The sequence below is a fragment of the Schistocerca nitens genome, chromosome 8, assembly GCF_023898315.1.
Source record: "Schistocerca nitens isolate TAMUIC-IGC-003100 chromosome 8, iqSchNite1.1, whole genome shotgun sequence".
NCBI classification, from domain to species: Eukaryota; Metazoa; Arthropoda; class Insecta; order Orthoptera; family Acrididae; genus Schistocerca; species Schistocerca nitens.
The window spans coordinates 502,421,028-502,493,116 of NC_064621.1; the positions used below are offsets into that span (position 1 = coordinate 502,421,028).

At 41.7% G+C, this 72,089-nt stretch overlaps 1 protein-coding gene across 1 annotated transcript; it reads left to right on the forward strand.

Annotated features, from left to right (window-relative positions):
• The first annotated feature begins 31,690 nt into the window (after nt 1–31,690).
• LOC126199642 (uncharacterized) lies at nt 31,691–60,240 on the forward strand. The gene is made up of 2 exons (XM_049936568.1): nt 31,691–31,972; nt 59,827–60,240. The coding sequence occupies exons 1-2, from the start codon at nt 31,691–31,693 to the stop codon at nt 60,238–60,240; spliced, it is 696 nt and encodes a 231-aa protein (XP_049792525.1).
• Nucleotides 60,241–72,089: the final 11,849 nt, after the last annotated feature.

Sequence of the window (72,089 nt, forward strand, 5' to 3'; positions counted from 1 at the left end):
ATGATGCTTACTTGGTGTAAAGACTGGTCCGATATTTTCGGTAGTATCCAGTAGTCAGATGAAGTCGTGTTCCATATTCGGGGGTGGGGGATGGGATTTTTAGCGGGCACAATTGTTATTATTGGGCAACAGAGGATCCGAGGGTGGTTGCTGAACAAACCCAACATCGCCCAAGGGCCAAGGTGTCGTGCGGCATGACATCCACGAAAGTTGTGGGTCAGTGTCTCATTCGGGACGCAATGGATGCAGATCAGTACCTTAGTATGCTTGAAAATTATGTTCACGGTATCGTATCCACATCAGACAATTGCAATGAGCTAATCTTTATGGGCAATACTGGGCGCCGTCTCACTTCTTGTATCCTGTCTGAGCGTGGCTCGACACTAATTTTGCAGAACGCTGCGTGGGACGTCGTGGCGCACTTGAAAGGTCAGGGAGGAGTTCTGACCTAATGTCCTGCGGTTTATGCCTCTCGAGGTGTGCGAAAGTGGAAGTTTATTGCACAAAACCAAGAGCTCCCGTGCCGCTGGGTTATCTGCAGAAGTCTGTCTCAAACATTCACATCTGTTTCCGGAAATTGGTAGATAATAGTGGCTCTTATGTTGAATTTTAGCAATGCATAGCAATTCCACATTGTAAGAAACAAAATGTTTTTTGTTTCATGAAAACTGGTTAACAATTGAAAAAATTATAAACAATTACTAGTATGGACTTAATTCTTGCCCATCTCGTATAACCTGCTATTGTCTGTCGCCACCAGTTTAATGAAGGAAAGTCTCCTATATTCGATTCATCTACTTGAAAACTGCCTATGATTCTCTATAAAAATACAAACTTCAGTGCTGTGTCCATCTCGGAAACAGCGACCGCCTTATTGCGTACGCTGTGTCGAACCTTTGAAAGGTGGCTACACTGAGCCACAGCGCCAGAGATCGCTAGAGAGCATTGTTCCGCCGCCTCCACTGGCAGTGATTATTGAGATGTCGTAGTGGTCAGTGCTTGTCCAGGACTGGTAGTAGTCAGTTCGTGTTCAGATGTGCTAGTAGGGAGTGCTTGCTGAGATGTGATACTGAAAAGTTCTTGTTGAGATGTGGTAATAGCGAGGCGGTGTGGAGCTATATTGTAATTATGAGAGTGATTTTGGTCAATATATGAAGGTAACGAAACTTGATTTATTTTTCATTATTTCCATGTTTTAAATAATGTGTCATTACAGGTTCAGTCAACAAAGCATCTGGCTTGTGTTCTTGGATTAGAGTGTAATTGTGGATCTCTTGAGTAATTATGGTATTTGTATTTTCTTTAATTAATTCAGTATAAATGTTATTTAAAAATTCTTGTGTTGTTGAAGAAGAACCGTGCCAGATGCGTACGTTGAGTCACACTCCCACACACCGAACAGTTACTCTTGTGCTTGTTGTTGCGTTGGTTTTATAGTTGCTGGGGACTTAATTAATTAACTGTGTTAATGAAAATTTCCATTTCATTCTTTGTTATTGTTCTAAGCAGTCAGATTGCGTAATAATAACAGTCAGGGCCAACCGTTACGAGACTTCGTAATCGGACATACAGCTACTAAAATTATTTTCATCTTTTTTAATTAAGCCCCCATGCATGTGGCGACCGCTGCTTCGGATCGTCCCTTGGAATTCTTCTGATTGTAGAAATAGTAGACAGTAGTATTGTTGTAGTAATTTGTAGTTTAGTAATTGTAGTCTATATTGCATGTGTAGATTTGGTAATTGGCATTCTTCTGATGGTATTTTTCAAAATTTAATATTGGTTGTCTTGTCTATGGGTTTGACAAATTAGTGCAACTATTTCAATTGTTCGTTAATCGTGTTTGAAGGAAGCGTTTCGTGTGAATGGTATTGTTGGTGATAACGTGTTATATTCTCTGTAATTTTCGTACTGTGACGAGTTTTGTATGTTTTGTAAATGATTACGCGATCGATGAAAAAGGCAAAAATGATGGATAGTCAGAATGACGAAATTGTTGACATGGCGAACTCGCCAACACAGGACAACAGTACGATAAATAATGAAGTTGAAAACAATTTAATAAGCAGGGAAAATAGTCCAGAACCCTTTCAAAATTTTTCTCAATCAGAAAATTCAGAGAATACGAGATTAACGATAGAAGATTCTGGAATAGTATCGAACACAGATAGCTTTACAGCTATGACGAAGGAAACTGGTTTTGCGGGAAATGTTAGGGGCGAAAAGAATTTCGAACCGGCTATTATGGAGCAGTTGTTGGGTGCAATATTAAATTTGGGATCACAGTTACGATCTGAATTGAAAACAGATAGGGAAACAATGGGATCACAGTTACGATCTGAAATTAAAACTGATATAGCATCTGAATTAAAAACAGTGGCAACACGTTTAGAAACAGATATGGGAACAATGGAATCACGGTTAGACTCACAAATAGGAACAATTAGAACTGAGATGGGAACAATGGAAACACGGTTAGACTCACGAATAGGGACATGTTTCAAAAATATGAAGGATGAATTAAAGAAAGAAATCAGAGAAGAAGTACAACCGATTTTGAATTCTCACAATAATAGATTAATTGCAGTAGAGATCAGACAAGAGGAACAGGATAGAGAACAGGAAGAAAGAGATCGCGTGATAGTACAGAAATTTTCAGAGTTAAATTTACAACGTGCACACGATAAGGAAGAAATATTTGAGAGAATCGAGGAATCCGTACCAAATGAGAGAATAAATAATCTAACACAACAATATGAACAGTTAACTACCAAATGTGTCAACACTGAAACCCGAGTCGCGACACTTACGGAAGACGTAAATAAACAGAAAGAAAAAATAGGTGACTTATCGGAAAGAGTTGAGGAGATTTCAGATAAATTGACAAATCTTAGTTTACATGGGGACAGAGATTCAGATGATACAGCTCCATTACCATTTGCAGAAACCGAAAAGTACCAGAACATAAATAAGCATGTTGAAAATCAGGGAAAATTTAATGAACGCGTTAAAAGGGAAGTTGAGGCATTACGAAAGCAAGTCAAACAAATTGAAGGCGAAATCGTAGGAAAAGACAGCAGAAGAAATTTAGAATCACAGATAGCAGAGGGCTTTGAAGAAGATAATTTGTTTCATTTACGGGACGCAACAAGAGAGCGCCAGGCGCGCGAACTTGACAATAATCGACATTCAAACTGGGACAGACGCGGTAGGTCTTTGTCGCCACGAGGCGAAAACTTTGACTATAAACACTTTTTGACTGTTCGGAAATTTAAGATCTTCCGTAATTCTAAGAATGACATACATCCATGTGCATGGTTAGATCTATTTATGTATGCACTCCCACCAAATTGGCCACTAAGTCACAAACTGGAATTTATGTGTGGATATTTAGAAAACGAACCGGCGACGCGGATGCGTGCACTCATTAGAGAGTGTAATAATCTGAATGATTTTTATCATGCATTTCTATCGGCATATTGGACCGAAAACACGCAAGACAGAGTCAAACACAGTCTTATTATGCAGCGTAATTTCAAACAGTCTGAGTTCCGCACACCAGCAGAATATTTTGAAGACATGATTCGAAAGAATCAGTTCCTTTCCAACCCTTACAGCCCGACTGAATTAATTCGCATTTGTTTAACTAAGCTGCCACAATCCATAAGACAAATTGCTTTAGCTGGAAGATGTAAAGACGACATTGAGACTTTTAAGACTTTGTTACAAGAACTTGAGTATGACAACGACGACGGGACTTCTTGTAACTTTTTCAGTAACAGTAATTACAATACATTTTCAGAGAAAAGGGATAGTGATCGGAACGGGTGTTATATGGGTAATTTTGAGAATGACAGACGTAACAGACAGGACAATAGATACCAGCCTTATGACAATAACAGACTTTCTAACAGAAATTACACAGGCAATTATAATAACGGTAATTCGTACCGGAATGATCATTCATACGGAAACAGTAATCGGTATCATAAAGACAGAAATTATTCATACAACAATAGAAATTCTTACTACAGAAATAACCAGGGTAGTAGATACAACAATAATTTCAGAAGTGACAGTCGAAATTATACAAGGAGTAGTTATGCAGACAGACAGGAAAACAGAAATTTTAATAACAGACACAACCAAGAATTTGCATCTAACAGACAGGAAGGACCTAATTGGCATCCTCCGCGTGACAGAAATTCAGAGAGACAAGTGGAAATAGTAGAAATTGATCCGCGAAATGTCGGGAATAATCAAAGACGTGACGCAAACAATCGACAATGACTAGCAGCTTCGGCTTCTGGCAGCAATATAGACGGTTCAGAAAGTAATGACACTACAACTTTACACTACGTACACCTGGAAGATATGAGAGACATTTTGCTAGGCGAAAAGGAAAATAATGTAGACGAATTTTTACATCCTGTTATTGAAGTATGTGTGGGTAAGAATAAGTTCACTGCAGTTTTAGATTCTGGGAGCCCATTGAACGTCATTAGTGAATCAGTTTTTCGTATATGTGAAAGAACTATTGCCTGTCCTGTGTTACCTATTTCTAAAACTACAATTCGAGGAGCGATTTCTGGAAAAGGTGTGGAAGTTAAACAACAGACCAACCTAAATTTCATTTGTCAAGGATACGAATTGTCTGCTAATTTTATTATTGTTCCATTACTCAGTACACAGATTATATTAGGTATGGAGTTTCTTAACACACATAAGGCAATTTTGAACTTTAAAGAAGGAAGTGTGAATTTGACTGTTGCCGGAATGCCGAAATGTTTGAAATTTTTCGAGTGTTTAGCAAGATCTGAATCGGATACAAAATGTTTAAGGTTTCTTACTTCTGATGTTTTCGTTGAGCATTATGACGACAATGTGTTTATTCATGACAATGACAATAGATACAGAGACGCGATGGATGATGTAATTAATAGCGAAGAATTAATTAAGGAAAAGGTTAAGAAAGCTGAAGTGCCAGATGACGTTGCAAGAGAAGAGCTGCACCACATTTTGACTTCACATGCTACAGTGTTTAGTCATCACACAGGAACTATACAAGGCTTACAATATTTATTTAAAGTAAAAGAACACACACCATTTCGCGGGAAAACGTACGCTATTCCTTTGGCATACAGAGACAAGGTTAAGAATGAACTTCAATACATGTTAGATCAGGGCATTATTGAGCCAGCAGTCAGCCCTTACACTAGCCCATTACACGTTGTTCTTAAAAAGGATGGGTCAATTCGTTTGGTTCTGGATTCCCGACAGATAAATAATATTATTATTCCTGAAACTGACCGTCCACAAAATTTAGATGAACTTCTTCAACATTTCCATGGAATTAAAGTTTTATCCACGATTGATATGCGCGCAAGTTTTTGGCAAATAGAACTCCACCCTGATTGTAGAAAATATACTGCCTTTTTAGCCTTTGGTAACTGTTACCAGTTTCGGAAATTACCGTTTGGACTTACTGTATCTTCTGCAGCATTTATTCGCAGTTTAAATGAAATTTTACCTGTTTATCTTCGTGACAATATTACTTCGTATGTTGACGACATTCTTATTGCTAAACGTTCTTGGAGTGAGCACAACAAAATTTTGGATTCATTATTACGTATTTTTGCACGAGTTGGCATGACAGTGAACTTGGAAAAATCTGAATTTGGTCGTTCTCAGGTGAAATTTCTCGGTCACATTATTTCTACAGAAGGTATTCTTCCCGATCCAGAGAAACTAGATGCTATTCGTAATTATGCTGTTCCTACCACAAAACGTGATGTTCGTAGTTTCCTTGGTGTCTGTAATTTTCTTAGACGCTTTGTTAGATTGGACAATTTGGCCACACCTCGCTTATGTGAATTATCTGGAAAAAATTCTAATTGGTGTTGGGATGAGGAAGCTCAGTCAGAATTTGAACAACTTCGTGATGCTTTAGTTGCTGCTCCACTTCTTTCACATCCGGATTTATCTAAAGATTTTTGTTTGGCGACGGACTCATCATACAAAGGCCTAGGGGCACATTTATTTCAAGAGATAGAAGAAAACGGCGTTGTAGTACAGAAAACTATTGCATTTGGGAGTCGTGTTCTCTCTAAATCCGAAAAGAATTATTCGATTACGGAACTTGAAGCTTTGGCTGTTGTATGGGCTTTCACAAAATTTCGCACATTTTTGTTTGGCAGACATACTAAGGTTTACACCGATCATCGAGCTCTGGAATTTCTTATGTCGACAAAATTAACTCATGGCAGATTGTCACGATGGGCGTTGTACCTACAGGAATTTGATTTTAGTATTGTTTACATACAGGGATCTTCAAATATTGTTGCTGATGCTTTATCACGTGCACCTATGGGTTTGAAACAAAGTGCTGAAGAGGACTGCAAAGAAAACCATTATTGTTTGATGTACATTCAAGGTGTTGCGTTTGAGAACTTTATTTCATCTTCGCTCCAGGACATCGCTAAGGAGCAAAATAAGGATCCAATCTGGAAGGACATTAAGGAGAAGTGGAGGAGAAAGGAGAGCGTAGCGATTAGACAGCATTATTTAGTTCGCAATGACATTCTTTTCAAACGAAAATCGGTCGACAACTCTGTTTGGTTGGTTTGTATTCCTGATGAGTGGGTCAATAAATTGATTTGGTACACACATTTCAGTTATGCGCATTTTGGTCCCAGAAAATGCTTTCATAAATTACGAGAAAATTGTTACTTCAGTAATATGGAAAAACGTATTCGATCTGTTCTTGCCAAATGCAAATTATGTCAAAAGGCTAAGCCGCCAACGGTTTCTCACAGAGCACCGTTGTTTCCTATCATTCCAGCGAAATTAAAGGACATGGCGGCAGTCGATTTGTTCGGTCCAGTGGTTCGTTCTACTAATGGTTTTGCGTACATTTTTGTAGCAGTGGAATTGACATCAAAATATGTGTGTTTTACACCTTTACGCAAAGCAACAGCTCGTTCAGTATCTAATGCTTTCATCAAACATTTTCTTAAAGAAGTTGGTCATGTTGATAAGGTTATATCAGATAATGGATCACAGTTTCGCTCTAAAATTTGGCTTCGTACTCTACGGCGTCGTAAGATTAAACCAATTTTCATTTCACTTTTTCACCCTCAGTCTAACGCTTCAGAAAGATGGATGAAAGAAATTAATAAATTGTGTCGTCTTTATTGTCATCAGAATCACAGAACGTGGGATCAGTATCTTCATATTTTTCAAAACATTCTGAATGAACTTCCTAATGATTCAACTTCTTTACCGCCTCTATTGATATTAAAAAATAAAGTACCAACAAATCGCATTTCTAATATCGTTCCTTTTCCGCCTTCACGGAAACTGCGGCATTCTGAAGTTGTCAACCTGGCTCTAAGAAATATTGCGTCTGCGGCTGCAAGAAGAGAGAAATCAGCGAAACGTCCTGGTCGTTTAAAAATCTTGTCTGTTGGTCAAAAGGTATTAATTAAGTCTCACCGTTTGTCTCACAAAGGAAAAGGCTTATGTCGCAAATTTTTTCTGCTTTATAACGGTCCATATAGAGTTCGCAAAATTATTCATGATAACACTGTTGAAGTAGAAACTCTTAAATCTCGGCGCTCTAAGGGAATACATCATATATCGAACGTAAAAATTTTTGTAGAATGACATACTTTAGAGAAACTAACAGCTACGTAAACATGCGGAGAATGCAAGGATACCGCGCTGTGTTTTGGCGGCGGCACATACTCAAAGCAACAGTCAGTCTGCGCGCCGCACAAGGCAGTCGTTGACCGCAAACAATGACTTCCTACGTCACGCGCCTACAGCTGATCGAGCGCTCAGTGCGAATGCACTGACAGACGTAAACAAATACACAGTCTAATTTCTCCGACTAAATTCTGTATAAAGCTATAAGGACTTCATAAATTATGTTATTAACGTTCAGTATTTTTCAGGATACGGTTGTATAAAGTATTTAAGACCTTCAGGTAAATTCTGTGCGTGTCCGACGTTAAGACGACTTGCTATGGAGAAAATTTCAGGAAGAATGGAATTTAAAAAAAAAAAAAAAGAAGTAATAAATTAAAAAGGGTAACTATTAATTGAGTTTATTTTTCAGGTAACATATTTCTACTTAGGTACGTACTTTAGACGTAATTTGCTGCTCGCGATTACGTGATTCATACTTTGTGCTAATTTAATGTTCTATGAATTTACTAGTGAAGCGACGTGCTTGCGCACATTAACTGATTTTGACAATGATTAATTAATGAACAGGGTTGTTATTTGTATATATTATGCATCGCTTGGCTGCTATGCTTTTTCACTGATGTCATATTTTTTATTATGTGCCAGCTGTGCTTATTTATTTAGATTATAATTGTCACCTGATTAATTGTGCTGATGTGGTTAGATATGTAAGTTATACTTTGTGATTTATCTGCTTGCGCCTTCATGGGTACTTATTAAGATTACATATGAACATTTATTTGCTTATGTCGATGTGATGCTAATGACCTGTTTATTGTGTAAGGCATGTTTGCTGCTGTGCGTATGGATTGCGTATTTACACATTTCTGTTTTGTTGTCATAACTACTCTTTAATTTGGTATATAGAAATGCTGATATACTGTGTACGAACATAGAGTTTAGGTTACACTGTGGTATTAATTATAGATTGTTCGCTTGGCAGAGCCTCGTTGTAGGAATTGTGCTGCATCCACTTGTTGACATTCTGTTCTCTACTGGTATATTTACTCGCTATTGCATGTTTTGCTTACGCTCAGTGCCTTATATTTTTAAGATAAGAAAATGAACGGCTATAATTCGACGAACGACATGAGTACAAGAAACTTCATTGAAGTCACATGAGTTGGAGGTTTTATGGAATCTTTATAAATTTATGTTAATAGGAAGGAAGCTAACGACATGACAGACCAAAACTAGGTTTAGACCATTGACAGTATTACACTGCATTTTCGTGAGCAATTGAAATAGGAAGTGACACTTGACACAAGGAATACTCCACATGTTTGCTTCTGCCATGATTCTTGAAGTGGTGTACACACTGTGAAATATTATGATTATTCACACTCCGTAATCGTACTTAATTACTGAGAGTTATTCGAACTAAGTCTGTTAGAGGTCATGTATGCATTTCTTTTATTTAATGATGGACAAGGAACCAAAATGTATCTTATAATTTATAATGAGTAGAAAATTTGGGTCAGATGGAATACACAGAGGTTGTGTGTGGACAATGTGTCTTCGGATTGCATGGGATGCTGAATTGAAGTTGCACTAGGATTTTATCTGTACTTGTTCGAGGAGACTGACTAGAGGAAAGAGTTGTTATGGAAGTGAAATGATATTGGTGCTGAGGTTTATTTGTATCGACGTATTATTGAAGTATTAAGATTAAGTGATGATTATTGGAGTTTGGTGGATAAGAGGTAAAGTAAGTGAGGAGCATATTTTTTTTTTTTTTTTTGTTGGTCCATATGGAACAAGGAGGATGAAGATGGCAGACTAGAACACTCAAGTAGAAAGAAGATTGCCTACACACACACTTTGTTAAATCAATAAGCAGTATACATTTTTTTTTTTTGAAGAGAGGAAGTATTTGCATATCTTGGCTCACTGACAGTTGTTCAGCAACAGTACAATTTGATCTGGCTTGGCAAACATTGGTCTTGACATGATGACTATGACGTTGACTAACTATTATTGACTGTTATACATTGCTGCCACTACTACTTGATACACATGATGAACATAAAATTTTGACAGAATTGCATTTACACAGTTAACACTATTCAATTACACAGTAGCACTGATGTGGATGAAAGATGAGTGAGTGTGTTTTGTGTGTTTTCCTTTTATAATCCCAGAGAAGTGATCCCAACCTATCTCCTAAATATTATTTCACTTGTTTGTTGTGGCTTGCACTGACACCCATAAATATTATAGGTTAACTGTTATTGTGTACTGTAATAGTTAATGTGACAATTACCTGATATCATTTGTGTGTTTATTATGATTTGTATGTTTAGTGTAAGAGCATTGATAATAATTTGTTAAAGAAATTGTATGAGCATTCAAACTATTGTTCATGACTGAACTGTCTCAGTAGTTATGGTGAATAGTATGGACTGTTACTTGCACTTTTTCTACATGATTGGTGCCACTAGGACATGTTTAATTTCTGCTTATAAACTCTGATGAACAGTGTGATCAGCGCTAGTGAATTTTATGGAACTGCTTCTGCTGAGAAATGTGACTTGTTGCTGTGTGTACCTGCTCAACATTACTGGGTGCCACTGATGGACTGCTTCTACTGAAATGAAGTCACCTGTTGCTGTGTGCACCTGCTCAACATTGCTGGGTGCCACTGATGGACTGCTTCTACTGAAAAGATGTCACCTGTTGATGTCTGCACCTACTCAACATTGCTGGGTGCCACTGATGGACTGTTTCTACTGAAAAGATGTCACTTGTCGCTGTCTGCACCTATCCAACATTGCTGGTGCCACTAATGGACCGCTTCTACTGAAATGATGTTACTTGTTGGTGTCTGCACCTACTCAACATTGCTGGGCGCCACTGATGGACTGCTTCTACTGAAAAGATGTCACCTGTTGATGTCTGCAGCTGCTCAACATTGCTGGGTGCCACTGATGGATTGCTTCTACTGAAATGAAGTCACCTGTTGCTGTGTGCACCTGATCAACATTGCTGGTGCCACTAATGGACTGATTCTACTGAAATGGTGTTACTTGTTGGTGTCTGCACCTACTCAACATTGCTGGGTGCACTGATGGATTGCTTCTACTGAAATGAAGTCACCTGTTGCTGTGTGCACCTGATCAACATTGCGGGTGTGGAGCTATATTGTAATTATGAGAGTGATTTTGGTCAATATATGAAGGTAACGAAACTTGATTTATTTTTCATTATTTCCATGTTTTAAATAATGTGTCATTACAGGTTCAGTCAACAAAGCATCTGGCTTGTGTTCTTGGATTAGAGTGTAATTGTGGATCTCTTGAGTAATTATGGTATTTGTATTTTCTTTAATTAATTCAGTATAAATGTTATTTAAAAATTCTTGTGTTGTTGAAGAAGAACCGTGCCAGATGCGTACGTTGAGTCACACTCCCACACACCGAACAGTTACTCTTGTGCTTGTTGTTGCGTTGGTTTTATAGTTGCTGGGGACTTAATTAATTAACTGTGTTAATGAAAATTTCCATTTCATTCTTTGTTATTGTTCTAAGCAGTCAGATTGCGTAATAATAACAGTCAGGGCCAACCGTTACGAGACTTCGTAATCGGACATACAGCTACTAAAATTATTTTCATCTTTTTTAATTAAGCCCCCATGCACCTTTAACACTTGTAGCCATCGTAATGCAGATATCGCACAGTCTCCGCTACAGTATATTACTTACACGTAGTTCGAATCCAAATTATCTCTAATCTGCCTGCCTTAGTTAAGTGAGAGCAGTTTGCTAGTAGCCCTCATAACTACCTCCCAACAGTCCCTCCAGCTATACCCCAAACAAATTACCTACTAGTGCAACCAGTGGGTATTGCTAGACATAAACCGACCAAAACGCAGACGGTAATTACAGGAAGAACTAGATACAGTTTCTCCCTCCTTGGTGTTCACCCAGTCATTTACTACTCTGGTGTCCTGGTAACTAATTCAGTGTAGTCCTAATACCCATAATAAATTAGCATGGCGCAAACACCTGCCACTCATCCTCCACCAATCGAGAAATAAACTAATGACTGACGTAATATAGCGATCCCCATACAGTTTAATCTAGCAAAGTCTTAATTCCAACTTTCTAACGTATTCCCATGTTCATTGGAATCCAACTCCACCAAAAGTATCACTCCCTTCTCTTGTTTTCCCCATCTATTTATTATCCTGAGCATAAATTGTTTATCACGACTTCAATTTTTCCTCACGTTTATCCTTTCTAAACAATTATACGCTTATATATATCTTATGCACCACACAGACCCTTCTCCCCAAGCGTATTTTGAAATTTCCTCAATTAAAATATTTTTTGTCTGTTCTCAATGTGTTCTCAGACACAAAAATAAAATGTAATTAGTGCTGCATCGAGAATGATTTTTGTGCTGTAATTTTTATTTTGTTGCAAAAAGCTTCACACAGAAAGAAAGCTCACAAAATATAATTAGAACGACTATACATTAAAAATTGCACTCGGGATCTAAACACCTATAACATACCTTTAACTCAGCCGATGTCAGATCAATATTATCCCTACATGTAGTTCAGGCTGTCTGTTCTCTTCATTTGAATAACTGATTTGGGGTAACTAGTAGCAACCATATTTGTTGACTGCGTAGAAATCTATATGTTGCTCGCTAAGATGTCGTCAGCAGTGTCCACCATGAACTTTTGACCTGAAAAAGTGCGTTTCACAACCAGTAACAGTACTTCATATCAAACAGGTATGTTTTATTAAGAATGTCTTTCAACAAGGTACAAACGCATTTTTTTGACAGCTACATCGTTATACCGTTGTATCATTATTGGTGCAAGGAAACAAAATAGCCCCTCGTTACACTATAGAGAGTATTTCATATTCCGTGTGTTCTGTAGCCGAGGAGGGGAATTTTCAACGTTAATGGGACTAACTTGTCTCATATAAAATAACGGGAATCCCGGCAGTCTCCTCTCCTTTTGTTACTCTGTGCAGAGAGGACGCAGCAGCAGGAAGACAGGCAAACGCTGCCACCACAGGTAGATGCATGTGGGTAGTCCAAATAACTAGAGGTCTGCGAGGAGGCGGGACATGGTGTGCAAAATTTTAATAACCGTGGATATGGATAAAAGACGTGTGAAACCCGGATTTCACTTCTCTTATCCATGCAGACCTATAAAATAATTTAATATTTTGTTAATCAGCGTATAATTTCTGGTCTCGCCATACACTTTTTAAGTTTTAAACAATTTGCTAGGATTTTAAACTGTTCAATTTTATCTTTATATGTTTTACTTTAATTTACTTTGAAGCCCCGCTCAGTGGCAGAACCGCATAGAGCAGATCACTACAGAATGTTCTACAAAGAGAAATTTGAATTTGCTACGGAGAGTATGAAGTTCACAAGTGATTATAACCTTTCAGCTGATATTAATTATTATTATTATTATTATTATTATTATTATTGAGAGACTATGCAGGCTGTTCAAGATCTCGACTCATTGTAGACTAGAGATCTTTATAGCTAGATACCAGCGAGCTGGAATTGGGACAAGGGATTCCCAATAGAGAATACTGGGAAACAGACTGCCAGGATTTGCCTTTCAATCAAGGAAAACCCCCGGAAATATTGGTTTGGAGCAGGGTACTGAAGCTATAATTAACTTGTTTCTGGTTCTACATGTCTTAAACAAAAATATGAACATGTAGTGTATGAAAGTATATCTGTTATAGTTGTGGTTTGCGAGTAGAAATCGTTTTACTATTTGCCTTAATTGTTTTCTGGAGACAATTTAAAAACCAACCCTGGTATAGATGCCTCATGTCTCGTAATATGATCAATTTCTTACATTTTTCCGCTGATTTCTTTAATGCCAGTTTGATAACACAATAGGCTGCTAAACATATATCTCACAACCACTGATAACATTGAGGTCTTTACTACCTGGGTACAATTTTCATTAAAAATATTTTTTTATTTTTTCTAGAAGTTATATAACACTATTTACACAAGAAATTAAGATTTCAGAAAATGAGGATTATGATAGTACTCCAATACGAATTGTTTTGGATATAATTCTATTCATGGAGGAAAGTGGCAGAAATCGGACCCCCGTTTAGTTTTTGATTTAAGGACATCTAATATTTCCTTTATAATATTATTCACAATTTACATTTTACTCTTAGAAAATAACAATGAAAGCTATTATGAAAACAAAAAATTTCAGAAACCCTACACATAGGTAGTCTCAAAAGTAGTTTCCAAAATCCGGCACCTCCTAAAAATAACAAAAGTATCACCAAACAAAACTGGAAACAGATGTTGAATTAGGGAAAACACAATGTAGTTTCAAAGTAGGTATAATATAGCATCATCCAGGAGTCATAAATTTTCTCTGTGTTTCCTTTGCTGAACTCAAGATCCCTGCTATAAGAGATTTCTGTAGGCTTTCTTTCTGACAGTTTCGTTCTGTGATGTTTAAGAAAAAGACTAGCCCACTTTTTCCCAGAAATTTCGCCTTTGAAAGAGTGTTCAATGTTATTTCTCTCTGCCAGTTACACGGCTATTCTTCGCAAGTCATTAAGAGGAAGCCCAAAAAAAGAAGATTCCATGGCAAGACAACACTAAACCAGCTCTACTTCGAGAACTGTACCCAGAATAGTAGGTCTGTCTATTTTTCTTTTGCTGCTTCATCTGGTCTAGCGTAGTTCATGTCATAAGCGTTGCAACATTAATCTGCTCGCTGACCAGCCTCCAACATTTTCTTTTCCAGAGTCCATCAATAACTTTAATCATACAAGGACTACACTTTCTTTAATCAACCTTCCCCATTATCCTCTTTGAATCTGAAATAGAATTCCAATACAATAAGTGTTTGCATTGACGCAGGCAGTCTTTATACGTGAAAAAGTAAGGTGTCCAGTTTACGGAAAAACTGCTACATTTTGTTAAGCAAAAAGATTTTTAATCAAACGTATAAATGAAACAATTTAACCAAAAACATTAACGTTAACCCTCGCTGTTGAAGAACACTTATATGTTGAAAGGCTTACCGGCCAATGTCTCGGAGAAATAATGAAAAAACTTGCACAATGTAAAAACTTTTCCACTGTGAAAAAAGTAACGTGTCAAGCAGGCGACTTGAGACTCCGCTACAGTGTGGTAGAAACCTAATCTACTATCTAAACTTGGTTCCCTACAGTTGGAGAGAATGCAGAACCAAGAATCAGGAGGCATACTTTAGGTAGGAGAGTCCAGTTCCCTCTGTCCTTCTATCAGTAAATTACATTGAGAAAACAAGATTGGAAAGAAAATATTGCTACAAGTAAGGAAAGATTTTGGTGAGAATAAAGTCAACCACCTTCGTCTGAAAAGTGGCATTAACGGGGGTAGCTCGTCAAACGGGCCGACTTGGAGCAGGAGAGGCACCACAGGACATTTTAATTTCCACTCTCTATAATTTTACAAATAAATCCAAAAAACTTTGTCAGTATGGCCAGGAAGGTTTCAGGATTCATACTCATAGCAGTGGACGTTCAAACACATAACAAAATAAATGTTTTAACATGTGGAATTTTTATCATTTTTTCACTTACTACTGGGTGCATTTGTTGCTGTAGGTACACTTTTCTTCATGAGTAAGAGAGATTATTGGATGAATTTTGCACAGAATACAAACCATACTTACAGGTGTATGAAACTCTAGAATTCTCCAAATCTATTAAAAACTGTGATAAAAATTGAGATAATTAAATATAAGATTTCAGTTTTTTCTAGACATGAAGTTTAAAATATAAGAGCTCATTCATTTTTTCATAACTTAAATAAATTCTAGAGTTTCATACACCGGTATGTACGCTTTGTATGCTGTGCAAAATTAATCGAATAATCTCTCTTAATTATAAAGAAAAGTGTACCTACTGCAACAAATGCAGCCAGTAGTAAGTGAAAAAAACGATGAAATGTCACATGTAAAAGAAATTTATTTTGTTTGTTTTTGTATTTCCACTGGTACGAGTGTGAATCCTGTGTCTTTCCTGGTCATGCTGACAAAGTTTTACGAATTTATTTGTAAAAGTATAGACAGTGGAAATTAAAATGTCCTGTGGTGCCTCTCCTGCTCCAAGTCGGCCCGTTTGCCGTCCTACGTCCTACCCCCCCCCCCCCCCCCCCCTTTAAGAGCCTTTAGGTATGTGCAAGGTTATTGAAAGAGTGTGTGCTGCAAACTGTTTTGAACAATGATTAAATGTATTTCCTAAGATAAATAAGATCATTGCCTCTTTTGTTTATTATATATTTAAATGCGTTAATGGCGTCGGCTACCACCCACAGAAAGAAAATTAGTTCAACACTTTGACTGCCTCCCGCTCAGTGATGGATGTTTCGCCGGCAGCCCAAGACAGACACACGGCGGTAGGCGTGTGACTCCGCTGTGACCGCCGGCTGCCACTCGAGACTCCATATGTTAAGGTTTATGTGATACCCTGTCATGTAAATGGCCAACATATGGCCTAATTCTTCTCCTGAGAAAAGGCATTACATTTCTAAGCTGCCGTTCATCATCATAGCAATAGATCGGAATTACTGCCTTTAGGACATTCATATAATTCTTTCATTCTTATTGTCTCAGTGTGTGCAGCTACATCCTGGTAACTGCATGCAAGTTTTGACTCAGGGCTCACTTTTGGGCCGAAGTTGTTCTCTGCTCTAACCTTGTGTTACAATGTAAGATATTCTTTCTCTGTTTTTAAACTAAGAAATTTAACTGCCTTGAGTATTATTTCTACTCCATTTTCAGTTGTGTATCCATTATTATTTAGGTAGCGTGCTTGCAGTGTGTACGTCCCGAACTACCCTTCGCGTAGTTCAGTCTGATTTTGAACATTCAGTTAAGAAATACGTAAACAAAGAAATGGGAAATTCCGCGATCATTGGAATCAGATGGAAACCGTACATATGCAGGTTTCCGCATGTACAAAGATGTTTCGCATGCATAACAGTAAAATTCCACTTGTTAAATAGGCTTACAACTATATACTGCACCAGTATATTTTGCGTAATTCACTCTTCGAGCTGAAGAGTTGTAGAACGTTTCACAGATGGATTCACAGATTCACTTTGCCTTTACCACCTTAAATCAACTATTGTCTTTTTTCCCGCAAACGAACGATGAAATAGTGAGAGCGACCAGAAAATGGATGCGCAGAAAAAATATTAAAAATCCAATTTTCAGCAATTAATTAGATTTGTTAGTAACTGGTCGCACATTACTGTAGTGCTTCAGCTGGTATAAATTTGACTTTTTGTTTCAAAATAGCAGTATTTTACCTTGCAAAACGGTGGTTCTATCAGTATCAATGTATGTGAGACACGTTCACTAAAGAGGCAGTTCATTGATCGCATCATGAGAAATAAAAAATAAAACTAAAGAAATCCGACAACATCATTACATCTCAATTTTTAAACTGAAGCTACTATAAAACTGGTGTACTTGAAGATTTTATCTTTAAAAAATTATAGAATTTGAAGTAAATTTCCGCATGAGCAATTGTACATTATTCAGCTATCGAGTATTTCCCTCACTTTCTCAGTCAGAAAAAAAAAAAATAGAACCACTTATTTGACAGAGAAAACAGTGTATCTTAGCCTGACGCAAATTCTGCCAGCAAGTTCATCTTCTGATACTAGTGATTTATAACATTACTTTTCACTCCGATTATTTCGGCCAAAGTTCAGCTGCTTTGTTTGCTGTTAAGATGAAGTAAATGGCAATCACATCACGTGTCTTTTATTTCAATACAGCTGAAGTGGAGTGGGTAGTTACCACATCTACATCAGCATCTTCTATGTTGCCCAGTGAGAGGATTTCGTTAACCAGTCATACAGTACATGACTTCTGCGCTTTACATCAGAAACTTCTACGAAATATAGTCAGTAAACTTGTATCTGCAGCACAATAATACGCCTTGATACGATTCTTTTTATGAATGTCACACACCTTCACGCGTTTCGGCCACCGTGATTGTCAGGATTTTCAGATAAGAAATAGTACCAATAAGTAGTATTTCTACAAGTATTGCAGTAATACATACCACGCACGACATTTAGAATACCGGTGCACTATACCTCGTAAATTCTCATGTACACCTGTACCATAAATTGGTGCTGTTTAGTCAGGTCGTCTACCTTAAATTACAATCTGTGGCCGTTAGGTGCTATTAAAAGCATATAGACTTTTCACGTTAGAATTTAAATTAACATTGCAGTTTTTTTCTTAGTATTGAGCATTCAGTCATTTCATAAAAGTAACCTGTAAAAGTAATAAAATGGACAGATGTTACGATGAAAACAATTTAAATTACAGACCAAAATTATATAGAGTAAAGCTTATGTAGCTTTTCCCTCTACTGTAAAGTATGTGAAACCTACATTGCAACTCCTCTTTGTTTTTGTAATAAGGAGATACAAAACTTGATGATTTATTATTGAAATAGAGAAAAAGGACGTTAAAATATTAACACAAAAACATTTGTAAATGTGGACGTTGGTGTGACCATCTCGCGGCCTTTGTGCTTACTCCTGATGTTGACTACTAACACGGCCATATCCTCGACCGACGCACGCAGACGATGAATGATAGGCACGCACCATCCTCCTCCCAGACCTCTCCACTCGCCGTACTCCTACACTAGAAAGTCTGTAAAGATATGAAGATAGCAATTTAATCTGAAATCATTTTGTTTATATATATAATGTCGATTTTAAAGTTTATTAGAGTACCGTGTAACAATTTGAAGTAAATCGGTCATAAACTTTTCGAGGTTTTTGGTAACAACGTAAAAACATTAACTATCTTTACATAGTAGAGTAGATTTTAAACATATACAGGGCTATTACAAATGATTGAAGCGATTTCATAAATTCACTGTAGCTCCATTCATTGACATATGGTCACGACACACTACAGATACGTAGAAAAACTCATAAAGTTTTGTTCGGCTGAAGCCGCACTTCAGGTTTCTGCCGCCAGAGCACTCGAGAGCGCAGTGAGACAAAATGGCGACAGGAGCCGAGAAAGCGTATGTCGTGCTTGAAATGCACTCACATCAGTCAGTCATAACAGTGCAACGACACTTCAGGACGAAGTTCAACAAAGATCCACCAACTGCTAACTCCATTCGGCGATGGTATGCGCAGTTTAAAGCTTCTGGATGCCTCTGTAAGGGGAAATCAAGCCGGCCGCTGGTGGCCGAGCGGTTCTGGCGCTACAGTCTGGAACCGCGCGACCGCTACGGTCGCAGGTTCGAATCCTGCCTCGGGCATGGATGTGTGTGTTGTCCTTCGGTTAGTTAGGTTTAAGTAGTTCTAAGTTCTAGGGGACTTATGACCTCAGCAGTTGAGTCCCATAGTGCTCAGAGCCATTTGAACCAAGGGGAAATCAACGGGTCGGCCTGCAGTGAGCGAAGAAACGGTTGAACGCGTGCGGGCAAGTTTCACGCGTAGCCCGCGGAAGTCGACGAATAAAGCAAGCAGGGAGCTAAACGTACCACAGCCGACGGTTTGGAAAATCTTATGAAAAAGGCTAAAGCAGAAGCCTTACCGTTTACAATTGCTACAAGCCCTGACACCCGATGACAAATTCAAACGCTTTGAATTTTCGGCGCGGTGAAACAGCTCATGGAAGAGGATGCGTTCAGTGCGAAACTTGTTTTCAGTGATGAAGCAACATTTTTTCTTAATGGTGAAGCGAACAGACACAATGTGCAAATCTGGGCGGTAGAGAATCCTCACGCATTCGTGCAGCAAATTCGCAATGTTTTGTGCAATCTCACGGTTTAAAGTTTACGGCCTCTTTTTCTTCTGCGAAAAAACGTTACAGGACACGTGTATCTGGACATGCTGGAAAATTGGCTCATGCCACAACTGGAGACCGACAGCGCCGACTTCATCTTTCAACAGGATGGTGCTCCACCCCACTTCCATCATGATGTTCGGCATTTCTTAAACAGGAGATTGGAAAACCGATGGACCGGTCGTGGTGGAGATCATGATCAGCAATTCATGTCATGGCCTCCACGGTCTCCCGACTTAACCCCATGCGATTTCTTTCTGTGGAGTTATGTGAAAGATTCAGTGTTTAAACCTCCTCTACCAAGAAACGTGCCAGAACTGCGAGCTCACAACAACGATGCTTTCGAACTCATTGATGGGGACATGCTGCGCCGAGTGTGGGAGGAACTTGATTATCGGCTTGATGTCTGCCGAATCACTAAAGGGGCACATATCGAACATTTGTGAATGTCTAAAAAAACTTTTTGAGTTTTTGTATGTGTGTGCAAAACATTGTGAAAATATCTCAAATAATAAAGTTATTGTAGAGCTGTGAAATCGCTTCAATCATTTGCAATAACCCTGTATTTATACACAGAGTGGCGCAGATAAAATTAACCCTTGTAAGTATGAAGAAAATGCAGTAATTGCAAAAATTAAGAGCTGAAATGGACTTACCATTTATTTACAATGAAAAATGCAGTGAAAAAACTACATTTACAGAAAATTCTGAAAGTGACCCTCTGCAACATCAATACACAGTTGTGCACGTCTAAGTATACTCACATACAACCGGCGTAAAGTTCAGGTATCGACGGTGGCAGGCTGACGTTGTCTTTCAGTCTGTATTGTGTGTGGGTTTGTTTCATAGACCTTGCTCTTCATTTGCCCCCACAGGAATGAATCACGTATTGTTACATCCGGAGAACGGGGTCGTCATAAATATTTGCTGACAGTTCTTTGCTATCATGAATCCATTTCAGGCTACCCTAGACGTGTTTCATGTTGCTCCATCTTGCTGGAAGAAGCAGTATCGTCTTTTATATTGAGTGAATTGAGCACAAAATTTATCAAAAATATCCATATATGCAGCCGTGTTAAGGGTAGTGTCAAAAAATGTCGGTCCAATGATGCGCATGCATGCCGACTACGTGGCTGCGCCGCGGCTCGAACATCCACAAACATAATGTTGTATGTGCGCCGCACTCACAGACTTTTTAGTTTGATAAAAATGAAACAAAATAAATATTTCTCACCTGCGTTTATCAAAAAGTAATGAGCAATTAAAACACTGAGATGGAAGTTAAAATTTCTGACCTCTAAAACATATCTATGTGTTTCAGATGTCTTTGTGCAAAGGCAACCAAGCAACACATGCCACCCGTTCCTTGTCTTTCTCTGGCCAAGTCAAAGGAACTCCTCAGAACAACAGTCACGCTATACTGTGAATGGAATCCTGCCTTTTCGGCTCGATTTCATGTTTCCTTACAAGTGACACGCTAAAATGCGCCCACTCCTTTCAACAACAGTTATTTCACAATATCGGCTTGTCAATTTTGAGAAAGAATAAAGAATAATCGGAGACATAAGGAAGGCCATTGTTGCAGATTACGTCAACAGATTTTTTTTTCCACACACGACAGTGGCGTGGTTCAAGATTTTAGTGAAATTGTTTTCAAGTAATCTGGATTGTTATCGTTTTGAAACTTCCTGACAGATTAAAACTGTGTGCCGGACCGAGACTCGAATTCGGGACTTTCGCCTTCCGCGGGCAAGTGCTCTACCAAGTGAGCTAACCAGGAGAGCTTCTGTAAAGTTTGGAAGGTAGGAGACGAGGTACTGGCAGAAGTAAAGCAGTGAGGACGGGCCGTGAGTCGTGCTTGGGTAGCTCAGCTAGTAGAGCACTTTCCCGCGAAAGGCAAAGGTCCCGAGTTCGAGTAGGAGTGATTCCGCATTAATAGTTAATACATAGAAGAGGTCTACTGACGGGATGCGTGGAGCAAAACCTCTTCGCCGAGCAAAAATTTTCGCAGTTTTCAAATGTTACGCGATTACTAGACGGGTGTGGAAAGCTGAAACACAATATTGAGTATTGCTTATATACTTACTTTACAATTCGAACAGTTTCCTAGTAGCTACGGGTAATTTCGTCATACTTTTGTCGTCATCATCACAGGTGGATATTACTAACACTGACAATAGTGAAAAGCATGTTCAGCCAAAAAACAAGTATCCGAGAATGTGTCTCCTACTAGTTGCTCCAGTACATCGGCAAGAAGTGTCAAGAAACTGTCAGCCAGATCATACCACGAAAGATGAAAAAACACATTTCCTTGCATTTATTACGACAAAGAATTGGGAAAAGTGTTCTCTAGAGGACGCAAAACGCTTTTGATTCCAGTATGGTGGTTCCGTCAGCACTTGATACTTCTGCAGACAGGGATTTGTGTAAAGAACTTGCTCGAAATGGATTTTCCCAGCGGTAAAACGCAACTGAACGTTCAGAGTTCGGAAAAATGTACATTTCTCAGTTCGTCTGTGACTGCTCAGGCAAGTACGAAACGAGGTACCAATGTGTCATCCCTTATCTCGACACGTAACTTACAAGACATCAAAGATGCTCACAAGACGATTCTAAAAATAATAACGACTCTCCGGTTTTTATGTCAGCAGGCAATAGCAGTTCGTGGTCACACCGACGAAGCATCAAATATCCATCAGTTGCTGCTGCTTAGAGCAGAAGACGGTCCAATTAGCACTCATCTCCAAGAGAATTGTGTTTTATGTAACGCTTCTGAATTAACATAATCAAGAAAATTCACCAACGAAGAAAAAAACTGTACCTTCATCCTTTCCTGGCGATGAATTTATGAGTTGAAGGTCATGTATGTATTCCTTGTACATAATTCGACAATTTTTCAGTAGTTATGTGTGCTGAGAGAATTAAGCATAACCAAAATTCATTAATAGAATGTTAACCGGTACTTTGTCAAGTGCCAGTGTGAGGCACGTGCGGGCTAAACTGCGGGTAAATGTGCGGACAAACTTCGAATTAAAAAGAAGCTCTAGCTAAGACCCCCTAAATTTACTTATCTTTCATTAAAAAATCAAATGTGTCTGTTAATCTGTCGAGGCTTTATAGCGCTCCGTGAGCTGAAAAATGTTGTTTCGAGAAAAACTGGTTTAAAGTTTGTTGTAAAAAAAAATGTTTCAAAATTTACGGTTAATCTGCGCTCACAAGAGTATAGAGGTATCCTTCCTCTTACTCAGAAGTGCTCTGGTTCTGAATTTGGTGCTGTATTTTTTTCAGTCCGGCCTCTTTTAACGAACTGAGACATTGCTTGCTCCGCGGGGGCCGCGCGTTCCTGTGAGACAGCTACGAGAAGAATTTGCTGTTCGTCCGTATGACGATTCCTAACGCGTTCATGTTCTTCAGAATAGATAAAAAAAACCTTCGTTGAATACAAAACAACTGCATATATATGCTACTGTTTCAACAATTTTTGCCCCACCATGCAGATGTTTCGGTACCAGTCTCCAAATGTAAGCGGTGAAGCCGTCAATGACATTTAGTGTATCGGCACTGGTGAATATTTTAAGCAAATCTTCATTCGACATATACACATATATTGGTCGAATCATTTCTTGAACAAATATTCATCCAACGCCTATGTTGTTATTGTTGTGGTCTTCAGTCCTGAGACTGGTTTGATGCAACTCTCCGTGCTACTCTATCCTGTGCAAGCTTCTTCATCTCCCAGTACCTAGTGTAGCCTACATCCTTCTGAATCTGCTTGGTGTATTCATCTCTTGGTCTCCCTCTACGATTTTTACCCTCCACGCTGCACTCCAATACTAAATTAGTGATCCCTTGATGCCTCAGAACATGTCCTACCAACCGATCTCTTCTTCTAGTCAGGTTTTGCCACAAACTTCTCTTCTCCCCAATCCTATTCAACACCTCCTCATTAGTTACGTGATCTACCCATCTAATCTTCAGCATTCTTTTGTAGCACCACATTACGAAAGCTTTTATTCTCTTCTTGTCTAAACTATTTATCATCCATGTTTCACTTCCATACATGGCTACACTCCATACAAATACTTTCAGAAACGACTTCCTGACACTTAAATCTATACTCGATGTTAACAAATTTCTCTTCTTCAGAAACGCTTTCCCTGCCATTGCCAGTCTACATTTTATATCCTCTCTACTCCGACCATCATCAGTTATTTTGCTCCCCAAATAGCAAAACTCCTTTAATACTTCAAGTGTCTCATTTCCTAATCTAATATCCTCAGCATCACCCGACTTAATTCGACTACATTCCATTATCCTCGTTTTGCTTTTGTTGATGTTCATCTTATATTCTCCTTTCAAGACAATGTCCATTCCGTTCAACTGCTCTTCCAAGTCCTTTGCTGTCTCTGACAGATTTACAATGTCATCGGTGAACCTCAAAGTTTTTATTTCTTCTCCATGGATTTTAATACCTACTCCGAATGTTTCTTTTGTTTCCTTCACTGCTTGCTCAATATACACATTGAATAACATCGGGGAGAGGCTACAACCCTGTCTCACTCCCTTCCCAACCACTGCTTCCCTTTCATGCCCCTCAACTCTTAATACTGCCATTTGGCTTCTATACAAATTGTAAATAGCCTTTCGCTCCCTGTATTTTACCCCTGTCACCTTCAGAATTTGAAAGAGAGTATTCCAGTCAACATTGTCAAAAGCTTTCTCTAAGTCTACAAATGCTAGAAACGTAGGTTTGCCTTTCCTTAATCTAGCTTCTAAGATATGTCGAAGGATCAGTATTGCCTCACGTGTTCCAATATTTCTACGGAATCCAAACTGATCTTCCCCTAGGTCGGCTTCTACTAGTTTTTCCATTCGTCTGTAAAGAATTCGCATTAGTATTTTGCAGCTGTGACTTATTAAACTGATAGTTCGGTAATTTTCACACCTGTGAACACTTGCTTTCTTTGGGATTGGAATTATTATATTCTTCTTGAAGTCTGAGGATATTTCGCCTGTCTCATACATCTTGCTCACCAGATGGTAGAGTTTTGTCAGGACTGGCTCTCCCAAGGCTGTCAGTAGTTCTAATGGAATTTTGTCTACTCCTGGGGCCTTGTTTCGACTCAGGTCTTTCAGTGCTCTGTCAAACTCTTCACGCAATATCATATCTCCCATTTCATATTCATCTACATTCTCTTCCACTTCCATAATATTGTCCTCAAGTACATCACCCTTGTATAGACCCTCTATATACTCCTTCCACCTTTCTGCTTTCCCTTCTTTGCTTAGAACTGGGTTTCCATCTGAGCTCTTAATATTCTTACATGTGGTTCTCTTTTCTCCAAAGGTCTCTTTAATTTTCCTGTAGGCAGTATCTATCTTACCCCTAGTGAGATAAGCCTCTACATCCTTACATTTATCCACTAGCCATCCCTGCTTAGCCATTTTGCACTTCCTGTCGATCTCATTTTTGAGACGTTTGTATTCCTTTTTGCCTGCTTCATTTACTGCATTTTTATATTTTCTCCTTTCATCAATTAAATTCAATATTTCTTCTGTTACCCAAGGATTTCTACCAGCCCTCGTCTTTTTACCTATATTTCGGTCGGTGCACGGTTCCATTCAACACTCGGTAATTTATAACATTCTTTCAGCATCAAAAAATTGTTTTGCGCTCGTAACCTATGTGCACGATTCAAAAAAAGTTCTCTTGATTTTTAAATGTATGTAATTTTCAAAATATTAGCTTTTTACAAAAATAAACTTACTTTACAAATTTTGCCGCATCTTCTAACATGGAAATGAGTACATCTAGTATTGTAAAAGTACCTTAGACTACCGAAGACTACCAAAGTAAGCGTAGACTACAGGAGATTCCCTAGTACAGGTTAATATCGTACCCACATTATCTGTATGTTTGGTGTGTTGCATATCTGTTGGGTGTTAGCTCATAACGGTCGCTTTCTTTACGTATGCGATAATTGTCGTACTATAGTCCCCTTAAAACCGGAAATGAGGGATTGTCTAGAGCCTGAGGGAGGATATAGAAAGGGCCGGATAATCAACGGAACATTTTTGTTCTACGCATTTATCCTTCTGTCACTTAAGAATAAACAGTATTTATAGCAAAACTGAATTCGTCAATGTTTAATTTAGGTTTTATTAAAAATTGTTGATTTGTAACGCGACACAGACGAATGTTCTAGTAAAATTAAAGAAAAAATAGTAATTTATCATAGAGCGCTAGAAAACGCAATTTCCTAGCAAAAAGGTAAAATAAAAAACTGCAAAACAAAAATTTATCTAACATCGCTTCAATACTTCATCGAACTTATATAAAACATGTTTCTGTTACTCATAAAACAACTTTCTCGTTTATGAATAACAACATTAAACTTTTGCCTTTGATCATGATGAAGAACCTTTACTGATTACAAAATAATAACAATAATTACATATTTTTATGTTTGTGCATGTAAACTGTACTTGCGTCAAGAATAATTGCTTTGGTTACATAAAGGTACAAACGTTACATGAGCAAATAATTTTTATTAGTTATAAAATGGAATTTATTTTCTGTAAGAATATGAAATACGCAATGAAGTAACACTGAATGATCACTGAATGATGTGCGGTTCTAAGTACGTGCGAAAAAAAAGAGAGAGTCGTCAGCACCTAGTTTCTCTCTTATACAAATTTACGGTTTTTTCCTTTCCAATGCTACCAGTACTACCTGTAATCCTACCATTTACTACGTCGTTTATGTACTGTGCCAAAACTACCGAACTGTAGTTTTAGTAGTGCGCATCTCTAGGTACAAACCTTCGAAGGAACCAGCTTTCGTTCCTGTTGTGCATAAAAAAACTGCAAAGAAGCACAAAACTGAAGTTGATTTTGTTGCACATAAGTAATTAAGTTTTCTTACAATTGTTGCACATCAGTAGCCCGTGTTGCCAACTCTTGCTTCAAAAACGGCAGCACAGCTTCCCGACATACCTCGAATCGGCTTTCGAATAAAATCCTGTGTTATTTCTTGGCATTCTTCTAGTAAGGCTCCTTGTAACTGCTGTAGCTCTTCTCAAGGATTTGCACGAATCCTGACTCTTCTCCTCAGATAATTCCATAGGTTCTCTGGGGGTTTTAGGTCGGGACTACACACTGGCCACTGAAGAACGTTAATGCTGTGTCGCCGAGGAAAATATTGAGCTGTGGCTTCAACATGGACACGAGCATTACCGTGCATCAGAAGAAATTCTTCCCCAAGATCTTGTGCCAGCGGTCGAACATGAGGATCAAGTATTCCACTGATGTACTTTCCCCCGGATAGACCTCTGCTATTCCTTCTGTGGATCACAACCACGCTCTCTTCTAGTGTCCGTTGTAATTCCTCCTCACTGTATTATAATCTCTGCTCCAAAGAAGATGCTGGGGACACTGTAGTGTCCATATTACATTCTCCATGAGTTCTCCATACCACATAAGACCATCGTCTCAATGTAAGTTCACTCTGGTTTCGTCGCTGAATGGCACTTTCCTCCAACGCCTTAACTGACAAATCTCTATGGTCTTCCGGCAGAACGTAGTCTCCTTTGCTTATGTAATCAGGCTAAACTAGACCCTTTATTCTGTCATCTGTACCCAAAATGATTCTCGAGTAGTCTATAATGGATTGTTTGATCACTTAACAGTAGCCCAGTAACTTGGCGAAAGCCTTCTCGTAATACACGTGCCGTTTTTGTGCGGTTCCTCAATACAAGAATACGAAGCTAGTGATCCTCAAAAGCTTTTGTTTTCATTCTACGACCCGAACGCTACTGTCTAGCTACAGTTTGAGTTTCATCCCATCGTTTCCACGACTTAGACATTGTATTTTGACTTACACCAAGTTCCCTTGCTACATATCGCTGTGAGTGATTCTCATGCAGAAGACTTACTGCACGACTGGCTTCCTCAACTGTTAACTATCTGTACACCCTGTTACCGACTCTGTCACGGCCCTCCCTGCCTATACAATGTTGTATAATGTGTTTAAAAACTCTAACATGCTGCACACTCGCTTCGTTTTGAGCAGTGTGTACTTCAGCTCCATCTGTTGACATGATGAGTGAATCAACAATGCCAAGACTCGTGTAAGTGTGAGGATAATACGGTGTATTTGTCACTGATCATGGAAGAACTACAATGTGCATTGCTTACTCGTAAGCATTGTTTAATAGTGACAACAATTTTTGCGTAGTGTACTTCGGGGATACGAAGTAGGTTAACAAAATCCATATCTCAATTGGCAAAAACAGAAAGATTATAGGATCACGTTGCTGTCTGTCTGTCTCTCTGTCTGACTGTAAGCCTTTTTCTTAGGGACTGATTGACGTATCAACTTCTAATGTACTTCACGTAGTAAGGTCAACAATTCCTTGGCGGTGTGAAATACGGAATTTTCTAAACCAATTAAGTCAAAAGACACGGCCATGTATGTCACATATTTTGATCCTCGAAAATTCACGCGTCAAAACCTGTAGGGTACTTCCCGTTCACCTCAAATCATACAATTTTGCTAGAAGTAAAGTTTCACAGTAGAACCATAGGAAAAAATCCAAAAATTGTTAATCTGTGATTACATCACATGAAAAATATTGTTTGTCATTTGTCCGTCTGTTAAGGCACGTTTTTCTCGGGAAGGTGTAGATGTATTAAGTTGAAAAGTATGTCACAAATTTTGATAGTCGAAAATTCGCTCATTAAAACTTATACCGTTGACGTAGCATCATAAAATGTGCTGAGAAGCAACGTTTCAAAGTATAATTACAGGAAAAAATCAATTAATCCGTGATTTGTACTTATATGACACGAAAAAAGTTTCTTTTGTCACGTGTTATCCGTCGTCAAACTTCAAATTAAAAATATTCACTATTAAAAACAGTCTTGATCACGATTTATTTATTAAGGTGACCGGTTTCGACCACTACTGTGGTCATCTTCAGACCTACAAGTCGTATACAAAGCTTTATTTAGAGGGCAACATACATTAAAGAAAATACATAAAGTTATAAAGCTATAAAACGATGAATTACCATTGAGTAGGAATCTCTTTCTGCTGGAGAATCACTACTGGAGAAACCAGTGCACGTCTTACTATGTATAATGGAGGCTCCGCCTACTTCTGATGGCATGATGTCATTACTAACCAATGAGTTATAAGTCGAATACCAATGTAAAATTTCTTAGTTAAAAGAACATTGTCAAGAAATAAAAATTCGACTTATAACTCATTGGTTAGTAATGACATCATGCCGTCAGAAGTGGGCGGAGCCTCCATTATACATAGTAAGACGTGCATTGGTTTCTCCAGTAGTGATTCTCCAGCAGAGAGAGGTTCCTACTCAATGGTAATTCATCGTTTTAAAGCTTTATAACTTTATTTATTTTCTTTAATGTATGTAGCCCTCTAATTAAAGCTTTGTATACGACTTGTAGGTCTGAAGATGACCACATTAGTGGTCGAAACCGGTCACGTTAATAAATAAATCGTGATCAAGACTGTTTTTAATAGTGAATATTTGTAACATATTGGTCACTGTCACTCCCATAATGTATTCAAAATTAATTCAAATTAAAACATTCTCGAAAGTCTTGGAATCCCTGGGACCGATATGTTGCCAGTATGAATGTCGATAACAGGCAAAAATAGTCGAAAACCTCGATTCTCGGAATAGACAAACCATCTATATACGTAACTGAGTTTCAAGTGATCCAGCCATACACGAGTCGTACCCGCACCTGGACTTTTTTTTTTATTGGTCTCGTCCAGAAACTCCCGTTAACCTGCCATTCAATTTATATGTCACTTCCACAAGTTATAAAGCTGTGTAACCGAAAAAAAGTTTTTATGTTTCTCTGCTGCTAATTTTGTTCTCTTTGTTAGCTGATGATGGTCGAAGTAGAGAGGATATAAAATATAGACTGGCAATGGCAAGGAAAGCGTTTCTGAAAAAAGAAATTTGTTAACATCGAGTATAGATTTAAGTGTCAGGAAGTCATTTCTAAAAGTAATTGTATGGATTGTAGCTATGTATGGAAGTGAAACATGGACGATATTTAGTTTGGACAAGAAGAGAATAGAAGCTTTCGAAATGTGGTGCTACAGAAGAATGCTGAGGATTAGATGGGTAGATCACATAACTAATGAGGAGGTATTGAATAGAATTGGGGAGGAGTTTGTGGCACAACTTGACTAGAAGAAGGGATCGGTTGGTAGGACATGTTCTGAGGCATCAAGGGATCACCAGTTTAGTATTGGAGGGCAGCGCGGAGGGTAAAAATCGTAGAAGGAGGCCAAGAGATGAATACACCAAGCAGATTCAGAAGGATGTAGGTTGCAGTAGGTACTGGGAGATGAAGAAGCTTGCACAGGATAGAGTAGCATGGAGAGTTGCATCAAACCAGTCTCAGGACTGAAGACCACAACAACAACATTGTTAAGTGTCCTCGCTTTCAGCTGACATGTTTTTTTTCTTTATTGTCAGTTTACACCTTACACAAGTTGGGCTGGCAGCGGCAACATTACGCCGCTCTTCGGCCACAGGTAGTATAAAGAGAAAACAATGAAGACACAGAATTAACATAACACGATGGTGGACAAAAAACAGTAGACACAGTAATTAAAAAACATGAAGCCGTTCACATGCGAAGAAAAACAGAAACTGTCAGCACTGTACACGAACACTGATGATGGAGATGACACACGTGAACGATGGAGCGTGGTCGGCGAAAAACACTGAAGCACAAACACTACGGCACACACACAAAACCGATGGCGATGATCTCCAGCGCGCCAATGTTCACGTTACGTGTGCGAGTCTGGGGACCTGCCAAAAGAGGAAAAAGGTGGGGAAGGAGGGAGAGGGGAGAGTGGAGATGCCAGTGGCAGAGGAGATATGGGGGGAGGGAAGAAGGTATGTGGGGGTAGGGGAAGCCCGGGGGGAGGGGGAAGGAAGGAAGGAGGGAGAGAAGGGAGAGAGGGTGTGCTAAGGAAAAAACACAGAAAGTGGAAGAGGAGGATCAAAGTTGATAGGAGGGGTAGATGGAGGGGATGAGGGCATCATCAGGGAGGGGGAGCTGATGGAAGCCACCTTGGGAGAGAATATGGAGAGTGGAGAGATGGAGAGCAGGCGGGACATGGGAATACAGGCCCGGCAGCGGACGGGGGTGGGGGAGGATGGGAGAGACAAGCGGGTGAGGTGGATCAAGTTTACGGGAGGTGCAGAGGATCTGTGTTCGTTCGAGGAAAAGGAGGATGTGTGGGAACGGAATAAGATTGTACAGGATCTGCATGGGGGAAGGGAGACGGATGTGATAGGTGAGGTGGAAAGCATGGTGTTCTAGGATTTGAAGGGATTTGTAAAAGGTAGGAGGGGCTGAGATCCAGGCAGGGTGGGCGTAGCAAAGGATAAGGTGGATGAGGGATTTATATGTTGGAGGATGGTGAAGGTGTCCAGACCCCATGTGCAGCCAGAAAGGAGCTTGAGGAGACGGAGCCAGGAGTGTGCCTTTGTTTGCATTGTCTGGAGATGGGGGTCCAGGAGAGGCGACAGTCAAGGGTGACGCCAAGGTACTTAAGGGTGGGGGTGAGGGCGATAGGACGGCCATAAATGGTGACATAGAAGTCGAGGAGACGGAAGGAAGGGGTGGTTTTGGCTACAATGATCGCCTGGGTCTTAGGAGGATTGACCTTGAGCAACCACTGGTTGCACCAAGCGGTGAACCGGTCAAGATAGGATTGGAGAAGGTGTTTGGAGCGTTGCAGGGTGGGGGTGAGGGCAAGGAAGGCGGTGTCATTGGCGTACTGGAGAAGGTGGAGGGGGGGGGGGGGTTGAAGGCGGCGGCATGTCCGCCGTATACAAAAGGTATAGAAGAGGGCAGAGGACGGAACCTTGGGGCACACCGGCGGAGGGGTAGAAGGTGTAGGAATACGTGTTATGGACGGTCAGCTGACATGCCGCAGCTGACTTGGTCACGGTAGGGTCTGCCGGGTAGAATCTGAGTACAACGCACTCTGTAGCCACTGATGTCTTTCAGAAGTGCAGCAGCTGGTGTGACATGGAGCGCTGCGCTGCACTTCCCTGCATGGCGAGCCGCGGCCCAGACGTGGGGGCGGTGCTGGGCCACAGCGCCACGCTGCTGCGACTGCAAGGTCTCTGGACCCCACCAGGGGGCGGCCGCACCGCTGCCAGCGCCCTCGCTGCCGCTGTCTCGCTGGCACTCGCGTGCGGGCTGGTCACCATGTCCCTCCTCAAGCTACTGATGGATCGTCCACGAGAACTCGAGGAGTTAATCGCATGCATCTTCAACGTGACAATGCACGGCGAAATGCTGGTCAAGGTAAGCAATTCCGATCCTCTTTTAACAACCTTCGTTAAGTTATTCACTTTCCCCAAAAGGTTTTCTTGTTCACGAGCGTACAGTTTTGTTATCAGACGTAGAGAATACCGAGGAGTTGTCATTAATTTTTAATCGTCACCACGAAAAAATGACACTAGATAATTTTTTTAAATTGAATTCACAGCATTAACGTTCCACAATAAATAAATAAATATTACTATGGAACATCAATACATTGTATCCAAGTTTTTAATATGTTTCCATTCCTCCAAAAACCGACGCAATATTTCATGAATATTATCAAATGTGCTAATGTATCTCAATTATCAGTCACACGCAGCCGACGATGGCCTAAGAAGCCGGACGCCATTTCATAACGAACTGTTGAATAATCATTATCGTGGAACATCAATACCGTATATTGAATTTTTTATTATGTGTCTGTTCAAATGGTTCAAATGGCTCTGAGCACTATGGGACTTAACTTCTGAGGTCATCAGTCCCATAGAACTTAGAACTACTTAAACCTAACTACCCTAAGGAAATCACATACATCCATGCCCGAGGCAGGATTTGAACCTGCGACCGGAGCGGTCGCGCGGTTCCAGACTGTAGCGCCTAGAACCGCTCGGCCATCCCGGCCGGCCTGTGTATGTTCCTCTAAGAACAGGCGGAATATTCCATAAAACTTTTTCTCTTTAGCACTAGGCTATTATAAAGGATTTAAGCGAGTTCACAGATTTGCTGTAGCTACTTTATACATATCACAACTGCTCCATATGGAATCCCCCTGCTGGCCTACTGGTTCTGCAGATATGAAGTCAATAATAGACTTCCTCTCACGGTTGTCGCAGAATGTCCCTATCAATCTGTACAAAAGCACCGTTGATGTGAGCCCACAGTTAGAGAAGCTCGCAGATAGAGAAGGAGTAAACACTGAATCTTTCATACGACTTCACACAAAAAAAAAACCTTTGTGTTAGAGCACAGAGCCCATGACGTGAATCGCTGAGTGTCCATCCCTTCATGGCCAATCCATTGGTTTCTCGATTTCCTTTTTAAGAATTCACAAACATCATGACGGAAGAGGGTAGTAGATCAAATCCACACTGCCCCTCTCCAGTTGTGGCACGAGCCAATTTTTGCAGTACATCCAGATACGTGTGTCCCGTAATGGTCTTTCACAGAAGAGAAAGGAACCACAAACTTTAAACCGTGAGACTGCACAGAACACATTAACTCTTAATGAATCTCGAATGTCCTGAAGGATAGCGTGGAGATTTTCTGTCCCCCAGATTCGCACATTGTCCTTATTCACGGTGCTCTTCACAAACAATGTTGCTTCATTACTGAGTTTCTCACAAAACCCATCCTCTACCATAAGCTGTTTCAACCGTGTCGAAAGTTCAAAGTATCTGACTTTGCTATCGGGAATTAGGGCTCATAACAATAGCAAGAGGTGAGGCTTCAGTTACAGTCGTGCCCTTACTATCTTCGAAACAATCGGTTGGGGTTTCTTCAGCTCTGTGGTTGGTCTGTTCGTCGACTTCTGAGGACTACGTGCGAAACTCGCCCATACGCAGTCAACTGTTTCTTCATTCAGTGCAGGCTGACCTGCTGATTTCCCCTTGCAGAGGTATCCTGAGCTCATACTGCGAAAAAACATTGCCGAGTGGGCTTGGCAATTGGAGGACTTTCGTTTAATTTCGTTCTGAAGTGTCGTTGCACTGTTACAGCAGACTGATCCTAACTGCTAACTGCTGCGCTCTCACAGCAGGAATCTGGTGTGTGGCTGCAACGATACAAAAACTTTGAGTGTTGAATTTTGAGTCAGTCTGTCAATTAATGTAGCTACAGTGAATTTATAAAATCGCTTCAGTCATTTATAACAACCTCGTATATGGCTCTCAAGTCTGCCCACAGTATTTATCGAAACAACTGACATCGCATGGTTTTGGCTGGTTGTTACTGCTGGCTATTTAGCACTTACCAGTGTCCGCATTTATGACTGTATGAAGTCATCATTTGAAAGTCACACATGCACGATAGAGTTTCTTCGAGACAGATGACAGTAGCGTGTTGAGAGCCTTCCGTGCATGCGCCAGGTGACAGGTGCTGCCACCAAATGTTGCTGTTGCTAGGGGCCAAACTAAAATCGTTAATACACGGAACCTCCAATATGTGGCACAGTAACTGCCGTTGAAAATTCTAGTTTCTCTCTATACGTAATGGCTGCAAGTCCAGGGTTGCAAGCTGTATTTAACTGGAATACTGAATCCCTATTTATTAAGTCATACGAATGAGTATTGCCTCCTTTATCACACAGTTCCAGAAAGAAGAAACTATGGATAACATTTTTGTCCTTTCGTACATTACGCGGTGTTCTGTACTAAGGCACTGGACTGCTATTGTAGATTTATCCGGTTGGCCCAGATGTGTATGACGATGGTGTTTATCATATTCGTCTTGCACTGTACAAATCCGGCCAATCTACGTCATTCCCAACTTACATATACATCTACATCTACATCCATACTCCGCAAGCCACCTGACGGTGTGTGGCGGAGGGTACCTTGAGTGCCTCTATCGGATCTCCCTTCTATTCCAGTCTCGTATTGTTCGTGGAAAGAAGGATTGTCGGTATGCTTCTGTGTGGGCTCTAATCTCTCTGATTTTATCCTCATGGTCTCTTCGCGAGATATACGTAGGAGGGAGCAATATACTGCTTGACTCCTCGGTGAAGTTATGTTCTCAAAACTTCAATAAAAGTCCGTACCGAGCTACTGAGCGTCTCTCCTGCAGAGTCTTCCACTGGAATTTATCTATCATCTCCGTAACGCTTTCGCGATTACTAAATGATCCTGTAACGAAGCGCGCTGCTCTCCGTTGGATCTTCTCTACCTCTTCTATCAAACCTATCTGGTACGGATCCCACACTGCTGAGCAGTATTCAAGCAGAGGGCGAACAAGCGTACTGTAACCTACTTCCTTTGTTTTCGGATTGCATTTCCTTAGGATTCTTCCAATGAATCTCAGACTTAGAATCAGTTCTTGTCGGAACGGGGCCAAGAACCATATACTGAACATATTTGCAGGTAAACCTGAAAGGTCTGATTTTTCTTTGCTTCAGGTACATGTCTGCAGGTCTGATACACATTGAGACCCCATTCCGCAGTACTGCAGAACTCTACTAGATGGCCCAAAACAAAATAGTGTGGCTCATCTCCATTTTATCGATAGTCTGCACCGTTTTATTTTAGGTCATCTGGCGGCATGTTACGGTATTGTGTCGTGGGGATTTCAGTATGTGTCAGTACTGCAGAAATGTTGTTCCCAGTAAACAAAAGATTAATTACGTAACTTTAATTTTTCGAGGTGATAGTTAAAACTTCGTAAAGACCTCTTTCAAGCACACCAGACGACATTTTAGGCACACTCAGGAGACACCATGATAGTATAAACACTGCCTCTAGCTTTGATTACCAGGAGAGGAAGAGAGTCTACAAGATTTCTCAGCTATGTCATATCCATATAACGATTATATATAGTTGAGCTAATAAATTGCAAGGATACTAGTTGCTCAGTTCACCTGGTGGTTCATATATTTCCAGACATTTTTGTGGCATTAAGATCTCGTGGTTTAGCGAGACAGTTGGAATGCAGAAAGTTATCTGAGGAACAAGCAGCTCTGTGAGAGTGGCTATTGTCATCTCAGAATGCGAACTCATCATGAAGATGTTGAATAAGGGCAGCACTTAGTCACTGATAATGCTGAAACGAATAAGGTGGTTCCTGTTTTGAGTACATCGATAGAAAAATGAAATGTTCTCTGTAATAATCTCTAGATGAGATCAGCATATGCATCTGTACAGATAAATAAGTCACAAATGATGAAAGGAGAAGCCTGCAATTCAAAATAAATTATACTTACGAAAAAAAATCTACTATGGAGGTTCGCTAGTGTTCACTTACACCTATCCATAGACACTGCTTCAGGCATTATAGAAATTATTAGATATAGCTAAAACATTTTACATTAAATAACCTAACAACTACACCTCTTATCGAGGGTGCATCTCCATCCACTGACTCATCTTAATTTTGTTTTTGTAACCATGTTATTGGCTTCTCTTCGCTAGCTGGGTTTAGCTTTAAATATATTTAGTCTTATTTGATATATGTTCTGGCCAATCATGTCAGCCATTGCAGTTATCCTTCCTTGTAACTGAGGGTAACTGTACTCACGGCTCTTGATGTTCGGATGCTCTATAAACTCTCTTATTGTCATCGGATTTTCAACATATTAGAGTGCGGGGGCACTTCCCTACAACTTTTACATGTTACAAATACAAGTGCCCTAAGCATGAACCAGCTTTCAATAAACATTTTCTTTTTATGAACATACACATATAATAATTTATAATTTTAACTTACCCTTTTGCTTTTTTCGTATATACATTACAAAACTCTAATTTTCTTGCCACCGATCAAGGAGTTTCAATATCACAGAATACACGCTTCATAATTGCAGGTACACAGTGTGGTGTCACTGCCAGACACCACACTTGCTAGGTGGTAGCTTAAATCGGCCGCGGTCCATTAGTACTTGTCGGACCCGCGTGTCGCCACTGTGTGATCGCAGACCGAGCGCCACCACACGGCAGGTCTCGAGAGACGTACGAGAACTCGCCCCAGTTGTACGACGACGTTGCTAGCGACTATACGGACGAAGCCATTTCTCTCATTTGCCGAGAGACAGTTAGAATAGCCTTCAGCTAAGTTAATGGCTACGACTTAGCAAGGCGCCATTAGCCTTAAATAGCTTGTATATAAAGAGTCACTTGTATGGCCACAATCTCCAGATGTCTCATCAAGAACGATGTATACAAGGATGTATTAAAAGTTAAGTATATTCCAAAGATACGTATTTTCTTTATCACATTCATTAAGTCTCCTGTTTCAGACCTCACTCCATCCTTCGTGAGTTAGCGCGTGCATCTTGGCCGCCTCTTTCAATTAGTGTGCGTAGTGTTGGCAAGTCTGCCGACACTACACACAGTTACAGAATACTTGTAATCGATATAAGTGTTACAGACATTAGGTCCATTCGACGCCCTGCATCATTTGGAAAGAAGCAAACCGTACTACGCGTCCGCAGAGAGTTATCGTGTTGTTTGGTCCATTGAAGGCGCAACTTTATGTGCCACTGTGAGACATAGAATTCTTCTCATTTGTGTCAGTTAAGCGGGAAAGTCGACCGAGAAATGTGGATGACATGCAATCCATAAAGCGATATTGAGAACAGAATAAAATATTCAGAGGCAATTCCTTTCAGCGCGTTCTCGTACTTGGCAAACCAATAGCAACCACATCGACTGAAAGAAGTACGAGGGTTGTCCAGAAAGTAAGTTCCGATAGGTCGCTAAATGGAAACCACAGTAAAAATCAGAAACATTTTATTTGCAAGTGTTAGCTACACTTTCCAGATACTTCTCTACATAGTCGCCGCTCCGACTTAGACATTTGTCGGCGCGTTATACCAAATTTCCAACACCATCGCCATTGAAGGCAGTCGCCTGTGCTTTCCGACAATTCTCTACGCTGGTCTATAGCACGTAGCCTGCGCCCAAGTGTTGTCTTCGTACCCAGCGTTTCATGTGAACGGATATGATACTCAGGACGAGCCAACTAGGGCTGTGTTGTGGGTGATATAACACTTCCCATCGAAAAGGCTGCAGGAGCGTCTTCACTGCCCCTGCTGAGTGTGACTGAGAACTGCCATGAAGAAGGAAGTGCGTGGCAGCTGTGTCAGGTGGGCTGCATCCATTAAGGCGAAGCCTGTCTGTGGGCCCTCCTACTTGGTGGGAGACATTGTTGTTCTAGGCACCTTTACTCGCCCACAGTGCGCTCACAACTGAAAACAGCGTCTTGATGCAATCGACGGTCATACTAGAGACATTATCCAACACATCTGTGCAAAGCTTCATTGGTTTTTCACTGTGGTGTCCATTTCGTGAGCGATCGGAACTTACTTTCTGGACGACCCTTGTACGTCCATGTGTGGATGGCTGATAACCGTCGGTACCCGCTCACGAATAAAAAGACGCCCATGAGGTCCAAGTCATTGGAGCCTTACATGAAAAGACTATAGAGGTAAAATTAGAAAACTCCAGCACACACAGAGGCATATCAAAAATCGTTCTTCCCACCCACAGTTCGAGACTATAAGAGGAAAGGGGTAGGGGATGGGGGAGAACAGTGGAACTAGAAGTATTCTGCCAAACATCATAACGGGGCTTAATGGGCTAAAGATGTAAATATAAATGTAGCCATAGATTTAGTTCTACGATTATATTGACAACTATCTAACTGTAAGGAGCTGTCTTTAATATAGCAGGTTCATTGATAAACAACCCAAGTCACGGCATGAGACTCCACAACGTTGTAGCAGTGTGTTGGGAAGAGGCTAGCTAACCGCTAGCTAGAGTGACGTTGCTATAAAAGGTCCACACACGCTCAGGTGACACAGGCACCAACTGTACACAGAGCTAGGAAGAAGGCATCACAGAAGTAACAGCTTCCTCAGCAAGGCGACTCCCCCAACTCTCCCCCTGTCCGAAGAATCTGACTAGAACCTGTGTTTCACCAACACTTTTCTCTGTCCGTACAGTTGATGTGCTTCGTTGCGCAAGGACCAACCTTGCGTGAGTTGGTGCAACTGCTGTCCGAAATTTGGAAGGACAACAGCAGCAGTGAACGCAGTGAGGACACTCGGCGTCGTTACCGAAGACTCGGAGACCGCCTGTTCATGGCTCTCGTGGTAAGGAGGACAGCCGGCCGCCGTGGCCGAGCGGTTCTTGGCGCTTCATTCTGGAACCGGGCGACCGCTGCGGTCGCAGGTTCGAATTCTGCCTCGGGCATATATATGCGTGATCTCCTTACGTTAGTTAGGTTTAAGTAGTTCTAAGTTCTAGGGGACTGTAGCCTCAGATGTTAAGTCCCATAGTGCTAAGAGCCATTTGAACCATTTGTAAGGAGGACAACGTGTCTAGACGTAACTTACGATTAGCACTATATGTTGGCTTCCCAAACCCAGTATCCTTGGCCCGATAGCGTCTGTTTCATTGAAATAAAACTCTTTTTTTTTACGTTGGAAAAGAAGGTCAGAGCTTGATTTCCACTACAGTTAAATATGTTTCCGTATGTTACCGACTGGTCTTGTGAAGAAATAACGTTGGAAAACCATTAGAATGTGTGACTGCAGTTCTGGAGAAGAGCTTGGAGTCCACCTGGATACGCGATTGGTAGAATTATGAAGTATTCTTGATAAATGAAGACCCGCAACAGCTGTTAAGTGATCCTTTATTGAAACGACCGGTTTCGCTGCTTATAGCTGCATCTTCAGATATACGAGGGTTGTTTTCTTAAGTTTGGGCCGTTCGCGCGTATAGTCCCGTAGTTCGCGCGGACGCCGCAACAAGCCACCGCGCCACTTGCCGGCATCCTTCCCGTTCACACTGATGCAAGTTGCAGCTCTGTAGCTGACGTGTACGCATCGCTGTGCTACTTTATAATGTATACGATTATTGAATCGCCCGCCGCGTGTGAGATACGGTCAGTGATACGTTTCTTGACCGCGAGAAGCCTAACAGTTGCAGAAATTCATCGTCAGTTAACAGAAGTTTATGGCTTGACTGCAATGAGTGAAGGTAAAGTGCGTCAATGGGTTAGAGAGTTTAAAAATGACCGTCAAAACGTCCATGACAAAGAACGCTCAGGCCGGCCCTCTGTGATCACTGATGATTTGGTGGCTGCAGTCGAAACAAAGATTCGTGAGGACAGAAGATTTACAATTTCCACTCTTTCTTTGGAATTTCCACAAGTTTCAAGAGCGGTTTTGTACAAAATTGCGTCTGAAAACCTAAACTTTAAGAAACTGTGTTCTCGGTGGGTACCCAGACTCCTCACAGAGGACCACAAAGGGAAGAGATTTGCCACTTCATTGGACTTTTTGATTCGTTACGAGGAATAAGGGGATGACATGTTGAGTCAAATTGTCACTGGAGATGAAACATGGGTATCCCATATCACTCCCGAAAGCAAGCGACAATCGATGGAATGGCGACGCACAACCTCACCCGTCAAGGTCAAAGCCAAACAGACGCTGACAAAGCGCAAGATTCTGGGACCGGCGCGGTGTTTTGCTAGTGGACTTTATGTCACGAGGAACGACAATCAACTACCTTACTTCAGTTTGAGACGGCATTTAATGTATCGTCCAGAATCACTATACTTGCAAAAAAATTTTAACTCATCATTTCTAACAAGATTTCTCCTGTCAAACTTGCTAAATCCGCACCGCCCTGGGAAAAAGATTCACATGGCGTCATAATGGACTTGTAGCATAGGAGTATAGTACGAAGAGTACCATACGTGCTCAACCAGCGGATCTCAACAGTTTCGGTTATTTTTAAAACATGTTTGTCTAAGGAATATTGAATTTCATGCTACTCATTTTCTCGTTTAGAAGAAGCATAAAAACATTTATAAATAACTAGAGCGTGGACCCAAGTGACAGAAGTATTAAAACTAGCAGCATCATCGAAAGAGGATGTTACTGATTTCCAGTAGAAAGTTTTCGTCTCTTCAGTTCACTGTCAATTGCTGTAAATACAGATTGAGCTGCATTACTCTTCAGTTAAACCAGACCAAAACCGTTCCTTCACTTAAAAAGACAAAAATCGTACAACATAGCGAACTAGCAAAGACAGTTCACTTTGGTTAGAAACACTTGTAGTTTCGTCTGCCGTTAAGGAAAAATTTTTATCATTGAGAATTGCTTCATTTTGATTGTCCAGAACTTCGCCAGTCCAGTTCAACAATTCTGAAGAAGTATTTTTGCTGACGCATGTGGATTTTCCACTCCCAAATTTAACTCAGTTTTCAAGATTAATGTCGCTTTTTAGTGCTATCTTACGAATTACAGCTTCATTTTTCATTGTGTGAGGACTTTCTTCCTTACTAAGGAAATACAGACTTCGAACTAAAGAAGACTGTGCTTGGCGATTTAACACTTTTTCAGTTTCATTTTGTTCAGTTATCTGCTTATGGATTGGAGTGTTTATTGCCTGCAGTTTACAATTTTCAAAGGCAGCGGCTTTTGCATGTTTTTCTGACTTGGCGTGCTTTTCAAGTTTTCGGGGCTTCCAGTAACTTTTACCTCTTTAGTTGTTACATTACGACAGCCTAGATGATATTTGAAATTCATACATTATTTTGAATTTTAATATTGTATTATTTTTTAAAACATTGTAGGAGAAAGATAAATTATAGAACAGTCTAGATCGCAAGGCATCTTTATTTAAAGGTGATTGGTTTCGTTCATCACTTGATCATCTTCAGATCTTCAACCATGTTGATGGACAATGACTGTTACATGGAGCAGGAACCGCTGATTGACGATAGTTGACTGTCGTTTTGTAATGTTTTATAATTAATTTTAAAAATTAATGTTGTATGCTGATGGGTATAAATTTCTCGGGGAGGGGAGAGAAGTTTTTAATTTCCGAGGGGTGAGGAAAATACCCCCGGGGCCATCCCCTGAATTCATCACTGAAAGAAGGCGTCCTCTAGTTGCGCCCAAAGCGGCATTTGTATGAATAGGGTAAGCTATACAGATAGCTTGACTCGCTTTGACGCCTGCTGGCATCCTGTCTAAATGCTGCATCTTCTGCGGAGATGCGCTCGGCGAGAGGTGCGGCATATTCGGTCGACATAGACACAGTCAGTATCACAATTTCATTGTCTGTGTGGATCAGCAGATTAAAATTTTCTTGTGTTGTTCAACCTTGTTTTCAAAACTGGACATAGTCTACTCCTGCAGATTGGAATGGTATGAGTACATGGTGGCTATTTGGTGTGTCTAACGTTACTGTAATTTATTATTATGACCAGAGGACCTGCACGTGTATTTCAGCGCCATCCATTGAAACTTCGGGAAAAACCGAATCATTGTCATAAGGCTCGTTGGTGTGTCATACCAAGAGACGGCACAAACACTTGACTGTAATGCTACGACCGCAGATAGAGCTGCTACGAGAAGGACTCAGGATGCAGTATGGCAAGAAGAGTAGGAACGGATCCTTCCAAAAGGAAACCACCACGATGTGACAGTGGGGTTGTTGAAATGGGTACCAGATATTTATTTATTTAGCGTACGTGAAGTAGAGTCAAGAAGACATGATAAATACATGAACAGACATAAGTACAGGTAATCCAGTAAAGCCATGAAAAAGCTGTTTGGCTCACCCAGGTAAGCTCTCAGTTCCCACGCCTTGAAAATGTGCCGCATGGTCTGCTACGCTCACTGAGGTGGACTTCTTCTCCTGTTTGCTCAGATTATACACACACACTACGTTTTCTGTTCGGATGCGATTTATATTCTTTCATTCATGCTGCAGAAGTTCAAAGCCCTTGGTTCTCTGTGGAGGATCAATAAGATATCGCCTGGAACCGCAAGACCGCTACGGTCGCAGGTTCGAATCCTGCCTCGGGCATGGATGTTTGTGATGTCCTTAGGTTAGTTAGGTTTAACTAGTTCTAAGTTCTAGGGGACTAATGACCTCAGCAGTTGAGTCCCATAGTGCTCAGAGCCATTTGAACCATTTTTGAATAAGATATCGCGCTTCAGGTGGAACATTCGTAGTCCAGATTTAATGCCATTTGCTATCAAATCATCAAGCTGCTGGGCCAGTCGCAGAGGTGGATTTCTATAATAAGGTAGATTCATGCTCAACCCAAGAATATCTTCATGGATGGAAAGATGAAGATGATTCATTATTTAGGAATATTTTTTCACTACGGCTTCTTATATTCTTAACAGAGGAGGAGCTATGTGGCTGAGTGTTGGAAGCCAACCAGCCGCTGTGGCCGAGCAGTTCTAGGGGCTTCAGTCCGGAACTGCGCTGCTGCAACGGTCGCAGGCTCAAATCCTGCTCCGGGCATGGATGTGTATAATGTCCTTAGGTCAGTTAGGTTTAGGTAGTTCTATGTCTAGTGGACTAATGACCTCAGATGTTAAGTCCCATAGTGCTTAGAGCCATTTGAACCATTTTTTTGTTGGAAGCCAGCATAAGAGGCCTTACTACACTCAGAAATGATTGTCATGATTGTATTGCTCTGGGTGTCTCTCTCATTTACCCACCGGTGCACAATATTCAACTGTAGAAAACACTAAACTGAGCGCCAAAGTTCGAAGTGTACCGGCTGATGCTCCCCACCTAATACTGCACAACTTCTGGATAACGTAGTTTCGTGTGCTTAACTTCCGAGAAGTTTTCGCTAGATGCTTCCTGAAAGATAGCGTCCTATCAACAGTTATTCCAAAGTAGTTTGGGTGACTTTGGTAGAGGAGCACTGAGTCATTCTTATGGACCTCCATTTTAAAATCTGCCAATTTGTTGTTTAAGTGAAAACTGCTCTCGCGTTTTTGCAAGTGTAAATTCATTCAATCTGTAGCGCAGAAGTTGCTCACTGAACAGCCAGCTACATAGTTCATTAACGCATCAGGAGGGTGGCAAGTCGCATAGCTAGAATCCTGTCTGCTTTCATAGTTTACTTCTTCAGTTAGTCTTACTAGGATGGCTAGGATATGTGCATGCTGTGTACGGATGCAGGAACTGGCTACAGTTCGCGAACAGCTGAGTGTGCTTTTGGTACGGTCAATCAAGCTCCTGCCTCGGGGTCTAGCGGTGGCGGAAAAAGTGGTGCGTCGCATGGGACACCTCAGGTGCCGCTTGTTTTGCCCGCGGGTTCTGCTTCTGAGACACCTCCTAGTGTATCCGACGCGTTAGATCCGTCCCCACTGCAAGGTGAGTGGTGGGTGGTAACGCGTTCGCATCACTTGAACTGGAGGACCATTGTGGAGACTGGCCGCCTGTTCTCGCCCGCTCACCCTGTGAATGGACAGCTGGTGAGCAGCAAAAGGGGAAAGGGATTTTACTAGTTATTGGGAACTCCAATGTTAGGCGCGTTATGGAGACCCTTAGGCAGATAGCGTTCAAGGCTGAAAAGAAAGCCAAGGTGCACTCGATATGTCTGCTGGAGGGCCTCATCCGTGATGTGGAGGCGGCCTTGCCTGCGGCTGTCGAGAGTGCAGGGTGCAGTCATCTGCAAGTTATGGCTCACCAACGACGCTTGTCACATAGGTTCTGAGGTGATCCTCAGTTCGTACAGGCAGGTGGCGGAGGTAGTCAAGACTGCTGGCCTCACGAGCGGGGTGCAAGCGTAGCTCGCAATTTGCAGCATTGTTCCCGGAGTTGATCGGGGTCCTTTGGTTTAGAGCCGAGTGGAGGGTCTCAACCAAAGGTTTGGTGGACTCTTGCTGCAGATTTCTAAACATGCGATGTCGTGTACGAATTTGTAGGACTCCCTTCGACTGGTCACGGGTGCACTACACAAAGAAAGTAGATATTAGGGTGACAGAGTATTTGTGGAGTGCAAATGAGAGTATTTTAGGCTACGCAGTAGTTTTAGATGCTCTGATGAACACTCGCCAATCGATATGCAACAAGGGAAGTCAAACGGCGTTCAGAATAAAGACACGTCGACTGTCATAATTTTATCAATTAACTGTTAAAGTATTCGTAATGAAGTTCCCAAATTTATTGCCCTCCAGGAAATTTCTCACGCTCAAATTACTCTTGGGACCTATAGGTGGCTGAAACCCGAAGTATTCATTGCAGTTAAAAAAACGTAGACTCTAGTGAGGTCGAAGTTGAGTGTGACAGTGAAGTTATCTGGTCGTGTATAACAGTTGTAGGTGAAAGCAAGTTAATTGTTGGTTGTTTTTATCGATCACCCGATTCTACTGTGAAAGTTCTAGAATCATTCAAAGAAAGTCTAGGGTCAACAACGAGTAAATACCCATATCATACAATATTAGTTGGAGGCGCCGTCAACCTACCGAGTATAGACTGGGATGTCTCTGGATTCACTGCGCGAAGAACAGACAGCCATGCGAAACACTTTTGTACGCGTTTTCTGAGAACTGTCTTGAGCAGCTAGCTCGTCAACCCACGCGCAATGGAAATGTCTTAGACCCTGTACCTACAAATACGCCGGACCTTATAGAGAATGTCAGTATAGAAATGAGGATTAGCGATCATGATGTCATTATAGCAACTATGATTACGAAAGATAATAAATCAGTCAAGAAGGCTAGGAGGGTGTTTCCGCCAGATAGAGCAGATAAGAAGTTATTAATATCTCATTTAGACAGTGAAGTGGCATCACTTAGTTCCAGTAAGATAGATGTAGAGGAATTATGGCGAAGTTTAAGAAGATTGTAAGTCGTTGTCTGGAGAGTTATGTACCTAGAAAGTGGAGAAACCATGGAAAAGACCCACCATGGTTTAATAACGACATTCGTTGGATGCTGACGAAGCAGAGGCTGTTGCGCTCTCGGTTCAAGAGGGAACGTACAAATGACGTCAAACGATATTCGTGCACCTGTGAAAAGATCTATGTGCGAAGCATACAACTACCACCCTTTCACCTTACCAACAGAACTGGCAGAGAAACAGAGGAAATTCTAGTCTTACGTAAAATCGCAAAGCGGTTCTAAGGCCTCCATTCAATCTCCTGTTGCGCAGTCTGGTGTGGCAGTTGAAGATAGCATAAAGAAAGCCGAAGTTTTAAATTTCACTTTCAAGATATCGTTCACACAGGATCATCGTACAAACATCCGCCCCCGGTAGCTGACAGGCCAGCGCCACAGATTGTCAATCCTAAGGGCCCGGGTTCGATTCCCGACTGGGTCGGAGATTTTCTCCGCTCAGGAACTGAGTGTTGTGCTGTCGTAATCATCATCATTTCATACCCCTCAACGCGCAAGTCGCCGAAGTGGCGTCAAATCGAAAGATTTGCACTCGACGAGCGGCCTACCCGACGGGAAGCCCTAGTCACACTATATTTTCATTCGTCGTACAAACATACCGTCATTTGATCACCGTAAACAATTCCGTATGGAAGATGTAGTAATAACTATCCCTGGCATAGAGAAATAACTCGAAGATCTGAAAGTAAATAAATCACCAGATCCGGACGGAATCCCAGTTCGATTTTACAAAGAGTACTCTATTACACTGGCCCCTTACCTAGCTTGCAATTATCGTGAATCTCTCGCCCAGCAGAAAGTCCCAAGCGACTGGAAAAACGCACAGGTGACTCCAGTATATAAGAAGGGTAAAAGAACGGACCCGCATTATTACGGAGCAATATCCCTAACTTCCGTTTGCTGCGGAATCCTTGAGCATATTCTCATTTCGAATATAATAACCTTTCTTGAGACTGAGAAGCTTATGTCCACAAACCAGCATCGTTCGTGAGAAACTCGCAATCAGCTTGTCCTTTTCTACCATGATATACTAAGGACAATGCATGAAGGGTAATAGGCAGATTCCGTACATCTGGACTTTCGGAAAGTATTTGACACGGTGACCCACAGCAGGCTTTTAACGAAAGTACGAGCGTATGGAACAAGTTCACAGATATGTGAGTGACTCGGTAGCGAGTGTTCATCAGAGACAAGGGTATCGTCAAGAGTGACCCAGGGAAGTGTAAAAGGATCGTCTATATAAATAAATGATTGGGCGGACATGGCGGGCAGCAGTCAGTCTGTGGTTATTTTCTGATGATGCTGGTGCGGTGACGAAATTGAATGACAGTAGGGAGATACAAGACGACTTACACAAAATTTCCACTTGGCGTGATGAATGGCAGCTAGCCCTAAATCTGGAAAAATGTAAGTTAATGCGGATGAGTCGCAAGATTTGTTATCGGTAGATTCGAACAACACGAAAGTGTTACGGAGATGCTTCAAGATCTCAAATGGGAATCCCTGGAGGGAAGACGACGTTCTTTTAGAGAAGCTCTATTGGTAAAATTTAGAGAACCGGCATTTGAAGCTGACTGCCGAACAATTCTGCTGCGGCCAAAATACATTGCGCGTAAGGAGTACGAAGATAAGATACGAGAGATTAGGACTCATACGGAGGCACATAGGCAGTCGTTTTTGCCTCGTCCTATTTGCGTATGGAACAAGAGATGAAATGGATAGTAGTGGTACAGTGTACCCTCCGCCACGTACCGTACGGTGGCTTGCGAAGTATCTATGTAGATGATGTTTCGTTAGTAAACGTGAAAGCGTCACGGAGATGTCAGCCAAGTTCAGAGAGCGTACATTCCTAGTTGAGTCAACCGGTATATTGCTTCGTCCTTCGTATATCTCGCGATAAGTCCACGAAGATAAAATTAGAGAGATTCGAGCCCACATGGAGTCTTACCATTAATCGTCCTCCTTCGCCCAAACCAACCCCATCTGGAACAGGAAAAGGAGGAAGTGATGTAGACAAAGTACCCTCCGCCACACACCATAGTGTGGCTTGTGGAGTCGACTGGTAGACGGTCACCAGGAACTGACTACTGGAAACGGGATTAGACCTCGGATGGCCATGCGTTCTTTACTTCCCATAGTACACCACAGACAACAGTGATTTGCGTGGTATACAATCAGAGTCAAATGGAACATTAAGTAGTGATCTGTAGCGTTGAACAATGAGTGTCACCTCTGTCTGTGGCGGTCAGCTCGACGCTAACTTGTCCGTAGATAGTGTGTTGAATGATCAAAGGGCACAACGATTCGCGAGACCCATACCTCTACAATTTCTGTAATCGTGGTCTGGGGAGCCACTGGATATAGGAAAAGGACTGATGTAATTGTTAAGGAAGGCTGAATGCATGTCACTACGTGGCGAGGATGGTAAACCTTTCATGAGCAGGGTACTATAGGGAATATTCCAGCAGTATAATGCAAGATCCCACACTACAGTTGAAACCACAAACGCCTTGGTTAATGAACGGGTGGGTGGCTGGCCTCTCCAGTTCCCTAATTCAGATATGATAAGAAATTCTGCAAGATGACCTTCTACTCCTACATCTTACGGTGTAGGGTGGAGGTTACTTTGTGTATCAATGTCGCTCCCTCCTTTCTTTGTTCCACTCGTGTATGATTCGCGGGAAGAACGATTGCTGGTAAGCCTCCGTGTGGGCTCGAATTTCTCTAATATTAATCTCACGGTGTTCTCGCGAGATATACGTAGGAGGAAGTAACATACTGGTTGACACTTCTAGATATGTACACCCTTTGAACAGTAGATCATATCGTGATGCAGAACGACGCTCTGGCAGCGTCTGCCACTGGAGTCGGCTGGGCATCCCCGTGACGCTTTCGCGCTTACTAAATGAGCCTCGTCTTTTTCCTCTAGCAGATCTATCTTGCAAGGATCCCTTACTGACAAGTAATATCCAAGTAATAGACGAACGAGTCTTTTGTAAGCAACTTCCATTGCTGGTGGACTAAATTTTCGCATGATTCTTCCAGTTAATCTCAGTCTAACATCTGCCTCACTTACGATTAACTTTATGTGCCCGTTCCGCTACAAATAGCTCCTTACGCATACTTCTAGATCTTTTACGGAAGTAACTGCTTCCACTGATTGTTCTACAATTTAGTAATCGAACAATATAGGATATTTCTGTCTATTATTCGCAATAGTTTCCATTTGACTGTGTTGAGGGTCAAATGCCACTCCTTGCAGCAAGTGTCGAGCCTCTGATGCTCTTCCTGCATTTCACTACAATTTCTACCGACGCAACTTCTATATATCCAACAGTATCACCCACGGGAATCCTCATGGAACTTCCGAAATTATCTACCAGATCATTTATACATATTTTGAGCACTATAGCGCTCCACTGGGGCACAAACGAAGTTACTTTTACTTTTGAAGACATCTCTCCGTCCAAAATGATACATTGTGTTCTGTTTTCTAACTCTTCAGCCCAATCACACTGTTGGTCTTGTATTTCATACGCTTGTATTTTGTTCAGTCGGCAGCAGTGCGGACCTTTACCGAATGCCTTTAGGAACTCAGGGAACAATATATACTTGGCCACCTGCATCTACTGCTTTCTGCGTCTCGTGGACGAACAGACCGAATTACGTTTCACACGATCGTTGTTTTTGGAATCCATGCTGATTCCTACCTTCGGGGGCTCTTTACTCTTATTCCTCAATGAATATAATATTGTATTTGTGTCCGCAGAACAGACCTCCCACTGATGCTGAGGATGGACTGAGTTGTGAATGGAATGAGTAGTTAGTCACTCAATACTCTTTATGTGATGAACGACTTCATTGAGTTTGATAAATGTCGGACTCGTGCTCATAGGGCAACGCTTCCGTTTCCGTCGCTGCATATGTTATAAACTAAAACTAATTATCTCCGTCAGAACAGGCCTTGAAATGTCCGTCGGTACCGACCGACCGCCGCGTCATCCTCCACCTAAGGCATCGCTGGATGTGGATACGGAGGGGAATTTGGTCAGCATACTGCTTTCCCTCTTATTGTCAGCTTTCGGGAGCGGAGCCGCTACTTCTCAATCAAATAGCTCCTCAATTAGCCCCACAAGGGCTGAGTGCATCCCTCTTGCCAATAGCGTTCGGTAGACCTGAACGGTCACCCACCGAATTGCAAGGCTAGTTCGACAGCGCGTGACTTTGGTGATCTGACGGGAACCCTCCATATCCACATCCAACGATGCCTTAGGCGGAGGATGACACGGCGGTCGGTCGGTACCGACGGGCCTTTCAGGTCTGTACTGACGGAGACAATTAGTTTTAGTTTATAATGTAGACCTTCTCGTGACTAACAGACCCAAACTATTTGAAACAGTTAACGCAGAACAGGCAATCAGTGATCATAAAGCGGTTACTGCATCGACGATTTCAGCTGTAAATAGAAATATTCAAAAGGTAGGAAGATTTTTCTGTTTAGCAAAAGTGACAAGAAGCAGATTTCAGAGTACTTTACGCCTCAACACAAAAGTTTTATTTCAAGTACAGATAGCGTTGAGGATCAGTGGACAAAGTTCAAAACCATCGTACAATATGCATTAAATGAGTATGTGCCAAGCAAGATCGTAAGAGATGAAAAAGAGCCACCGTAGTACAACAACCGAGTTAGAAAACTGCTACGGAAGCAAAGAGAACTTCACAGCAAACATAAACATAGCCAAAGCCGTGCAGACAAACAAAAATTACACGAAGCGAAATGTAGTGTGAGGAGGTCTATGCGAGAGGCGTTCAATGAATTCGAAAGTAAAGTTCTATTGACTGACTTGGCAGAAAATCCTAAGAAATTCTGGTCTTAGAGCGGTAGGTGGATCAAAACAAAATGTCCAGACACTTTGTGACCAAAATGGTACTGAAACAGAGGATGACAGACTAAAGGCTGAAATACTAAATGTCTTTTTCCAAAGCTGTTTCACAGAGGAAGACTGCACTGTAGTTCCTTCATTGGATTGTCGCACAGACGGCAAAATGGTAGATATCGAAATAGATGACGGAGGGATAGAAAAACAATTAAAATCGCTCAAAAGAGGAAAGACCGCTGGACCTGATGTGATACCAGTTAGATTTTACACAGAGTACGCGAAGTAACTTGCCTCCCTTCTTGAACCGGTGTACCGTAGGTCACTAGAAGAGCGTAGCGTTCCAAAGGATTGGAAAAGGGCACAGGTCATCCCCGTTTTCGAGAAGGGACGTCGAACAGATGTGCAGAACTATAGACTTATATCTCTAACGTCGATCCGTTGTAGAATTTTGGAACACGTATTATGTTCGAGTGTAATGACTTTTCTGGAGACTACAAATCTACTCTGTTGGAATCAGCATGGGTTTCGAAAAAGACGATCGTGTGATACCCAGCTCGAGCTATTCGTCCACGAGACTCAGAGGGCCATAGACACGGGTTCCCAGGTAGATGCTACATCTACATCTACATCTACATCTACATCCATACTCCGCAAGCCACCCAACGGTGTGTGGCGGAGGGCACTTTACGTGCCACTGTGTTTCTTGACTTCCGCAAGGCGTTCGATACAGTTCCCCACAGTCATTTACTGAACAAAGTAAGAGCATATGGACTCTCAGACCAATTGTGTGATTAGATTGAAGAGTTCCTAGATAACAGAACGCAGCATGTCATTCTCAATGGAGAGAAGTCTTCCGAAGTAAGAGTGATTTCAGGTGTGCCGCATGGGAGTGTCGTAGGACCGTTGCTATTCACAATATACATAAATGACCTTGTGGATGACATCGGAAGTTCACTGAGGCTTTTTGCGGATGATGCTGTAGTATATCGAGAGGTTGTAACAATGGAAAATTGTACTGAAATGCAGGCGGATCTGCAACGAATTGACGCATGGTGCAGGGAATGGCAATTGAATCTCAATGTAGACAAGTGTAATGTGCTGCGAATACATAGAAAGAAAGATCCTTTATCATTTAGCTACAATATAGCAGGTCAGCAACTGGAAGCAGTTAATTCCATAAATTATTTGGGAGTAGGCGTCAGAAGTGATTTAAAATGGAATGACCATATAAAATTAATCGTCGGTAAAGCAGATGCCAGACTGAGATTCATAGGAAGAATCCCACGGAAATGCGGTCCGAAAGCAAAGGAAGTAGATTACAGTACACTTGTTCGCCAACTGCTTGAATACTGCTCACCGGTGTGGGATCCGTACCAGATCGTGTTGATAGAAACGACAGAGAAGATCCAACGGAGAGCAGCGCATTTCGTTACAGGATCATTTAGTAATCGTGAAAGCGTTACGGAGATGATAGACAAACTCCAGTGGAAGACTCTGCAAGAGAGACGCTCAGTAGCTCGGTACGGGCTTTTGTTGAAGTTTCGAGAATATACCTTCACCGAGGAGTCAAGCAGTATATTGCTCCCTCCTACGTATATGTCGCGAAGAGACCATGAGGATAAAATCAGAGAGATTAGAGCCCACACAGAGACATACCGTCAATATCTTTCGACGAACAATACGAGACTGGAATAGAAGGGAGAACCGATAGAGGTACTCAAGGTTCCCTCCGCCACACACGTCAGGTGGCTTGCGGAGTATGGATGTAGATTTAGATGTAGATACCACTGGGGCAAGGCCGTTGGCATATGTCATGTAGGATAACTGCTCCATTGTAGACAGTAACTCAGGAATGGTGTGACAACAATATTCACCATGCACATGCCACTCTTGTAGCAACATATCGTCCCGTAAAGGAGTCAAACAAATATGTTGGAAGACACATAGCCGGTATGCCGGTGTCTACAGTGAAATGACGATCAAAAGCATTCATATCTAACACAAAGGCTCACCATACTAAACACACATTTCTAAATAATAATCGAGTAACCCTATAGCAAGAGTGCTAGTGATCACTCAACTAAATCTTGTGGCAGCCAAGATAAGTAGGTCACGTGAAAGACTTGTCCATTGGCTGCGACAAGATACTGTAAACTAAAAGAGACCATTAACCATCTAGAGTGCTACGCAAAAGTAAATTAATACCACTTATGATCACTACTTAAGAAACGTTCGCGAAGTCCTATCTCTTCGACTAGTTTGTGGAAGCCTGGTTTCTCAGTATGTCGGTTAACTTGTACATGTACTGCATCGCTTATAAGATATGTAGAAGAGTTAGGAAAACAGTGGAACGGATGGGGAATATTGGTGCTTTTCAGGCAGAATTGGAATAACTTATGAAAGATCCTGGCGGGTTAACGTAAATTCACATAAACACTGTTAAGGGCCCAAACTTATCACTTCCTAAAACAGTTATAATATTTACGCGATCAGCAGGAATTTTGATGACGTATTCATCCACATTATCCTCGAACTACCACAGGTCGTCCCTGGAAAGCATCTTCCTAGCATTAACGTCACACACGTTATTATTAATGGCAGCCTCATATTTGGCACTTACCACTGTTTACATGGACACATCCTGACAAGGTTAGTATAGATGAGAAACTGAGATTGGAGGTAGTGCTGCCATTTCTCAGTTTATCGTGGAACTATCAATTAACATGAATGAAGCACATTACTTACCACGTTTTACATCTAATAACTCTGTTTCCAGTCGACTGTTCCTCACAGAATATGTATCTTCGTTAGGTAGATAGTGGAACAGGACAGAAAACTGCTGCCCTTCCGGCTGAATTAAACAAGGCTATGAAAGATCTGGATAGGCTAAGGAGGAAGATGGATAAAGGGTGGTTGAATTTGACAACATGTAACAGGAGGAAGAATCTGAGAACTTCTTCTAATAGTTTGTGATGAATGTGAAACAATTTTCATCTTTTACCTCCGTTAGAAACAAAAGAAGGTAGTTTTCATGCTAGAGCTATTGCCTTACTTTTGGATAATGAACTAGGATCAGAATACCAGGTCAAATATTATTTTGAAAGCTAGTGTTGGTCTGGAACAGCTGGCAGAGGAATTTCGATCACTTTGCAAAGACTACAGCAAGGAAGACACTGTAGCTGTCTCAGCGAGGTAATAGTTTTAACGGAAATCCTGGGTGCAGAAAAAGTGTGATCTGGCAAAGATTGAATCAGCATCGAGTAACATTAAGCTGAGTTTGTGTCCGCTCTCAGACGTCATAACCGACCTCATTTCGGTTCTTCGGTCAGGAGAGTTAATCTGGGGGTGGAATGGCTGCTTACGTTGTGTGCAGGGTCGCTTATTGGCATTGTTCCTGTTAATTCCGTCAGAAGATGGGGTTAATTATAATCCGATCTATTGACAGAATGCATTGCTTTTACCTCAACAGGAGAGGGAAGGTTAAATTGGCTGGACTAATAGCAGAAAATTTAAAATGAGTAACAGAGGGGGGAGCACTATCATGAGTGGTAAAATATCCCTGCTTACAGGTGTCAGAGCAGCATCTTTCTTAAAATAGAAACAACAGAAAGACAAAGCATCAAGAGAACTTAGGATTGAAACAAACCCTCAGCTTCAGAAAGAAACTAAACAACATAATGCTGGCATATTGCATCTGCACAAACAGCTACTGGTTACAAATTTTCTGATATCAGAAAAAAAAATTCCCTCTAATTTCATCTCGTCCTGTGTAAAATTACAGCTATCTTTATTGCATCAAAATGCTCCAGGACTAAGAAATAAAATTAATTACCTACCTAACTGCATTAATGAATTAGTTATCAAATCCAGTTGATATACTCTGTCTATCTGAACATCACACAGTCTTTGGTATAGAAGTATTGAGTATTACAGGATTTAGGTTAGAGCAGAAATGCAAAAAGGAAGAGTTGACACATTCAACGATGATTGCCATTAATGTAAGAACATGATATTCATAAAATTTGCCTACAGGATCATATGGAAGCTCGTGCAGCAGAAGTATAACTTCATAATAAATCCTTTATAATAGTAAACCTATACTGAGCACCTGCAGGTAACTTCGGGCTGTTCATAAATCACCTTGAATCTCCACTGGCCTATTAAACAATAACAAAACAAAGGCAAAGTCATTTCTGGTGATTTTAATGAAGATTTTCTTAAAAAATCTTCTAGTAAGACTTGATTGCAGTCAGCAACACTATCTTTCAACACAATTTCAGCTGAAAAACTAAAGTAGCTAATCGCTCACAAACATCCATTGATAATATCTATATAGGAAGATCTAACAAAGAAAATTATATTACAAAACCAATAGTCGATGACCTATCAGACCGTAATATGCAGTTTGTTTTGTTAAATGTTAGTACTGAGTAGGATATAAAATCTACTAAATCTGAGCTTAAGAGGATAGTCAGTAAGCAAAAATTGATTATTTAGGACATTTGTCGAAGAGATAAACTCGAGTGATATATACAGTTCTCACAACACAATTATTAACAAAGTCCTTATCTTATTTGAACACTGTTTCCCCCCTAAACTAACTCAGATTAGACCCAAATCTACAGAGAATTCATAGATTACCCATAGAATAAAGGTATCTTGCAAAACAACAAGGAAACTTAATGTCAGTCCGAAACAGCTGTGACGCTGATGCAGTAGCTCGTTACAATTCATACTACAAAATATTAAAAGTGGTAATACGGAAATTAAAGCAAATGCATTACAATAAAAAATAATCACATTAGATAATAACATCAAGACAATATGGGATAGAGCGAAGGAGGAGGCTGGAGGAACCAGACATGAAGAGAATCGGAGAGCATTAAGAGTAAATGGTACACTGGTAACAGAAAAGTGCACTGTTGCAAAACATCTTAACAAGCATTTCATCGCTGTTACTGAAAAGATGGGATTTTCAGGTTCAGTAGATGTTGCCATGGATTGTGTCAGACCAGTCATTACAATTAACTTCAGCAGAGTGAATATAATATTCACCACAGCAGTATAAGTGATGTCCACCATAACATCTTTAAAATAAAAAAAATCTAGTGGTCATGATACAATATCTACAAAATTAATGAAAGAGTGTGCTTTCAGAGCTTAGTAACATCTTAAATTATCTGTGTATCCAATCATTTATCAGTGGATCATTCCCTACATCGTAGAAATATCCTTAAGTTAAGCGTTTTGTTTAAGAAAAGAGTTCTCGAACTACTGTCAGATTTCCATCTGAATTCACTATTGCCAGCATTCTCGATAATTTTAGAAAGGTAACCGGCTTTCTTAACCAACGGAAAATATATTTTCAGTCACAGTTTCGGATTTCTAAAGTGTTTCGAAATTGGGAAGGTTTTCTACACACACAGAGAGGCTGCACTTAATCAACCAGACAATAAATTACAGGCTACTGATGTATTTTGTGATCTGTCAAAAGCATTAGACTGCCTAAATCACAATATCTTTTTAAGTAAAATAGAAGATTAGAATGAAACAGGAAAAGTTGCAAAATGGTTGAAATACTATATCTCTGATACTAAACAAAGGGTGTCAATAGGAAAGAAACCTGTATTGAGCAGTCAGGCATCATCCAACTGGGAACTAATTATATGTGGTGTCCCACAAGATCCAGTCTTAGTATCATTCCTTTTTCTTGTGTAGACCTACGACCTTTCATCTATAACAATACCAGATGCCAAGTTTGTTTTGTTTGCAGAAGATACAAACATTGAAATAAATAGCAAATCAAATATAATCTTAGGAACATCTACATAAATACTCCACTAGCATCAGTATGGTGCTTGGCAGAGAATACGCTGTATCACTACTAGCCATTTCCTTTTCTGTTCCACTAGAAAACTGAGCGATGGAAAACAACTGTCTACATGCTTTTGTACGATCCCTAACCTCTCTAATCTTATATTCATGATCCTTACGCGAAATGTTTGTTGACGTCAGTAGAATCGATCTCCAATCAGCCTCAAATCCCAGTTAATGAAATTTTCGTGGACATTAATAAATGCTTCCCGGCCAATTCCTTGTCACACAACTTTGGAAAACACACTACATGCATTTCAAAATTTGCAAAGGGTTTGCCTCCCCCAATGTATGCCTAAAGTCTGACGACAAGTAGACAGAAGGAGTTGACAGTGTTTTAATCTCTTGATATCAAAGCTTGATAAAAATTTCAACAGGGGGGTGGGGGGGGGGGGGCGGGGACATACTACAGAATTACTCAAGGATCTAGACAAATGTCTATTTGTAATGCGAATGTTTCCAGACGCAGGTGATATAAAAGTAAATAATCTGGCGTACTGAGCTTGCTTACTTTCATTCCACATTGTCATATTGGATTACTTTTTTGGGGATAACACATCAAGTGAAGCAAAAGTTTGCAAAATCCAAAAACATGTAACAAGAAGCAGTTGTGGTATGAACTCCTGAACAACCTGCAGAGGGCTGTTTAGAAAACTGCTTCCTAATATATTTATTCCATAACGAAATATGTCATTAAAATATATCCATTTTCAAACCAAAAGCTCATTTCGTGGAATCAATGCTAGAAATAAGAATAATCTCCATATAAAGTCATTCGTTTTAGTTCGGGACTGGCACATAATTTTAATCTGTCAGGAAGTTTCATATCAGCGCACACTCCGCTGCAGAGCGAAAATTCACCCTGGAGCCATAAATAGTTTAAATACTAATAAATTTTAGTTTAAGAGGAGCCTAAAGGATTGAACTGCTGGCAAACTCCTTCTACTCCATCGATAAATTTCTTAGCAGCAACAACTGATGTGTATATGTTCCTAGTAGTGCAAATAATGCTAATATTAAACACAATCTGACTTCAGTATAAATCCACTGCAGTAATGCGATTATTGCAAGTAAGTGTTGAAAAATAATTCTTAGTTGATGATGCACGCCCACAGTGGCATAAGAATTATAGTACGCACTGTAGTGTGTTGAAAACTTCTTGTTTTGTGTCATGTTTGCCTTTATCTTGTAACTGAAAATATGTTTAAGATTTATTACTTATTTCACATTCTTGAAGACCGTTTGAATTGCGATTTGCGTAAGGTACGTTAACGTACCTGTTTTTCTTTGTAAATATTTACAGTGTGTTCTTGTTTACTGACACGTTCTGCATCCTGAAGGCTCTCTTTACCGAGGGTTCTATTGGAACGACAAATACATCTAACCTAATCTTACCATTGTTTAAACTGAGGGCCTCAACTATCAAGATTTTTCTCTCTTCCTTCTTGAACAGGGCTATCACTTCAAACAGAAGTTCCCAAAAATTTGGGAAAAATTAGTGCACCTTGAAAGATGCCATTGGTTTTGATCCGATGGCGGCATATGTGACCAAGGGGATAACAAATGTATTGATAGTGGTGTCAACGTCGTCCGCCAACAGATAGCGTAATGGCGTAGCTACCAGAGCGCTGTCTGTGTCTATTCTTAGTAAGGAATTCTCAGCCAGAAGGCTCAGTGCGTTGCAGACGAGTGAAGCAAGAAGGCAACTATGCCACGGAGAAGCACTCGTGCTTCCTACAGCCAACAGAGCGAGTTAGAAATGGGTGAAATTGTGTCCTTCCGAGTGGCGGAATGTCGTTTCGGAGAATTGCGACACAATTTGGACATGCTGCATCAGTTGTGCAACGATGTTGGTATCAGTAATCACGTGAACATTCTCATACCCGTGGACGAGGTTCCGGACGACCACGCAACGCACACGTCCACCAGGATCGTCGTATCTTAAGAGAAACAGTGGCAGATCGCGCAGCTACCACAGCACAGATAAGAGGGCTTGTGAGCCCAGATGAACAGCTGTGAACTGGTTATTAGCAGGGGGTCTACGGCCACGATCACCTCTAGTGCGACCGAGCGGTTCTAGGCGGTACAGTCTGGAACCGCGTGACCGCTACGGTCGCAGGTTCGAATCCTGCCTCGGGCATGGATTTGTGTGATGTCCTTAGGTTAGTTAGGTTTAAGTAGTTCTGAGTTCTAGGGGACTGATGACCACAGCAGTTAAGTCCCATAGTGCTCAGAGCCATTTGAACCTCTAGTGCCTGCACACATGTTATCGTTCTTTGCGCGTACGACGTAGACCTCGTGCGCACTGTCTCGAAGAGTGCGTACGTCCGAGACATACTAGCCCCACCCCAGACCTTTTGGTCTGCGTGCAATAAGCTACAACTCTAGTTCACATTTGGTGTTTCTAGAGGGAACGCTAACTAGCGCTCGGAACATGCAGAATGTTGTTAGACTCACTCTTTTGGGGCTCTTGTAACAGGAAGGAGTTGCGTTACTCTAACAGGATAATGCTCGCCCTCACACTGCCCATGAAACTCAACGTGCTGTGCAAGATATGCAGCAGTTTCCCTGGGCAGTACGATCTCGGGACTTATCTCCAATTGAGCAAGCGTGGGATATGATAGGACGAGAAGTGACTGATGTGCCTCACCAACGAACAACTCTTGTAGGACCATGAGAACAGGTCGAACAGGGATGGTTTAACGTATCCCAGGACTTATCTCCAATTGCGCAAGCGTGGGATATGATAGGACGAGAAGTGACTGATGTGCCTCACCATCGAACAACTCTTGTAGGACCATGAGAACAGGTCGAACAGGGATGGTTTAACGTATCCCAGGACAGTATTCGATATCAGTACGATCGACTCGATGTCAGAGTTAGCGCATGCACTACCGCCTGTGGAGCCAACACCTAATACTAATCTTGGTATTTCAGCATGGGTCGATACCTGTTGTGCTAGCGGTTGTGCTATTGGTCTGTAAATGTAATCGTTTCATGTAATCCATATGCAGGGTTGCAATAATAAATCTTGAGTGAAATGGAAACTTCTAAAATGATGCACTAATTTTTTCCATCACTATAATTATCTCTGTGAGTTCATTGTGGAAAGGTCAACATCATGATGCAGAATGAAATGAGACATATATGTTGAGTGCAGCAGATGTTATGCAGGGTGGCTACCACCAACACAAAAAAAATTGTGTAACATACAAACATACATGCTGCCATTCGCTTATGCTGTAAACTTACCTTGATACATGATGACTAACTGGAACCCTCAGCTGCCGACAAGTGTTATTGATATACCTCGATGTGGACAGCTGAAAATATGTGCCCCGACCGGGACACGAACCCAGGACCTCCTGCTTACATGGCAGACGCTCTATCCAACTGAGACACCGAGGACACAGATGAATAGCGCGACTGCAGGGACTTATCCCTTGCACGCCTCCCGCGAGACTCACATTCCCAACTGTCCACAATTCTACATATGCCCCGGTCAGGGCACACATTTTCAGCTGTCTACATCGAGGTATATCAACAACACCTGTTGGCAGCTGAGGGTTTCAGTTAATCATCATTTATTCCAGGGAATAGCTGCACGGTCATCAACAGTATCTGTTCTTTCGAGAACAGTTACTGTCTTCACATATTACCTTGATACTGTTGTTCTGAAGGCTCACACTTGCTGTACTTTTCAGGGGATCACGAGTGTAACAGCGGTTATTTGGGTGGCTTCCCCGCTGGTTCACCTGGTAGCCAACATGGACACTGAGGTCTCTTCCGGAAATCCTCGGCCACTGCCGCTGTCTGCCTGGTTACCACTGGACATCTACGCATCTCCCGCATATGAGCTTCTCTACATTATGCAAGTTCTGTGCATAATAGTCCCGTCTGTAGCCACTGTCTCCTCTGACTGCGTCTTTATTGACCTGATGCTGAGGGTTGCTGCCGAGTTAGAGATTCTGAACGACAACATTTCTAGTTTACGTAAAATGAAGGTTTCAGCAAAATCCAACGAGTACATATCAAGCAATGTGGCCTCAGATTTTGAGGTACATATACAGCTTTCGAAGAATGTCAAGCACCACCAGGCAATTCTTAGGTTTGTATAATCCGAAATTTTGTTCAATTTCATGCTTTTTGTTGGTTAACGTTGTATTGTCATTGGGATGGTGCTCAAGAGACAACGAATCTCAATCCAGTGGAAATTCAGAGCTCACCATAAACTGGTGTTGTAAGACAAAGTATAAGGGGTGATCAAAAAGTTTCCCTTTGAGGTCGTTACTGTAGCGTATGTGCAAAGCAGCGCGACTCCGACGGGGATATATAAGCACCAACATGTAGTCAAATGACTTGTGTGCGGTGAATGCCCAAACGTGAACAGCGACCACGTTATTACCAAATGCGTCCAAACAGGACCAACGTGTTGTTACTTTTTTCTTGGCTGCCGAGGGACAAACACCAGCAGACATCCATCAGAGAATGAAAAATATGTATGGTGGGCCAGTTTGTCTGTTGAAGATCATCGTTGTTGATGATGCGCCATGTTCCATGTCGGTCGCGATTCGACACATGACAGCCCCATATCGCAAGCCAACTCAAGTGGGTGACGCTCGAGTACACGCCCTATAGTCCTGTTCTCTCCCCATATGATTGACACGCCTTCGGTTCTTTAAAAAAAAGGAATTAAAGGGTCAATGATTCCTGCCGGACGAGGATGTGCTGTAGAGACTTAGGGCATTCTTCACGCAGAAGAACACGGTGCTTTACCAAATAGGTATCTTCAACCTGGTGCATCAGTAGGATGATTGCATCAATGCTCATAGCAATTCTGCTTCATTGACATACCGGTTGTGGACTATGGCCTTCCAATGGAAACTTTGTGGTTGCTCCTATATACGATAAGCTGTGTTTTAAAATGTTCTCTTGTTTTCATCTTTGTTTACAAATAAATTTTGTAGATGAGCTGGTCTCCATTCCTGCCCAGCGGATTGATGACAATTTTGTAGACTGTTTTCAAGAGACGAATAAGTGAGTCTAATGTTTTTCCTATCGATACTATTGATGGTATACGTGTTGCAACAGTGGAGAAAATATAATTTTTCAGAAGGACAAAGAGGATGAAAACTGGACAGTGAACATTAGCAAAGTGAAGTGGAAGTCGATGGGAACTTCACGTTATTCCTCTGTTGTGTCGTAATGACAGTACCAGTGAATGGTGTAACATACCAGCGTCGTTAGCGATTATAGTAACATTAAAAGGATGAGCCTTTTCCTGCATCACGTCACAGTAATACTCTTGGGAAAGATGAAACCCATTTGATGCAGTCGACCCCTGTACAGATTTAGAACCTCATAATATGAGTAAATATTTGCGCATAGAGTGTATGAAGCGATAAAAACTTGTACAGTGATTTCAAAATCGGATGTTTTACAAACTTATGGATAAGTACCATGCATAATAATTGTGAAAACTTACGGGATTACAAAATTTTAGGAAAGATAATCAAAACAGAACAACAGTTAACTGGACTATGTTCCAAGTCAGTAATGAATGTTGAACCATACACTCTAAGCAAGACAGGCCTTCCTACGAGTAGAAGTCATTTTGACATAATATATATATCGATTATTTTGACGAGGAAGAAACTTTCATTCCGCTGCAAAGGTGGGTTGTTTTCAGAATTCTTGGCACTTTAAACCCTTGTTCAGAGCCGCTGCTAAAACTCTGAAACATTCCTTTTGCAGACAGTGCTCTTACCAACTGAGCTTGAGAGAGGATCAGTCACTCTCCCATTATCTTCCATACTCAAGGCTACTCTTTAATGTTGATTTTACACCCAAGACATTATTTTTGTGAGATGACAAGTAGTTAATCAACATGAGCAGGCACTGAAGGAACCATGCACGTTGTTAATGCCTGCGGGATCTTTATGGTGGCTCTCCTTCAAATAGTTTTTTCTGGAGTTGAAAAGAACATACAGTTTGGTGATTTGACAATAAATCTTGTAGTGGACATTTGGGGCTTGGTAGCCACGTGCAGCTATTAGGGAGAGGAACATCTCGAAGCACTTACCAAGAACAGAACGCTGGTCCCGAGAATTTCTCGCACAGGTGTGCAGACAATGATTTCGGACGAAGAGACGAAAAAACTGCCTGCCTGGATCTACCTTTAGCCTCTAGCCCTGGCAGGGGCACGGGCGCAGGAGAAATTCAGGTTGACCAGCCAAGGCGTTTCGACAGTGGCGTAAACGCGCTTTGTGAACAGGGATGACAGCCATAAAAATTCACAAGTTTGCATGTTCACTTTGGATTGGACATTATCAAGGGAGCCATTAGGTGGTGTCATCCCTCAGCCTGCCGAGTTTTTTGGGAAGCCCCAGGCCTTCAAATCATGGACTGGCTGCTTCTCCAGAAAAGAGAAGAATATTGTTAACTTTGATTAGGATTGGCTGATGGGTAGAGCAGTGGTGAGGACTTACCTGTACTGACAGTTTACACTTCAGTCATCTCAGACAACTGGCTGTGTCAAGGGCAATCTTATCTGTGTCATGTCTGCCACCTTGACATTTGATTTCCTTGTGCGAAATGAGATCGCGGAATCTTGTGATTGGCACGAAATCATTGTGAGAGCAGTTGCGTGAGTGTTTTGTGGAGTTTACTGAGGTTTGATAGGAACGGAGGAGCGGAGAAACTGGATCTTTTGATTCAGACTCTGGTCTGGAGAGGATTCCGGTCTTAGCTCGTGTTACACTTGGGACACTTGTCCTGAGCATGACTTCACTCTGGCATTGCTCTTTACTGGGAAGCCAGTGGTGAGGACTACCTGTACTGACAGTTTAGACTTCAGTCATCTCAGACAACTGGCTGTGTCAAAGGCAATCTTATCTGTGTCATGTCTGCCATCTTGACATTTGATTTCCTTGTGCGAAATGCCCTATAAACGAGATAAATTGGTCCATGCTATAAACGGTGAACGGGAGTGTCACATGCTGTTGTCGTCCGAGATTTCAGAGCTCTGTTAGAGATTAATTGCGATCCGTCTAGCAGGTCGCCAGCCACGACTTTGCATATTCCATGTCTGCGATAACGAGTTACAGGCGCCGCACAAGTCGCTAATCTGCAGACGCTTGCACCATGACAATCACCTGAGACAGTGCTACACATCGAGAAACGGGTGCAGTATTGGAGCTGCAGCTTGTTAGGGCAGACAGACTCACAGTCTCGCCACTTGTTTCAGCTGCACCAACATAGTATAATTCTGTGTAGAATAAATCCATCAAATATTCAGCGTCAGATAATTTCCATGTGTTGAGTCAGAGTCTTAGCCTTTGCCAACCAATCGCCACCCAGTGGAGTGCTACTTATTTGTTGCACCTATTTGTGGTGCCAACAGTTCATGATTTATTTGTTATAAGGTTTAACTTGTATTGTTTGTTCTATTTTATGATCAAAAAACTTTTTGCTATAATTCGTTCATACGAGGGTTGGAACTTTAATAGTGGTAACTATTTATTTACAACTTGTACAAAATAGATACGAGTTTCAAAGTTTTGCCGACCTTCAAAGTAGTCACCGGTATTGTGTATGACCCGTTGCCAGCGATGTGGAAGTCGAAGGATACTCTTAGCACTATCAGTTGTGTTGACAGTTCGAGCGGCGTGGTCTATTGCCCGACGAATCTGTAGCAGGTCTGAAGCGAATGCCGTGATGTGTTTCCTTCAGTTTATGAATCGAACTTACGAGGTCTTAGGCCTGGAGAGTGCAGTAGGTGGTATAGCACTTAGCAGCCGCATCAGTCAAACTAATCAGTAACAGCTTGCACTGTACGTACTTGAGCATTGTCCTGCAAAATGATGGTCAGGTCCTGCAGAAAGTGTCATCACTTCTGTCTCTAAGCTGGTCGTAGGTTGTCTTCCAAAAATGAACAGCATAGAGACAGAAGTGATAACACTTTCTGCAGGATCTGACCATCATTTTGCAGGACAATTTTCAAGCACGTACTGCGCATGCTGTTACTGATTTGTTTGACTGATGGGGCTGCTAAGTGCTATACCACCTACTGCACTCACTTGACTTAAGCCCTCGTAAGTTTAACCCGATTTCTAAACCGAAGGAAACACTTCACGGCATTCGCTTCGGAACTGGTACAAATTCTTCGGGCAATAGACCGCGCCGCTCGAACCGTCAACACAATTGGCACTGCTAAGTGTATCCTACGACTTCCATATCGCTGGCAACGGGTTATACACAATACTGGTGACTACTTTGAAGGTCAGTAAAACTTTGAAACACGTATCTATTTTGTACGAGATGTAAATAAATAGTTGCCACTATTAAAGTTCCAACCCCCGTAAAAGATCAGTCCCACGTTGCCATTAATCAACTATCAATAATTGACTACAATAATGACATGGCCATCATTTCATTAAAATATTTCAGTATTCAAGTTCATTTAGATTCTGATAAAAATGATAACCTCTAACAACAACAACAACCACAGTCAAAGGGCAAAATGAATTTCGCAGTTCTATCATGACCTTGTTCTTACTTTCCAAACACAACAGTAGGTCAACAGCATATCTTGCTGCCTAGCACTCCTTGAAGGTAGAATTTGTGGGAGAAATGTCTTAGACGCAGACTAGGCGCTGTTTTAATAATGAATCTTTAACTCCGCAAAGGAGAGCGCCTTTTGATACCTCCGCCAGATTCATGCATATTAGTCGATATGCTGTTCACAGTCAAGAGTCGGTTTGATCCACGATCACATGAGTGTCACATACGTTGGCCAGTGCCTCTTGAGTCGTAATTCTCTTGATTCGACCACGCGGACTCCCCAGGTTACTCACATGTTGGCGGGAGTCTGCATGTGGTTCATTCAGCCTCCACTCGGTTGCATAAGTTTCATGCTGTTGGGCTCTTACAGTTTCCATGTTTGTGCCTGAGAGTATCTGAAATGATTGATCTTTTCAATGAGACATACGGGTAGTACACAAGGATCCTGCTATGGAAGGCCAGTGGGCTGGACTCATCAAATGACATTAAAGTGTTTTATTTACTAACAACATTTCCACATACACCACACAATGGTACTTTGAGCACAAAACCAAATACTGTAAACTGACATTTTTTTAATTAAAATATTCAAGACAGCAACTGCCACTACCCTTTAAAACTTAACCACAAATACAAAAGTCAGCTATAAAGGTATAATTTAAACAACACTGACAGCTTTTACAAATTTACTGAGTTACAAAATTGGGTTTGAAGAACAGTCATAGGCTCCTCCGTCATAAAAAGAAAATAGTTAAGCGATTTGAACATAGGTGGCAACCATATGTCTTTAGAAGAAAACATAGTTTATGTAACTAAAGAACTTCAATAAAAGTCCCAAAAAAATTTACAACAAACAAAGGAGATCGACACGTGTTGCTGAATTCTTAGACTGAGCAACGATTGATGTGCCACCATACGCAATATTCAAGAACACTACACGGCCACTGGCCTAAATTGCTTTAACTACTCTCTGCCAGATTCTGCTAAACTATACAACACTTGACAATTTAAATGCAACTAAGACAGTAAAAAAATTACAGCAGCAGTCTATTGCTGGAACATTATAATCAAAATATGGCCCGAACTTAAAAATTTTAGTTCAAAATAATTTCTTGTACTAGCAGACTTTTAACAACTGGCAAAGGCAAATTGTTTCACGGAAATTTGCTTACAATAGCAGCGTCTGATAAGTGGTGCCTGACGGATACAAGATATTGGGGAACAGCAGCTGGCACAAAATCCACTGGTCCACGCAGGTCCCTTGCCAGCTTAACTTAGTACTCTCAAATAACAGCTCAGATAACTATAACAAAAGAAACAAGTATAAATACACACGCCGTGGCATGGAAAAACAATCATGCATGTGACAATTTATTAAATGCATATGAACTTTTAAGTAAATCTGTCGCTAATAAACTCCACACAACTGACTGCAGAACGATAAACCGTGAACAGAAAACGCGGTCATGTTGGTCTGCTCACACTAAAATACGAACGTGACAGGGCGTATGCGTAGAGTTCAATATTCACAGTACGTATACTTAAACCCATACAGCGGTACATTAAAGGGAAAACAATGACATGTAATTCCGCAAGGCAACGCCAAAGTTCAAATTCTACAATACACTCTGTCAGTTAAAAAATAAGCTTCAATGAACAATCGCTCTTAAGCTGATCCACGATCGATGAGTTCCCACTGAACTCAGCATAACGTAGATCCACTTAAAGCAGCTGGAAGATTGAGAGGATGAAGGCAGCCAGTACGGATGCGCTGTACGATGCGGTACTTGCCCCCCCTCATCACGACCTTCCAAGCCAGCAACAACACGCCACTTCTCTCCGTGTAACTTGCGCCCACATCTCGCCGGTGCCAAACTGTTAGCCTCGCTGTCTGTCCATACCCGTCAACGTCAACATTAGGCGTGGCAGCGTTCACGTGGCTACGGTTGTCCTCAAGCTTCCTTGTTCAACTTTCTCCAAGTGCCAACTGCCTCGTTCTCCAAGTGCCAACTGCTTCAAGTTGCACATGAGCACCGCCTTCACATCGTCTATTGCAGCGGCGCGCGCCCTGTCGCACGTTAGAAAGAATCACCACTCCGCACCAGCGATGCTGCGTTGCACCGTATCGATACGGACGCATCAGTGCCTTCAGACTCTCTGCGCGCCGCTTAAGTTGACACCGGTGTTTCCCGTGTGTGTCACGAATTGTGGTACTCCTCGCCCATTCCGAACGTTTTTCGTCGCTGCTATCATCTCACTGGGTGAATATAATGACTGGCGACGACAACTTGCTCCCACATATACACTCCTGGAAATGGAAAAAAGAACACATTGACACCGGTGTGTCAGACCCACCATACTTGCTCCGGACACTGCGAGAGGGCTGTACAAGCAATGATCACACGCACGGCACAGCGGACACACCAGGAACCGCGGTGTTGGCCGTCGAATGGCGCTAGCTGCGCAGCATTTGTGCACCGCCGCCGTCAGTGTCAGCCAGTTTGCCGTGGCATACGGAGCTCCATCGCAGTCTTTAACACTGGTAGCATGCCGCGACAGCGTGGACGTGAACCGTATGTGCAGTTGACGGACTTTGAGGGCGTATAGTGGGCATGCGGGAGGCCGGGTGGACGTACCGCCGAATTGCTCAACACGTGGGGCGTGAGGTCTCCACAGTACATCGATGTTGTCGCCAGTGGTCGGCGGAAGGCGCACGTGCCCGTCGACCTGGGACCGGACCGCAGCGACGCACGGATGCACGCCAAGACCGTAGGATCCTACGCAGTGCCGTAGGGGACCGCACCGCCACTTCCCAGCAAATTAGGGACACTGTTGCTCCTGGGGTATCGGCGAGGACCATTCGCAACCGTCTCCATGAAGCTGGGCTACGGTCCCGCACACCGTTAGGCCGTCTTCCGCTCACGCCCCAACATCGTGCAGCCCGCCTCCAGTGGTGTCGCGACAGGCGTGAATGGAGGGACGAATGGAGACGTGTCATCTTCAGCGATGAGAGTAGCTTCTGCCTTGGTGCCAATGATGGTCGTATGCGTGTTTGGCGCCGTGCAGGTGAGTGCCACAATCAGGACTGCATACGACCGAGGCACACAGGGCCAACACCCGGCATCATGGTGTGGGGAGCGATCTCCTACACTGGCCGTACACCACTGGTGATCGTCGAGGGGACACTGAATAGTGCACGGTACATCCAAACCGTCATCGAACCCATCGTTCTACCATTCCTAGACCGGCAAGGGAACTTGCTGTTCCAACAGGACAATGCACGTCCGCATGTATCCCGTGCCACCCAACGTGCTCTAGAAGGTGTAAGTCAACTACCCTGAGCATGTTTGGGACTGGATGAAGCGTCGTCTCACGCGGTCTGCACGTCCAGCACGAACGCTGGTCCAACTGAGGCGCCAGGTGGAAATGGCATGGCAAGCAGTTCCACAGGACTACATCCAGCATCTCTACGATCGTCTCCATGGGAGAATAGCAGCCTGCATTGCTGCGAAAGGTGGATATACACTGTACTAGTGCCGACATTGTGCATGCTCTGTTGCCTGTGTCTATGTGCCTGTGGTTCTGTCAGTGTGATCATGTGATGTATCTGACCCCAGGAATGTGTCAATAAAGTTTCCCCTTCCTGGGACAATGAATTCACGTTCTTATTTCAATTTCCAGGAGTGTATGTTCGTTTTCGTGTTGGTGTATCTTGTGCCCATTATAGACCCAACGTTTATGAAGTATTGCAGTTGAAGGAAGACCGAGCGGCTCTAGGCGCTACAGTCTGGAACCGCGTGACCGCTACGGTCGCAGGTTCGAATCCTGCCTCGGACATGGATGTGTGTCATGTCCTTAGGTTAGTTAGGTTTAAGTAGTTCTAAGTTCTAGGGGACTGATGACCTCAGTAGTTAAGTACCATAGTGCTCAGAGCCAGCCAGTTGCAGGAAGAGAGCTGAAAGAGCAGGAGTAGCAACAACAACAACAACAACAACAACAGGTGTAACAGCAGGAACAGCAGTTGTAACAACAGCAACACCAGCATCAACAGTATGACATCCAAGAACTCTTCCTTTTGTTGGCCATGCAGCCGGTAGCTGAGCACCAGCCACCGCCGCTGATGCTGACCCAGTCTGCTGGTTTTGGTGCGACAACGACCATTTGGGAAAATTGACTACAGCCATTTTTATCTGTACTAGTAAGTAAGGCGCATCCGTGGGGAGGTAGAACAGAGCGCGTTGTTTCTATTATGAATTTGTAGTTTGTATCAGGTGGTGCAGAAATTGTAGTGCTTTACTGTTCCTGAAAGTGCAGAATTGTGTACAATACCAATGCGGAACTGGAGAAATTCAATGGTGAGCACAAAATGAGGTTACGAAGCATTGTTGAACTGCTTCATCGACGAATAACTCACAATAGTGATGCAGTGCTAGTGGTGTTGATACAAACCAGAGCAATGGCAACGATAAACCGAGCAAACATTGCATTATATCTGCAACAACAATTCCCGAAGTTGACATGCCGTCAGAAAGGAAAGCAAGGATTTGGTTCAAATGGCTCTGAGCACTACGGGACTCAACTGCTGTGGTTATCAGTCCCCTAGAACTTAGAACTACTTAAACCTAACTAACCTAAGGACAACACACACATCCATGCCCGAGGCAGGATTCGAACCTGCGGCCGTAGCAGTCCCACGGTTCCGGACTGCGCGCCTAGAACCGCGAGACCACCGCGGCCGGCAGCAAGGATTTTCACAGAATGAGAAAGAAGCGGTAGATGAATTATTAGCGGTTATGCAAGATGATTCAGTGGAATGTGTAGTGTCGTATTCGCTCGACTGCGCGGACAAACTAAATGAGGAGTACAAAGATGACGATACATGCTTAAAAAAAGCGGAAGTGATATTCAATCAGATACCGTGCCATGTAGTTCATCATCCTTGTGGAACAGAGAGCCACAGTTCCCGACTCCACTGAAAAGTAGTAAGGGACAATCGTTATCTATGGAGCGGCTAGTAAACGTAATTACATAAAAGGAAGATCCCCAGCAGCACAGTAAAAGAAAATTATGAACAGATTTGGAATAAGCCCGCAGCAATATGAGCGTATAGTGAACAAGAAAAATTACGGATATTCAGGTGAGAACAGGGCGCACTTGTTACAAAAACTGGTATATACGAATTTCAAGAATTCCTGATACAGTTTACACGATGTGCATGATGGTGACCTACTACATCATGCACATCAAATTGCTCTTGACATAGGTTACAGTGATTTCGAAGGAAGCAGTAGATGGATGCATAACTTCAAATATTGCTACAGCATTGGAAGGAGGAAGATAAATTTCAAACAAAATTTCAACTTGACAATGCACAGAAACTGCGGGATCGGTCCGAAAATTTGTAGATGAGATAAACAAACTTATCCGATCATTCAGTAAGGAATTTGTTTTCAGCTCCGACCAATCTGGATTTCAAGAAGAAATGCATTTGAAAGGAACCTTGGATATTAGAGGAACCAAGAGACTTGTATAAAGACGAACTAACATCAGTACCTTAACGCATTCTTATACCATTATAGCAATTGATAATATGGACGGAAAATTGGCTGGAAAGTTATTTATTGTGTTGCTAGAAGTTGGTGGTGCTCTGCCCCCTACTATTCTTTCTCGTGTGCGTGATCTTTCAAGGTCAATAGGAAATATTTACGTCACAGCAAGCAATAGTGGGAAAATGTGCATAAGGGACCTACAACTATGGTATGAGCATTACTTTTGTCAACAGCTGGTCAAAATAATTAGCTTTTGTTTATTCCTGCGCGGCGTGTAAAAATCATCCCCCTCCAGAGCAAACTATACCTCCTGAAAAGTGCGAGACTTTGGAATTCATACCACCTAGAACCACTGGACAAATCCAGCCTCTGGGTGTTTGTTTTTTCCGTTCCTATAAAACAGACTAGTGCACTATCTGCAGCTTCGCCTTAAAAAGTAGCCAGTTTAACGATAAGCTTCACAACAGACTGTTTCGCATTCACTTGCAAGCCATCACATTCCATCAGTTCCCATCACCCCATTACATCAATATGATTCTATATGCATTCTTTTAGGGTGCATACTTAGCTGAACGTCGTGCACGGTTTTGTAACTCCCAAGGAGTTTGCCTACGATCTCGATGGTGCGAAACTTCTGATCACTGCGACGCGCCATTTTTCATTTGGTGTTCATGGTTCAAGATAGTGGTTGGCTTTTAACATTTCTTGAATGCTGACAATGTCGACTTTGTGAAGTGTAATACATGCATCCCATAGAAGGTTGATCTCTGCATCTCCCGGACATTCATTTTCTGTCGCCCTCGTGATGCATATAGTGAGTCATTAGCAGCTAGTGTTTTTCCTGTCGTAATTGTTAACACTACAATTTCAAAAGAGCCTTACTAAAGACGGAACTTGCGACCACTCACTCAAGGGGTTTCTAGTCAGTCTCTGTCGCTTGAGTCACCTGCCGAGTTCAACATCTTCCAAGCTTCGGACCTCCCCTCCCCCACCCCCACCCCCCCTCCCCGGCATTCATTCCTGGCCAGATTTCTGGTCATTACACGAGGGGAGCCAATTCCCCTATTTATTTTCAGCTAGTCGAGCCCAATTTACGCCAGCACATTTAGCAGCTGTGTGCAGAAAACGATGGCAACAGCACCACACCACAACGTTCTCTTGTTCGCTAAAAGCCTGTGATCACGTCACCGGACCAAAAGCCACACTGCAGACTTGCAGATTGGTGAGTGTTGCACGAAGTTTCACTTAGACATAGAGATATCAGCAATTGTAACCAATTTAGATGCTTGTCACCATCTGGGATGCCCCCCCCCCCCCTAAGCACTTTCAGCGCCAAGTGCAGTCTCATGGTGGGCAGCAGCTTCTCTTGTGGGAGCAATAATTAGTCGCGCCCAAACACAAAAATGTAGAACGCCAGCTCAAGATTTCTTCGTAAATTCACAGTTGGCAGAAAACAGTTTTGGATAATACACGTAAATACCCATATTTCCGTGTATACCCACTTATCCGTGTATTAGTCTGAAGTTGTTTTGTTTGGCACCTGAAGATGTGACTTTATAGTCACGAAACCAGTTTTTGATCATCAGATCAATAAATCTTCTAATGGCAGGTGTTGCGGTTATTTATTTATTCAAATATGTTATGTACTCATTCAATTCTTTTGTACTTTCAGATCTTTTGTTTAAGTTACGACACCTATATCCACATTTTCTTTTCTTTTAACTTCCTGTTCACTTTCTCTTCGTCTCGTCACAACCGTTGCACAGTCCATGTTGTTAATACTATCGTACTGAAACTTCTAATCTCTTGTCTTTGGTATGGCCGGGTCATGGTCATAGAAATCCAAATCTACCTCC

Excerpts from the sequence above, each read along its gene's own strand:
- LOC126199642 (XM_049936568.1), top strand. The coding sequence starts at position 31,691 with ATGGAGCGCTGCGCTGCACTTCCCTGCATGGCGAGCCGCGGCCCAGAC. Across the intron at positions 31,973-59,826 it reads ACGGCGAAATGCTGGTCAAG|GGGATCACGAGTGTAACAGC; the intron begins GTAAGCAATTCC and ends TGTACTTTTCAG.